The 70,721-nt window shown below is 44.3% G+C and overlaps 2 protein-coding genes across 2 annotated transcripts in view; one reads left to right on the top strand and one right to left on the bottom strand.

The window, feature by feature from the left end:
- Positions 1 to 8,023: 8,023 nt before the first annotated feature.
- Positions 8,024 to 53,942, top strand: PDK3 (pyruvate dehydrogenase kinase 3). The gene is made up of 11 exons (XM_088532760.1): positions 8,024 to 8,168; positions 25,165 to 25,306; positions 33,665 to 33,736; positions 41,427 to 41,611; positions 43,655 to 43,744; positions 45,969 to 46,046; positions 46,821 to 46,897; positions 47,577 to 47,678; positions 47,893 to 48,003; positions 51,588 to 51,701; positions 52,767 to 53,942. The coding sequence occupies exons 1-11, from the start codon at positions 8,063 to 8,065 to the stop codon at positions 52,908 to 52,910; spliced, it is 1,221 nt and encodes a 406-aa protein (XP_088388886.1). The 5' UTR covers positions 8,024 to 8,062; the 3' UTR covers positions 52,911 to 53,942.
- Positions 53,943 to 65,851: 11,909 nt separating this feature from the next.
- PCYT1B (phosphate cytidylyltransferase 1B, choline) overlaps positions 65,852 to 70,721 on the bottom strand; it is a 28,865-nt gene continuing 23,995 nt past the window's right edge. Inside the window, exons 7-8 of the mRNA XM_088532761.1 lie at positions 69,915 to 70,103; positions 65,852 to 66,150 (exon numbers count right to left, since the gene is read on the bottom strand). Coding sequence (XP_088388887.1) covers positions 65,938 to 66,150; positions 69,915 to 70,103 — 402 coding nt within the window. The 3' untranslated portion in view covers positions 65,852 to 65,937. The remainder of the gene's footprint in view (positions 66,151 to 69,914; positions 70,104 to 70,721) is intronic.

Consider the following 70,721-nt stretch of genomic DNA (forward strand, 5'->3'; position numbering starts at 1 on the left):
TCACTGGGCAATGAAAACGCTTTAATCAGCTCAGCGCAAAGCGCGATTGGCAGAGGACCAGTTGCTTCCCTGGAAGGAGAGGCAGTGTCTCCCAGAGGGATTTATGGCGAGAGACTGGCCGTGCAGGTGGCAGTGGGTGCAAGGCAGCACGGCCCGTTTCCATTCCGCAAGCAGCGACCGGTGTCACGTCCCTAAATCTGCTTCACTTTTCCCTTGATTTAAATGAACTCCCAAACTACGTACGGGAGCTTTTCACAGCTCTCCTTCTGAATATTCCTGCTGAGCAACAATAAATGTGAAAAACAATTTCATAACTCCTTCTATTCCATAATCATATCATGGAAATATTTCACTTGTTTTCACACAAAGAAAAATACTTAGAAGTTTGGTGCTCAATAATTCTCCAGAAGAAAAAGATTTCATTAGTAGGTTTTCTGGTAAGTTAGTGGACACAAACCTGTCAGCTTGTAATTTCCAACTGTGGTAGTAACAAATAAATAAGATGATACCTAATGTCTCCCCAGGCAGAGCAAAAGCACCTATTGACCATCACTGCAGCACTGCTGAACTGCTGAACTACAGCAATCTTGTAATCAGTTTGTGTCGCTGTTAACATGTCTGTGAGAAGGAAACGGGCTCAGTTTCCCTTAAAAAAGCTTTTATTTGGGGAAACAACACTCACTACCTTTATGACATCATTTTAATTTTTCAGGTGGCACTAAGTAGCAATGGATACATTAATATGTGGAAGGGTTTGGCAAGATGGTAAATACTGCTAGAAACAGGGAGTCAGGAGACAAAAAGAGAACACCAGAAAAAATGCAACCTCACACCTACTCTTGGCATCCCTCCCTTGACTGAGATTGGCTCAAAAAAATTGTCTCATGTTGGCAGAACTGGCACCCCAATTTTCGCTCACATTAAAACAGGATAGTTGCCCTCCGAATGATGTGAGTGTATGAGGCCTGTTGAGCTACAGATTATAGATGGCTACGCTGGTTTATGCTACAGCTTTACTGGTGCCAGTGCACCTGATGAACAGTTTTTTCCTTTCCTCTGATTTAGGAAAGGCTGTCGTGCTGTCTCCTTCCTCATGCATGCATAATTGTGCACGCAAGTGGTGAAGGATTGCCAAATTTCTGCTGAACAGACCTGAAAATGGCTTCTAAAAGCAAGTGGTCAGCAACCTTAATAATAGAGAATGGTCTGTGCCCCTCATTCTGCTTTTCAGTGTGTCCACCACCCACCATGTCCAGACTCAACAGAGAAACATAAAATCTCCATGCACGTAGAAGTTGTTAGCCTTTGTGTGAGACACCTCTTGCTTAGTATCTGGTTGCTACTGAAGTGTAAAGCTGAACTTGGGCCACCAGTAATTCTGCTCTTACCCATACGCACATCTAATCTTTCCAAGCTAATCCATTCCCCAACACACCCGTTGACCTGAGTGACACTGCACGTGGAGGCAGCAGGACTTTCGTTCTGTTGGGTCTTTGCACAGGATCTGTTTTTGTCCTGCAGCACAGGATTTTATTACTTCTGTTATCTCAACTACATGCAAACACTGAAGCAAAAGTTTTCTCCCACCAGTGAAGCTCTCTCAGGCCTTTCTCTTGACCATCAGACTGCTTTGCAAAATCAGATGAATAAAATGCTTAGTAGGTAGAATATTTAAAGAAATAATTTGTTTGTTGCTCTTCTTAAATTACAGTATTTCCCAATCACCCTCTCTAGGATGCTCTGCACAGACACCAATGAAATTTTGCCAGACGACTCGCCTAAGAGAGCTGCCAGCCACTGACAGCGGGGCTTCGGGTCTAAATTGAAGCCTCCTGCATTTAGTAAGGTTGAATGCATGGATATACCAAACGAACACAGCGTATTTTCTTCCCTCTTGGACTAGGTATATAAGGAATAGAAATGTTATGGGGTTCTTATTTGGCATTGATCTTGAGTCCCATTACAGGCATAGCCCTCAGCAACTCCATTTACATTCTGATGGGCTTCCCCGCTGTTAAAAGCCATTGCAAACCTGGATTATAATGCCAGAAAAGATGTGCAATACAGACAAGAAAAGCTTATCTAAAAACTAGTTTTGTTATAAGCTCCAAAAGGGTTTCTAATCTAGAAGAGTCTACAAGATACAGTTTGCAAGCGCTGCAGAAAATCAAACAAAATATGTCTTGCTGTTTATGCTGAATGAAACACCAGAAGCTGGTGAAAAGCAGTATCAGCAGAAGGTGCAAAAGTATATTTGAAGTTCAAGATGTCACAGAAAGGTGAAGGATCATGTTTATCTTGTGTTGTATGAATCAGTTCAGTTTCTCTAGTGGGCACGTGCAAGTCTGTAAGACAGAATTAATACATGAACACAGGAAAATTAAAAGCTTATTAGCCAAATAAGCACAGGAAAGTATTTTCAATAGGAAAACTGGGAAAACTACAATTGCTATTTTAAGCTCTCCATGGGTTCAAGTTCAGATGCAGTAACAAGCGATTCCTGTATGACTACACTGAGCAAAAAAATCTGTTGAGCAATAAGAACTATGGGTTAATAAAATATATCAGGTCAGATAAACCAGATAGCTAAAAGCACTGTAATTATATGCCTGTTATACAAAGGTATCCTAGTGGATATAATGGCTATTGATTTGAAAAAAGAGCTCGATATGATACTAAATTATGACATTTTTAACGTTCAATGGATAAGATACAGGGACATATCATAATGGGCCATAAAGGAGACTGATTGATGAAGGGGAGGAAAGTTTGTACCCTCTGTCCTCAGAGGGCAGAGCTGCTACTTGAACAGAGGCTCTTCTCATCCCACTTTCTCTTGCTAAGATCTGTGGGAGGAGGTAATCAGAAAACACCCAGTTGCCTATTTTTTAAATTTCAGATGAAAATGGCTGATAATTCATGAAAAATAAAGGTCCATTTGGACTCAGATTTTCTTTTTTTTTTTTTTCATTTCTTGGCAAAGAGGTCGACCTGGTAGCTTTTTGAAGAATTGGTTACGTGGAAAACACGTTCTGCGTAAAATGAACGAAAAGTGCCTCACTCTCCAGCTGAGAACTTTCAGAGCTGGGACAGCTCAAGCCTACCCTCCTAAATTCCAGATTTTGATGAGTGTGTCTGGGGAAAAAAACTTGCCCCTCTTACTAATGACAAACCAGTGATGTCCTCCTGGAAGTAGGCTGTCAATCTCATTTTAATGGATCTAGGATCTTAGTACAAACCCCAAAGGTGCATTTCGCAGATACATCCAGCTACCTCTTCCTCGGCTGGTGTACTTGCAAGTTGTTCCCGCTTCCAGAAGAGAAGATTAAATGTACGTCCTTGGCATGAGGATTTAGTGGCCGCTAGTTAGATTCAGTTTTTCACATGTTTTAAAAGCATGTTAGGATCTGGCTGTGTTGCCTTTGTTTGTATATTTGAATGGCAAAAGTAGTACCAAGACAACCTTGTATTTTTGTGTGGATAGGGGAGGTGTTCTCGTTTGGTTCTACGTTCTGTGATCATAGGGTTATCTTATTTCATCCATTTTTCACCCTTACAACACAGCTGGAACAAAATATCATGGTAATAAGGACACTTATCCTGGACATTTGCCAGGTTAAAGCACTATTCCTTCCTAACAACTGTAACTTGACTTTATGTTATGTTTTTTTTTTCTACTTAATTTGAGTTAAAACAAGTCTCTTCATCTGAGTGGCATTTTTATGTGCCTACTGGAAGACAGAAATAAAGAACAAACCCTGTAGCATGACTGTACCCCAAGTGGAGTACAGAAATTATTTCGAAATAATTTCAAAGTAGAATCACTTACTCTCTTGTCCCCAGAGAAGGAATTTCTGCATCATATTAAAGAGGAACTCTGTCCATCATTATTACCAAAGGGCACAGATGGCGTCACCTGGCAGAGAGCTTGGACGTCACCACCATGGTCGCAGCCAGCCCTACTCACTCTAAAGCAAATTACCATAGGTAACGATGGAATTAATGGAGCAATGGAGTTCATATGGAGTTAAAAAAAAAAAGTGCTAGTAATTCTAAGCCAGCTAATTATAGCTGCTTTAACAAGCCATGGCATTTTATATCTTTATTACAAACAGAATATTTTTTTTATTTAATTTCCTAGTTCTTAGATTTATTGAATATGATTTTTGACCAGTCTCTGATGGCTCCTTTGGAAAGGCTGCTCAACCTGGCTGGTGGGGTAGATAGGATGAGGAACTGAATGCAATGCAAGTTGGCGAAGAAACATTGTTTACTCAGGTAGTTGGCATGAATTGCTGCAAAGGTAGACTTTGCAAGTGACAGGATCTCACACCACACGTGCATTTCCACAGGTAACTACAGCACTTACTTGAAACTCATGCCTCTCAGTGCTATCAATCTTCTGACCATTATCGGTAAGAGCCTTTGCAAGCTTACCCATCTGAGTGCATAAACACTAGGAAAAGATAAATCACTAAAAAAATACAAACTTTTTTTGGGGGGGAGAAATTTAGGAAACTCTATTAGAACCCTTATCCCTGCCTAACTCTGTGTATTCCCGGTGTGCCTTTCCACAATCCACTACCTACCTAGCCTTGAAAGCACAGAACAGCGGGAGGGAAAGTACAGTGGGACAACTGAGAAAAATTAGCACTATGAACAGAAGTAATTTGTATGAAACATCATACTACACCACACCAGTTTTTCTGTTCTGGGCTGTTTTTTTATTCTTTTTCTGTCATTTTGTAAAATGTACTTTGGGACTGTAATTCTCTGTGTGCATTTTCCCCAAATAACTGTTATTGGTTACTGTTATTGTTAGCTTTTCAATCGTATTATACCCACTCCCAATGAGAGCTTCTGAACTTTAAGATACAGAGGTTACAATAACTGCAATATAGCTTCTTTTTTTTTTTTCCCAGTTAAAAATTATGGTGAACTGCACAGAGTCAGGGTGCCCGCAATACCCTAATAACCATGTTTTCCCAGGTTATAGTTTAACATTCCTCTTCTGTCCTCTGACATCTATACAATGAAGCTCATTATGCCCAATGCCCTGCTGCTCGTTTCTAGAACTACCAAGCAATCTGCCCTAAAGAAAAACAAGCTTTCTAAGGAGATTATGGCCCTGGTGTTTTAACAAGCTGAAGTGCTCACTGAGAATAAATCCTAATTGGACACAAAGTTCATTGCAAAAACTTTGATCCCTGAAAGCTGAAGAACATGTAATATAAAAGATCCTTGAAAGAGACAGATTTGAAAACATAACAGACATGTGGCTACCGAACTGCCCACGTGAAGTTTTGCTACTAGTTTCCGTAAGATTAGGATGAATGCCAAATACCTTAAAATGCAAAATACTTAAAGAAGGTGCCAAAGTTTCTCCACAGGTTAGTGTTGCCTTTCTTGAAACAAATATTGCCTTTGAAATTATTCTCAGCCAAACATAACTTACCATAAGATCCTACGCATCTGTGTGAACTTTGGTGTTGCCTTGACTGATCATTCAGGAAACAAAAGCTCCAAAGACGACATTTCAAAGAGTTTATGTGGACAAACAATACGACTGTTCAGTAACTGTGGTGAAATGTACACTGAAAAGTCCTCTTGTTAAAACTGACCTTCTTATGGTCGTTCAAAGTTTGTTCTCTCTAGTTTCAGCTAGTTTCTTGGATTTCTAAATGTCAGGTATAGGTGAAAGCCAGTGGCGCAGAGCCAGTTTGTTATCAGTTTTATGATTTTTCTTCTAGTTTCTCCACTACTTTCCATGAAGTGTGTTAGTTATTAAGTCAAAACTTAATTTCCAGCCATTATGTTGCTTCAGTATTTTCTAAATGACCTTTGAGACTTCTGATTGCCCCATTATGTTCCCCATTATATCTCAGTTTAAACAGGGATATTGGTGATACTGAGAGGCAAAATAACAATCCAACTGCCATGCCAAAACTCTTTCCTTCATTTCCAATTCACTATAGGGTCTTGCACAGTTATTCACTTTTCATACTTGTAACATGTACAAATTATCTTGGAGAGACAAAACCGTGAGCTTGTATTTAAGCTTACTGATCCCAGCGATGGTTTCTCTTGAAGGAGGTTTACGCCACCGATTTCCCTTTATTGGGGCTGACCGTTTAAGGCCTGGGCTAACGCGCAGGCTTGCGGCTCTCACATGCGTGTCATGCCATGACGAGCGAGCTCCGCACTCTGCGCCTGCCCGAGGCTGGGCAGCTCTTGGGCCCGTCTGTCATTTCAGAGCAACACTGGCCACGAGCAGCCTGCACAGCAGGCAGGCTGTGCCTCCAGGACAGGCTAGCTGTGACGGGCCATTTGATGGGAGACAGCAGACCTTCGCTCTTCAGCGACTGTGCCAAAATCTTCACTGTTAACATAGTATTTGGTCTATATTAGCCTACTTCCATTTTTTTTTTTTTAACGTGGGCCATTTAAAATAGGTTTAAAAAAATCCCAGCAAAGTGATGCTGTGGCACTGTTTATATTGAAAAAAAAAAAAAAAAGGTTTGCATTAAGGACAACTGAATAGTTTGCTCTTGCCTTGTTATTTTTGAGGCAGAAATGAAATCACACTAGGATTATTTGAAAATGTGAAAGGTACAATGTGATTAAGTGGCTTACAACTTGACAACATATCACTCTTTGAAGGCAATAATGTTCATGTTTATTTTGTGGGACATTATTCTGCCTATTACAGAGGAAAGCAAAAAAAGGTGTTTGCTTGGCAGGTAATTCTGCAACTCATTTCAAAGTTATGCTATAGATAAATCAAAATCAGATCTTGACGAGTATATAACAAAAGTTTTAAAACACTTTTCCTCATCCACCAAAGGAGCTTAAGAATTACAGGAGATGTTTCATTTTGTCAGGCTTGATTATATGGCATGTCTCTTCAAGACAGTTATTTCTGTAACCTGCAGCTGAAGTGATTTTCAAACATTCTCCAGCTATTAGAAGCTATTTTGAACATTAGGCCAGGATTTCTCAATCTCAAAGTCTGTAAGGACAATCATGATAGAAAGCATAGAGAGAGACTTCTGGTAACTGAAGAGTACCTGTATTTCTTCTGTGATTCGGTTATAAAATTGGAGTATTATTATGTGTTTGTGCTGAGGTTCACACTGAATCCATTGGAGAAACAATGAATGAAAAAAGGAAAAAACAGATTTCTGACAAGTTATTTGTCATTAGGTGCATTTGTCATAACTGTATCTGAAAACATATCACAGCAAAGCAGTAAAAAACTACCAGGGATTTCACTCAGTGGTGCGTTTTAGTTCACCAATACCAGACTTTACTCTTGGTTCTAGCAATCAAAATTATTTTAACTTGGTTCAGGCACTTTCTCAAATAGCAAAAATGGAGCTTTCACACAATTTTAAGAATTACCGAGATAGGAATTGTCTTTTTGACGAATAATCTCAGAGCCCTGAGCACCTTGGCCATGCCACCCTTGTTATGAAATCTTCTGACCCTCCACCTTTAAATTTTGCGCTCTCCGTTTCCAAACGGCCAAACGAGGTGAGGGCACCTGCCCTGATACCGATGCGGCTACGTTTCACGTTAAGGCGAACCGAACACCTAACATTTTACAGATGGGTTGAAAGGGACGCCCAAAAAACCGTTGCTACGTCCATCTCGAGCTGTAAACGAGGCTATAACCTGATGCCCAGAGATACCAGCCGGGAGAGCAGATCACGGCCCCCCGCCCCGGCTTTTCCACGCGGGGCCGCCCGGGCGCGACGCTCGCGCGCAACGACCTCCCGCGGCCGTTGGCGGGGCCGTTGGCGCGTGCGCGGCCGCACGCGCGCGGCGCGGGGAGGGGGCAGGGGCGCGCGCGCGCGCGTGCGCGGGGCCGGGCGGCGGCGCGGGCGGCAAGGCGGCGTCCGGGCTCGCTCCTCCCGGCTCGGTGCGGCGCTGCGCAGGGCTCGGTGCGCGGCGGGCTCGGCATGAGCGTGGCGGGCGCTGCGCACTAGGGGCTCCTGCCGCCGCCCGGGCCGCGCCGGGAGCGGGCAGGGAGCGGGGGCGGCGCGGCGCCGGGCCGGGCGCCATGCGGCTCTGCGGGGCGCTGCTCAAGAGCGCCGTGCCCAAGCAGATCGAGTACTACTCGCGCTTCTCCCCCTCGCCGCTCTCCATCAAGCAGTTCCTCGACTTCGGTGAGTGGCTTCCCCCGCGTCGCCGCCTCCTTCGCCTCGCCGGGGCGCCGCGGAGGCAGCGGCCTCGCTAGGCCTCGCCCGGGCCCGCGGAGAGCCCGGCCCGGCGCCCGCGCTGCCCTGCAGGGCCCCGGCGCCCGAGCTGCCCTGCAGGGCCCCGGCGCTCGGGAGCTGCCCGCGGGGCGGGAGGCGGGGGGTCAAACGGGCCCGCGGGAGGAGCGCCGGGGAAGGGGCAGAAACAGCTCGCACAGACGCACACGAACAAACCCCAAACCAGAGCGTTTCCAGGCGGCCACTCTGCAAGCGGTGCAGAGTGCGTTACTGTTTGTGGACATAAACATATATATATTTGTTTCCCTCTCCTTCTCTCTTTGTACGTGTGTGTATATATACGCACATACATTTTGCCGTGCATGCAGATGGATTTTGTTAAACCTCCGTCATATGCCTTCAGGACACTTTGTTGATGAATAAGCCATGTTTGCTATCCAGGAGTGCCAAGTTGAGACATGGGGATGACTTGCATTGCTGGCAGAAAATCGACTGTTTCAGCTAGATGATAATACATTTTTCTTACTTCTTTCTTTTTTTTCCCCCCGTAAATATTTTATTTGCTGGTCTCTGTCCTCTGACACGAGACCTGCTTACATATTTGTTATCCTAGGGCTGTTGCTGGCAAGGTAGGCCGAGGCGTAATGCCGTATAACTTAATGCCCTGTTCCTTCCCTCTGCTCTTACGCTAAAGGTCTGAGGAGACACAAGTGAGACTGCAGCGTTAAGTAAAAGGAGTGGTTAAAGGCACTCCGAGGGCCACAGTGTTAGTGTGAAAGAGCAAGTGCAAAGAGGGAGGCCGTGCTGGGACTGTTATCGCCACTGTGTTTTAGCGAGACGGGGCTTTCCCCTCTCCTCTTCCTTCCCCCAACTTGCGGAAAAAAACATTGCTTTGCGATAGCGTAAATTAAACTTAGAGCCTGACTGGTGCCTGTGCCAACGTTCCCTGCACTCTGCCTGCTCACGTGAGCCTGTTCTCACTTCCCCTCATTCCTTTGCTGCTGTGCTTCCCCTGCCTCTCCCTGCTGCCAAGGCCAGTAGCCTAGAGCTTGCACTGCCTTTAGTTCAGGCCTGGTGCTAAATAAGTTATTTCACCACTGTCTGTGTAGAACTTGAGTTTGTAAGTTGTTGTTAGAAGAGCATGTTGTTATTCTTGAGGCTTTTAAGTTGTGTATCCTTGATTTAAAGACTGGGGTGTTCTGGAAAAAGTCTGCTTTTTAGTAAGGGTGCCCCTTACTGGGGCATTTTTGTTTGGATGTCTTGTTTTTGGCCCTCTTGTGTAGTAGCCTTTTGAGGGGGGTGGGGCATATAGTCTCTATATTGCTTTATGGTTTGAAAAATTTTTGATCCTTCAGTAAGAAAAAAAGCCTGATTTATGGTAGTTGAAGTGAAAAGTAGTAAGGACTGTGTGTTAGTGTGGCCAGTCCTATTATTTGACTATAGTCTGTTGAGATTGGATGTGGCTGTTGAATCTTGTGTGTCTTTATGCTATATATTTAGCTAAATGTATCTTTCTGTGAATCTTAAGACTTGACATGCATTCAGGTCTTAAGACCTTTGCTGTTTAGAACTTTGTAAGAAAAAATACCTAGGGGTTAGGTTTCTAAGATCACTCAGGAGCGCATTCAGGTGTTTACAGGTTTAGTGGGACTGATGTGATACAAGACTGCTAATCTTATCAGCTTGATCCTGATAAGCCTTATGTGCTGCTTAACTTTTGCACTTGCTCTCTTTTTAGTTAATGTGTTTACCTGGAAAACCCTGAGTAGGAAGATTACATCAGCTTAATCAAACTCATATAAAATGGTGTGCATACTTGTATGGTCCCAGACACTTGCTTGCTTTGGGTAATTTTATGTCCTTTGGAGAATTCAAAGGTCTAGAGGAGAGCTAAGTTGGAGACATACCTTAAGATGCTCGTGCAGGAATTTTACCACGCTACATGTAGAAGGTCTCAAGTGCATGCACTTTATTGGGGAACTCTGTTAATTCTCTCTGAATCACCTGTGAAATAATTTACTGATAGCATAGGGCAGAAGTCCTCAATAGAGTAAAATTGTGTTTACTTAGCCTGGATGCATGATGGGAAGGAGCCTTCTGTTTTGAGGTGGGTTTGTAAAAGCTACTGAATGGCTCACACCAATAAATTGTATCTTTGTTCAGATGTGTAAATGTGGTGCTTGTTAGAAAATCATGACTAAGAGATTGAGCCAGCTTTTGAAGAAGAGTAAGCCCAAAGGAAACCTGTGAATTGCACCTCTCAGGGCAATCTGTGAGTGTGTGTGTGTAAACATTTCATGTGAAAAATGGATTTGGAATTACTGTAATTCAAATATATTTGGAGAAAAATTTTGACTTCCATTCTGATAAGAAGGGAAAGCAGCAATATGGTCTTTCTGCTTTGTCTTCTCTTTATTCAAAGTTGAATTAGTTTAAATTAGCTTCTAAACCGATCACTTTGCAAAATCCTGTTGAGTAGGGGGAGAGAAACTTTGTATTTCTTGATATGCTTGAGGAGTCACTTCAGCCAGTTGGTGGTAATGCATATTAACATAAAGCTTAGCGATTTTTGTTACTGAAAAATAGTAGGGGTTGTGGGAGAAGCAATTGTGGGCATATCCAAGTTGCAAAATCTGACTTCTGCAATGGTAGAAGTTCTTTAATATTATTTCTGTTAAACTGCTGCAGTCAGCTTAACTAGCTTAATTCAGTTAACTGAATCACTGATAGTTTGAATGTTTGAACTAATTCTGGGTTATAGCAGGTGCTGAAAAGCTGTGAAACAAAAGAGGAAGCAAGGCTTAAAACAGTGACTCTCAGTTGCTCTCTCTCTAGCTATGAGTCCTGTTTCTTTCTCTGTGCCATGCTCCTGCTTACGTGATTTCTGTCAAGCTTGCAGCTCTCCCTGCAGCTGCTAGAACTGTGTGAGAGGTTACGGCTTCGTGGGCTGGCACCTCTGTGCTCCAAATTATGAGAGCACAAGTTGTTTGTTCTGCTTTTATTTGTTCTCTATGCATTCATTTTCTGTTTGTGTTCCTGTTTCGTGCTCTGCTTCATTGATGTTCTTTCAGTTTCTTTCTTATAAAGTGGATTTCACCAGATCCTTGTGCACTCTGTTTACTTTGCCAGAGAGTGACCTTCCATGAATGTGTTTCGCTAGGAGTCAGTTTTGACCTTGGTGAATGTTAGTGTGTTGTTCTAGGTTTATCCCAGCCTTTGTAATTACTTTGCTTTGAAAAATACCTGGATTCAGCTGTGTGCTTCCAAAGTAAGTAGCTAATCTGAAAGCTATTTTGGTAGATTTCCAATTGCAAGCATTTCTAAATGACCTGGTTGCTAAAATTGCTAAAATAACTTTCTGAAATAAACTTCCAAGTAGAAACATGTTCTTAACATTGAGGTATATTTTATTAGTCTTTGTACACATTCAAGGCTAGACTGATGAAAATTCCCACATTGGAATTCTTATTTTGTGCCAGGGTTGATGCAGCATCTCAATTTAGATTAATTTCAGTTGTGCAAAGAGTTGAGAGATCTGCAGGTTGGTGTAAAATAGTCAACAGTCTTGATCAGCAGCTATGTGTATGGATTACCAACTGGTCTTGTTTGGTAAAAGTAAAGTTTCTATGTCTAGCTATGTCCTTTTATCCTTTTTTTTTCATTTTTTGAAAAAAGACACAGAAAGACTTGATCTCATGGTATCTGCAGTCTTACTGTGTCTGCATTACAGGCTGGCTTGATAAGAGCTTTGGCCAAAACCCACACAACTGCCCTAAATGCAGAATAATACCTGAAGTGATCAGGGGCAGGGAATTAGTTTGAGCAGAGTTTGATACCTCAGTTGACAATAAAGATATTAATGGAAGTTTCATGAAATCCATGGTTGTTCCTACAACATTTGCACAAAAAGTTATTGGTGACAAAACCACATCTGAAATATAAACTGTGCAGTGCTTTAGATATACACAAAAGAATCATTTTAAGTTTTGCCAAAAATGAGATTTCACAGCTGTTTGGGATATTACAGTAGTGCTTTTTAATTGTATATATTCACTTTTTAATACAGCTCAGCTGACAAAGTACCTGAGACTTTTGTGAATTCATGGTTTGTTTCATCAAAATAAAGTAGAGCATTCTTTTGCAGCTATCCACTAAAGCTCTCTGGGCCTCTTGAATTTGACTATATTCTGGCATTTGCTGTTGAAATCTGTAGCTGTGAGATTAAACTTTGCTTTTGGTTAGCTCTTTATATGTATAGGTAAAATTGAACAAAATGGCACCTATTCTGCTTTGCTTGTCATATTTTAGTGTTCATGTACCACATGTTTACTAGTGTTTGAACAAGAACCATCAAGCATATACTTAGGAAAGAGGACACTTAATCACAGGCTGAATGAATTGTTATGGAATATGGCTTGGGAGATCCTGGTTGCATGGGTTGTAATCAAAATATCTGTGGCAACTGCTGAAGTTACTAACACTGACAAATATCACAAAAGTTGTAATTTAGCAAACTTGCTGTGCTGTGAACAGCTGAACAGGCAGCAAATGACAGGGAGTTCATGCAGTTTGGAAAACTTTGCATTATATGGAGGGAAAGAAGAGCAGTGGATGCCTTCCCCATTTTTAAGTATTATTTGGGGTATTGAATGGTTTAGCTCATGTGATGCCTATTAAAATGTGTCTGGGCTGAAGGACAGGCCTTTTCCAATACTGCTGTAAAGGGTAAAGCAGCACTGGCATTGCTGTCCATCGTACGTGCAGGGTTAGATCAGCTTTCTGTGTGAGTGTTTACACTTGACGTCATTTTTGGCAGCAGGAGTACATCGACGTTGTAACTGAAATCATGCTTAGAAACAAAATAATTATCAACTGCAACTTAAACAACAAGGTGTGGGAGTAGGAAAGTGAACATTGAAAGCAGTCTCTTTTTTTTATTATTTTTTGACCAGAATTATTGTCCCTCAGAGGGAACGTGATTATTTTAGGAGGTAGTATTTTTACATGTCTTTAATAGGGAAAGTATGTGTGTCTGTACAAGTCTGTCACAAAGTTCTATGCGAAAAGGTATTATTAAAAACATAAGCTGCCAACCCATGAACTATCATGCAGCTGCACTTTTCTATACCCGTTTATATTTTTACCCTTTTAGTTAATTGAATCTTCCAAAAAAAACAAATAAAAATTGCTAACCACTGCAGTGGGACCCACAGCAGCGGCCAGAAGATGGGTGCTGGTCAGACATTGCTGTCATTGCTTTAATCAGACTGGTTTCAGCTCCCAACTGACAGTTTTGCTGTGGCTTTTTTCCTTGTTACGTTGGGATCCTGTATTACTTGGACTTTTTTTACTGTGATATATTTATATGTTTTGATGGGATATTTTATCCTGGCTTTGTAATGCTAAATGCATTCTTTTTGTGAGTTATTTTCTTATGAAAATAGCACAGAATTAACTTCTATGGCCTCTCCAGGATATTCAATATTATTCGTTTTAAATGTGGGTGTTGGAGCTTTAAATAGCAGTCTGGTAGTTTTGCCAAATACAGAAATAGAACCATTTTAATCCTGTTTTCTTCTTGCACCAAGGACTAGCCTTTTGTCATGGTATCATGCTGGAGCTGTCTTCTGAATTGCGTGCCTGCTTTTGTTTTTGTTTGAGGTTATTGCTTTTCTCAGCTCTTCCTTCTGTAGCTGTAGATCAAGTTTGCATTTCACAGTATAAAAAGGAGATTTGCGTGAGTGGGCTGCAGCGTAGCAAGCAGGTTAGATGCTTTTATGGGATGCGACTATTGCTATTGACGATCTGTTACTGTTTTCTGCTCTGCCAGTGATAAACATGGTGTGCATTGGTACTGCAGGGCTTATGTAGCGTTGCAGGTTTGTATAATGCCTGGTACTGGCAGTCGTGAAGGTCTGTAGGGGACACTGGGGGAACCGTGTTGCACAGCTTTCTCTAGTAGTCACTATTCAACTGTGGTGTGGGCGAGGTCTCTTTTTGTGTGAGTACTGTGCAGTGCTAGGTCAGGGTGCATTTGAAGAGTCATTGGAGTCGCTTTTGCAGGCTGTGCGGGGAACGAAGCGTGCCTGCTTGGTTGATACTTTATTTTATCTCTAAGCACTTAAGACTTCATTAATTCTGAATTCAGTTGTATTGTGCAGGTTTTGGGAGTCAGTATGGGTGATGGCATTCTTGTGATAGACTTTTTTATCTTATAAGGGCTAAGCACAGAAACTTCTGCTTTCAGTGAGTGAGTTGATGGGCCATTTCTTGCCTGCTCCTGGGTGCTGCCAGGCTGTGGGTGAGCACCCTGCAAATAGTGTGACTAGTTTGCCTTGGGGGTTTCCCCAGCATACTAAATGACTGAAAATCTCTTTGATTTTTGCACAATGTCTTTGAACTGACCAGAGGTGCTGCATTCTGCCTTAAGGGGCTCAGTGTTGCACAGCGTACATGCCCATACACATGGTCGTGTATTATTTCTTTGCTGAAGTTAACACAGAGTTAAAGCAGACTTCTTTTTTTGTAGAAGAAAAGAGGAAAGAAGTATAGAATTTGCCTGAAGTATTGAACTCCTGTTTTGTTTTGTATTAGCAAGTAACAGAAGTGAGATAGGGCATGACAAACTGCAGGTTTTTTGGAAATAGTTGTTGGAGGGCTAAAGATGGATGCTTAGTTTATGAACATCTAGGAATGTTTGGGGCAACTTTCTCCTTCAGAAAATGAAAGAAGTTGTCGAAATGGCTCCATCATCTCTATTAGTCCAAATCTAGTTTGAGGTGGTTGAAAACTTGCAACTTAAATTTAGATGAAAATGATTGTGAAATGATGATATTCTTCCTACTCTGGAAGGACAGAAATGAAATCTATAGATTTGTAGATTTTAAAAGGCAAATTAAGCTTGTCTTTTACAAGCTAAGGAAACAGGTAGATGGGAGCTCTCAAAATATAAGGAGTACAAAACTTGTGAGTTTATGAAAGAAAAGGTTCTGGTGCAGAAGATAACAGTAGAACAACATTAGGAGTTCTTAAAAATTCTAAAAATCTTATTCATTAAAAGGTAATCCTCTGAAAACTGGAAGTAAGGGCATATGTCTCAGGTTGCAACACAAGGAATAGAAAAGCAATGAAAAGTTGCTGGATCAATTTATAGGAGTTTGAGAGAAGGGTGAAGTATAGAGTCTACTTATGAAAATAAGTAAAAAGTGAACAAGGAAATAATTTGTGCTTTGGTCTTCAGAAGCAGTGGAAAGTTAACAACAACAACAATGAACTTCTCCCTGCTGCCCCTGATGTAAAGGGGACAGGGTTGGAAGTTTGCATAAGGTGAAATGTGGTTAAATCCTTTGGGCTTAGTAACTCCCCCCTGAAGAATGTGACGGCCCCTGTGCTTGGGGAGTGTGAGAACGCTCCCTCCTGTGAGCGTGAATGCCTTGTGCAGCCCGTCTATTGCTTGTGGGACTCGCTCGTGGAAATAGCTGGTAGGGATGGCCCCGGTGCTGGGAAAGCAGGGAAGCACAGCAGCTGCCTTTAGGGGAGGAGGAGGAGGACAGCAAAATTAGAATTAGGAATTAGATCGGTCAGGTTGACTTAAATAGCTGAAAAGATGACAGAGCTAATACATAGGTAAGCACCTAGTGATATTGAGGAGGTAAACAGAAAACAAGTTGTGCTGAGGGCAATATAATTTCCAGGTTAATTTGATGTTTGTTTAGAGGCAAGTGGTAGATATCATAAATCCCACTTAAATTAGCCTGATTCCTTCTGAAATTTTTAATAAACAAACTATGGACGTTAAGGTGAAATTGCCATGTAATAGAGATACAGCTTTATGAAGACCCCTGCATATATACTCAACATTTCATTAGAAGTAGTTAATGTGAAAATGTGATTATATGTTCAGGGACATAGTTCGGTGCTTTCTGGAGTCAGTTAGTTTTGATAGAATCTAATCAGGGAGCAACAGGCAGGGAGCAGAATTTCTTTGGATGAGTGTTTTTTAGCTTCGTCTGGTAGTTTTTTTTGTTTGTTTGTTTGTTTGTTTTTGTACGTTTTGTTTAAAAATTGGGGTCTGACACAGACTCACAGAATTTGCATTCCCCAATCCCTCTCTTTCTCAAAAGCAACAGATTTTGTTCCCTGTGTAGGCAAGGGTTGCAAGCTTTACTGGCTTTCCTGTGAATATGCTACGTAACAGGTCTGCTTATACATATATATATATATATGCACATATATGTATAGGGAGGCTTCCTGTGCATCCCAATGTATGTGCTGCCCAATGCATCCACCTCTCTACCATCCTTGCACTGCTTCCCAGGCAGGTCTTGAGAGGGCTAGTGGAAGAGGAGATGTCGGAAGAACTACTACATTTCCTAGGGCCTTGTGTAAGGAGTCTTTAGGTTGTATAGATATTTCTAGAATCAAGACAGGATCTGAGCCGTAGTTTTCTAAGAACCTTTTGCTCTTTGCCCGTGACCTGGCCAGGAGGGCGCTTGTCTGCTAAACTGACTTGCCTGGCTTCCCACCTGCCCCCAGGTTGCCTCAAAAGAAAAAGGCAAGCCTTGGTCTGTGCGAACTACATTTTAAAAATAACAAGTAGCCTTGGGGTAGGAGTTGAGCATCTTTGCATGTGAACTATAGGTGAACTATGGGTGCTTTGGTTTACTTCTTGTTTCCTTTTTCTTTTCTTTCATTTTTTTTTTTTTGACAAATGCTTCAAAATTAAAATACTTCAACAAGTATTGTTGAAGACAACAATAGAGGTGAGCAGCGAGAACTTAGTTTTGGATCAGAGAAGTTTATTTTAAACAGATTGTCTGATGCTGAACTCCTGAGAGGCTGACATCTTTGCTTGAATACTTTCTATGAGGGGAGGCCTTCTCCAGGAGTGACACCTAGTGACTGCAGTTTGACCAAGACTTTATCCTGTGTGGTCCATTTGTTACTCCTGTGGAGCATGTATTCTGACTTAGGAGGAAACTAAGCTTCTTTCTGTGAAAGTCAGCTCAAGAGGGAAGGTTTCCACAACACGCCTACCAAAGTTTGAGAGAGCTTTGAATATTTTTTCTGTCTTTGTTGAGTTCTTTGGTCATACTAATGACAACCATTTGAGGCTAAACATTTTGTTCCTTGCCTGCCTCATCATAAAAACGTGAACTGGCTGCCTGTTGGCACCAATGGCGTGCAGCTAAGTCACGGTAGTAGTTAATACGTGTGAGGCATAAACAAACTGACTCTTCTAGTGATTTTGGAATTGGGTGAAACGGATACATACTTTTTTTCTGAATCCAAACTGAAGAATAGTTATCATACTTAGATAATTCTGAACATCCTAAATTGAAGTCTGGACTTTTTTTGTGTGGGAATGGAAGTGGGGCTTTATGTCTGTTGACATACCAATGTGTAGGCTAATGTGTAGGCTAATGTATTCCTTTTAGTGAATGCTTTCCCAAAATGTTCCTTTCGAGTGTAGAGCAAATGCTCTATGGGTTGTTGGTGTGGCAGTTAGAGTGCTTGAATCTGTTGTTAATCATATTGCAACGGATTCAGGTGGTTGCTTTGGTCCTTCAGCTCTGGTGGCTTGTCCATGTGGCGTGCCATGCCATATGAGTGCACGGAAGCCTACTTGGAAAGCTGAACAGTGAGTTAGCTTGCTTGTTGGGTTGGATATGAGGAATGCATTTTAGCTCTGAAATGGCATCGGATAGAAACCAATCATTGTGCGGTGTTTAAAAACTGAACTTATTTATGAACATAAATATTTTAGCTTGAGAAGATTCAGCCTACATGTATGACAGTGCACTTTCAGCAAGCATCAAAGGTGCAACATCCCTTCAGGTGGGGATTGGGTGGAGGAACAGAAGCCGAGTTACACAAGAAAGTTTACTTAAACTTTAAGTCTTCTGCTTTTAGCTGTTTTTTTTTTAGGACTAGTTACTTAACAAAATTAATTGTTTTACTCTTTGAAGCTTCAAAGCCGCTTCAGTTTCCTCATTAACATAGAGTGAATCTCTGAATATGCGGAGTGTCTGTGGCAAGTGAAAGCATGCCCTTCAAACAGGGCACACCAGTGAAAAATTGTAGGTGGTCATGAAAGTAGCCTTAGAGATAGATCCGTGACAGAACTTGAGCAGAAGCTCATGTTTGGGCTGCCTAAAAACGAAGGCTGACTACTTAACATTAGTGTGGGCTGCACCCTTACATTTGACCAGCTGCTGGCTTGGAGTGGCTGTAGTTTGTGGTTGCTTTCTGTGGCACAACATGGTAAGGAGGAAGATGCACCATAATTTCAGCATGTTTTCCTGATGGGTAGCCCGTGGGAGAGAGTGCGAGTCAGCAGTAATAAGAATCTCCAGTTACCTGTTTTCTTCTTCTTTTTTTTTTTTTTTTTTTTCTTTATAGTGTTACTGGGTTTTGCAAATCCCTGTCTTTTAGCAAACGAACAAAGCAACCCAGCGTGCTTTCTGTGGGAGGGCTATTTTTAGAGGATGGGCAAGATAAGTGCCTAGAGAGCAATGCCCCAAGTATCTTAATTCCTACCTGGGAATATCCAGGGCTAAATCAAATGTGCAAGCATTATAAACCCACGGAAGAAAAGAAATCTTTTCTAAAGAGCGCTGTGCAAGCATGGCTTATTTACCTTAAATATGTAGTCAATGTACCTGGAATGGACTACAAGCAGGGAAAAAAATCTAGATCTTTCTTTAGTGCTGTTTTACAAGCTTGAGCAGCAAGTTGTGGTTTCGCCTTTTCTCAGTCTGCTCTGATGCTTTGATCTATTTTGCATGGTTTTTCCTTTAGAAGATTTCTTCATCCCTTTTTATTTTATTTTTAATTTGTTGATTCCAGTGCTAAAAATGTACCAAAAGTTCAAGAAAAGACAATAGAGGTGAATGGTCTCTTTGATTTCTTCTTTTCTTTCATTTTCTCCTAGATAAAAGTGCATGAGGCCAAAGGTATGTGTGTGTGTTTGCTTTTTAAATGTACATATTCTCAAAGAACATGCGAGTCCATCCTCTCTGACATAGTGTCCCCTTTGATCAAAGAGGAGTAATGCTAGGCTCTCTACAGTGCAGCTAAGAGATGGTATTCTGTAGAGAAGACTGTGTAATGTTGCCATAATATGACTCTTTGCATCGAAGAAAGTCTATTTCAGTGCCCAGTTTAAGAGTCCGGACTGCACACTTTTCTTCACCTAGAGCAGCAAGGCTAAAGTATTTTCAATTGAATTACATATTGCTCTATTAGGATCACTGGTAAATTAGCATTGAGGTGTGTATGTGTGGAAACTGTATCCCATGTATCTGTGGTGTCTTAGTGACCTTTCTTTTTGGCTTTGTGAATTACTTCGAAAATGTTAAAAGTAGCTAGTCATCTTCAGGTTTTTAAATGTATGTTGTTAATTTTTTTCAGTTTTGGGTGGGAGATGTGATACCCAGATGACAAACAGATATACCTGCTCTGTGTGTGTCTGTCTTGTATGTAGGTTGTACTTGTGAGAAATAAGACTGATGCTGTCAACTAGAATGTCCATTTTCAACTGCTGCTTATCAAGTTGTCCAGGGGTTTATAAAAATTGTCAATTATAGAAATGATTTGAATACTTGGTAAAGCAAGTTGTAAGTTTTGCTGTGTCTGCTTTCTGTCTGCCCTTCATTCTTCACAACTGTGTCAGCAAAGCAGAATACTGCCTTATTCTTTTGTGGAACTTTGCCAGACTTTTGCCTTCACAAAAACAAGGTGGAATTTGTGAAACCTGAGTATTTGCATTTCGGAAGCACTGCTTGGAAAGCTTTCTCTTTTCCTCAAGCAGGCTCCTAGGTATCCAACAGCATAAGTACCTGAGAACTAGTATACAATAGTTTTGTAAGTGTCCCTCACCTTAAGAAACTATTCCTCCTGATAAATTAAGGGGAAAATGAGATATATAAATCTCCATTATGTTTTTCTGTTGATATATTCTGGGCTACTAAAATGTGTAGTGAAATGAGGCCAGCTTTTGAAAGGGTGTGAAGACCTCGACTTCACTGTGCTGTTTTCTTATGAGTAACTACATACAGTTAGGTGATCTATGATACAGCTTACTGAAGCATTTTCAGCAAAAATTTGGTGAGAAGAGGCAATTCAAGAAATAGACTTTAGACTCTTGTTAAGTTGTAATGTACTCAGCATTACCAGGTAGTGTGATCTCTTGGGCATCTTCCCACATTTCAGTGCTTTCAATCTCCTCCAAATGAGAGATCAGCCATATATCGTGTGGAGCTGTCATTGCTCTGTCTGTAAAGACTGCTGTATTTCCCCAGTGGATCAGTCTTCATGTGTTTAAAAAAAAAAAAAAAAAAGATAAAAAAAAAAGTAACATGTATGTATATTCAGGTATTATGCAAACTCAGCATGGATATGAAATTTGTGTAGAAATCCTTAGTTACTAAAGGTTAATTTTTTAAGGGAAGCACATTCAGTATTCAGAGAAAGTAGAACCTAAAACTTTGGAAAATTCTTTGATGGCAAATTGGTTGTTTTTAAAAAAATCAGTTATATGGTAAATGCTAGCAGACTGCAAAAGTGACTACAATGGCCTTGCCATGGATTTAATAGCAAAGTGAGAGAGTGGTCTGGGTAGTCCTGTCCCTGGGAACATTTTTGCCTTGAGCAGTGTAGGTTCTGCTTTGTCCTTTGGGCGGGAGCAGTGAGGACCTGGAGCAGCTTCCCCTTCTTGGAGCTCGGAGGCTGGGCTTGCCTGTTGAAGGTCTGTTCGGAGGTGAACCCCCATAGCTTCTTGGTTTTTCCCTAGTCTGGAACACTTTTTCCAAAACCTGTTTCTGGAAGAAAATAATATGCATTATTGAAGCAGTAGTTTCACCGATGTCTCTGGGACTACTCAGATCAGTAAAATTATAAATGTGTATGTGGATGAAGCTTGTTCTTTAGGCCAATGCTGCTTCTCACCAGCACTTTCCCCAGTGTATTTTGTTTCCCAGGGTTCAGTGATTCAGTGAATCTATAGGCAAAAATACATGCCTCTTCAGTGTTAAAAATGACTGTTAATTTCCTATAATTTCTCAGGATAGCATAAAGCTGTATTAGTGGCATATAGCTTCAAGTATAAAACCAGCAGGCCTTCTATTAGTAATTCATACCAGAAGGTGTATTCATAGTGTGTTAGAGTGCCATGCTAGCATTATACTTCTGTGCCATTACAGTCTGCTCTACCTTGAAGTCTGCAGCTGCTGTTGCTTTTTAGTGCACCATAATTAAGCAGGTCCCTGACACAGTACCTCCTGGCTTTGGAAATAAAGCTAAATACAGTCCTTGATACCTAATGCAGTGTAATCTGCACTAGGACATGGAATTACTATATTCTTTCTTACCTGGGTGTAAATTCAGATATAAGCGTATGATTATTTTATATATTTGTATTACCATGTGGCTCCTTGTCAGGAGCTGCCAGGTAAACAAAGGTGAAAATTTTTCAAGTTTCTTTTTTATTTTAACTTGGAGAGTGTGATTTCAGATTCTCTGAAACTGAAACTTAGGGAATTAAACTAGATTTAGCTTATAAGGGTAAGATAAGCCTGATTTTTTTTTTTTCTGTGTATATTGACCTGGCTGGAGTGGTAAGAAAATTAAGAAGGAATGCCATATATTCAAGTAAAAATGTAACTAATAAAGCAAAAGTGAATCCATCCATGAGCGGGGGTGGGAGGGAAAGTCTGCTTCCAGCTTGAGCCTGCAAAAACTATTAAAACCGTCAGAAATTGTTTCTGGAGATTTATTTAGATTGGTCTGCTTATGTATGATTATTATTAAGAAAATGCCTAAATTCTGGACTTGAATTTTATTTTTGTGCTTAATAGGCTGTCCTTCAAAGTGACAAACACAGTCACGCAGGGGTGGCAGTGAGGAGCAGGAGCCAAGAGCAGCCATTGGGGTGCAGCATGTTTTCTGTTGCTGAAGCCAAAGGATTCTTAATCCTTGCTGATTTAGTGAATAGTCATTCTTTTCCCAGGTACACGTTTGGCAGGCAGGTAACTGACTCTGTGCTAGGGGCTGAAGAAACTCTGTGCATGCTCCCGAATAAGGGACTGGCAGCTGGTACTCTGTGAGCTTGGCTTGGCAGGAAACGAAAGATGCTCTGAAGTTAGGGAGAAGTGAGGCTTGGTCTTCATACAGAGCATCCTTTGCTTTTTCTTGGGCTGAGCATGCAGCGGGACCCCAAAGGCTCGGTATCTAAAACACAGCCATACATAAAGCAAGAGAAATATTTCAACAGGGACAGTTTAGAGCTGCTGACATGAGCCAGGTAGGACAGAATCGTGCCCTTGCTTATAGGCGAACGGGCAGGCAGGCTTTCCTGCTGGCCCTACTTCCCAGCCTGAGTACTCTCCCTGCCTTCCTTGCAGGGACTGCCCCCATGCCTGCCCTCCTGCAGTGCCAGCCCTCACGCTCTTGTTTGCTTTTCCTCATGCGCTGCTTTTGCTGGCCCCTCGCTCCTCTTGCTCTTACTTGTGGAGAAAATATTCAGAGGGGAGTCTTGCCTCCTGCTGCCCGGCTGTGGCCGTCCCAAACCTACCACGTGCAGCCCAGCATGACGTGCACATGGTGCTAGCCCCATCTCCTGTGTGTGTGTGAGCATTGATATCGAGCTCGGTACTTCCCTGGAGGGCGCAGCTCGGAAGTCAGTGCCTGCTCCAGGGTGCTTCTTCCCTTGTCTAATTTGGGTGGGGTGTGGGAACGGAGTAAGTGAAATGGGTGCAAATGTTTGCAGAAAGAGTGATAATAGCATTGCTGATACCACTGGAATGTAATGATCCACTGATGATACTTAAATGGGCAAGAAAGGAAGAAAGGAAAACCCTAATCCTTCCTGCTGATACCCCCAGCTTGTGCTGCAGTTTGATTGGGAGGTAACCTATCATTGCGTGTTACCTATGCAAAGATGGTGAAAACTCCACTGTTCAGATGATTATAATGGCACTATCTTTAAAAAGTGCGACCTTGATTGTGCCGCCTGCATTGTACTAGAGGCTTTCAAATTGCAAATCTTAGTGATTAGATTCTAGCAGCACTTCTAACAGCTCCTGGTTTGCCCGAATGTAATTTGTAGCTCTTGTATTATGGTGTCGCTCATAAATTTTGCAGGCTGCTGCATTGGTTGCGAGTACAGAGACATTTGCTGTCTTCCTAGATGAAAGCAGAATACTGGCAGTTCATTAGGAGTAAAATATGGATTTTTTTTTTCTTTTAACTTATCCGGGCTCTTCAGAAATTAGCCTTTGGGGGAGGGTGTTCTCAGTCTTGTGAAAGTTGCAACATATGGAAGTCAATTTTGTCAAGCTCGTTTTTTTTTCCAGCTGAAATACAGGCAAGAATCTTCAGCATCTCTTGCATTTAAATACTTGTAACTAACACCTTACACATCTCCAGGAAATACTTTAGCTCAAGAGTACAATCACTAAGAAAATGTAGTAGAAGGGACAAAATGTGTGTCCGTGTTTTGGTCCCTGCAAGGTGGCTCCAGGGAATTACTGCTCTTCCAAGTCGGTCCATGGCCAAGTGTTAGCGATTTGCTGGATGACTTTTGTGTGATTTCTGAGGGCTGTTTTGCAATTTTTTCAGAACGTTGTGCTGGACAAAAATCTGTTCTTAAAATGAAAGCCAACTTAAACCGCACTAAAAAGGTACAGCTATGAACCCCGCAGGTGGTTGGTGAGCTCCCTGTGTAGCAAGTCCTGGGGTGGATGATGGCCCTTGCTGCTCCTTCCATGAGCTGCTGAAATGTATTTTGTCCTTGATAGGTTTGAAGAGCTTGTGATGTGAAACATCAGGCAGCTGTTGCCGTTCTGATTTGACCCTCTGTTTTCATTCCCCGCCCTCCAATATGCTTGCCCAGTCTTCTTAAGCTCACTCTTCTCCTCCCCACCTAATTCCATGGTGTTAAAAGTTAACATTTGTGAGACTCATTTTCAAGTAATCTTGCATCTTTTGTTTGTTTATGGGAGGAGAGCTGATATATCATGGTTACTGTCTTCGTGCTGCAGTGCATTGATGAAAATGCATGCCTTATTGCTATTTAATATAGCTTGTGTGTACAGTAATGCTGCTGTCATGGTGCTCTGATTGTTGTCTTGCATTTTTGAGACAATTTAATGCCCTCCTAGAAGGCAGAACTGCAGCAGGGAATTCTCTATTTTTGACCAGTTAAGAAGCCAAATGCTCTTTGGTAATAAAGATGGTAATAGTGCCTGCTCTCTGAATGGGGAGAAAAAGAAGTGCATTGTGTTGAAATATAACAGCAATATATCTGAAAATTCTGAGTTCCAAGGAATTCTGACTAAGATAATTAGCTGGGAATGGCTGCTGGGAATCTTGGAATTGCTCAAGTTTTGACTTGCTGCTGTCGCTGCCTCTTTCATTTGCAAAACTGCAATGCTTACATTTACTTAGAAAGAATGCAGAAAAAGACCTTTCAAAATTTTTATTTTTTTTAATGCCAGAGTCCTGGGAGTGTAAAATACTGCAGATGAAGGACATGGGAGGCAATGGAGAGGACTGGAAAGGACATGAAAGGCAATATGTAGGGAACAAAGTTAATGGGAGGAGCGAAGTTAATTGGAGACCCCTTAACAGATGTGTTCATTCTCCTCAGAAACATATCTCTAGTCTGGCATGTATGTGCAATGTAGGTTGGGATGAAGTCTGGATAAATGAAGAGGTGAGACTGATGCAGGAACAAATTGTAAGATGTGAAATGAGGAAGAGTGTCTTTGGCAGATGAAAGTGGGTGTAAAATCCCGGGAAGTAAAGACGTATTCCACCCCTTGGGAGTAAGGGGGATGTGAAACCTGGTACCTGTTTGCACAAGTGATTTTTTTTTTTTTTTCCTAGAAGTGGAAAGTTCTAGACTTTGTCTTGCTGCAATGGATTTCTCCTGCCTTTTCCTTAACAGGTCGTGATAATGCATGCGAGAAGACTTCCTACATGTTTCTCCGGAAGGAACTTCCTGTGCGACTAGCAAACACCATGAGAGAAGTCAACTTGTTGCCTGATAACTTGCTTAACAGACCTTCAGTTGGACTAGTACAGAGTTGGTAAGTAAAAAAGTGGATTAAAAATTAGAGTAGAACTGACACTGTGTATGTTTTTACTTGTGTGTTTTTTTTTTCTGTGAGTTGCTTATAATGTGTTTCTTGTTCAAATAAAGTTTGAATTCCTTCTGTCTTAAGTAATTTTTCTAATTTTCAGATCTTAGAGGTGACAGTTCTTGAGGTTGTGTTTTGGATGGAGGTGTATTCAGATGATCAGAATAGTTCAGTAACTTCTACAGTGCTTTCTTTTTTTAGTGACCTGCCTGTCCTAGTCTCTTCTGGCAATAGCTGTGCTTTCTCTTTACTCTTCCTCTGTTAAAAACACTAAAAGCATATTTAAGCTTTGTCTCATCTTCTCACTGCTTAATCTTTACACGTGTAACCTGTTACTCAGTGGAAGTTGTGGAACAGGACCAAAATCTTTTATCTTTACTCTGTCTTTTCTCTCTCTCTCTCTCTTTTTTTTTTTTAATTAACATTGTCCATCTTCATTCTTCGAATTTAACTAGTGTATATTGGAACGGGTGTTAAATAGTGATTAGTTCCCAACTTACTAGCAAACTCAGTGAATGTTTGTAAACAATTGCCTTGTGTGTATTAAACTCAATTTTTAAAATCTTACTAATAGGGTGTTCATCATCTTTCTCCATGTGAATATTTGATTCACAGAAATTATGTTAAAATATCTTTGTGGTATGCAATAAACTTCCCTTGTGAACACTAACTTAGTTACTAGCCGTGTTGTGGTCTTTGTTCACAGAATCACAAAAGGGTTGAGGTTGGAAGGGACCTCTTGAGGTCTAGTCCAACCCCCCTGCTCAAGCAGGGACATGTCCCTCGTGACAGGGAACTGTGTTGGCTCTTGGGTTTGGTCTGGCATTTGTCAGTCTTTGCAGCTGGAAAGTATGAATTAGGGTACTGGGTATTGTGTAATTTGACTCAAATATGTTTGCGTGTGAGAGGTAATGCTAGTTATCTTGATGACCGCTTCATAGTGACTCAGTGCTTCAAATAAATGTATATGCAGTGGAGCCTCACTATATTGATCACTGTAGTGAGTGGCAGCTTAGAGGAGCTGAACCCTTGTAGGTGTCCTTTACTGGAAACTTTATGCCACATAGAAAAGAGAGTGGATAATAGCCAAGCCTTTTATGCTGGTCCACTATGGGTGAGTCACGAAACTGTCTTTAGTGAAATGTAGATAGAGCAGATGCATGAAGAAAAGGAAATAACTTCTATGCAGTGACTTTAGACAGTAATACTTCTGGCCAAATAGGTGTTTTGTAGTGTGTTTTTGTGCCCTACTAATATAGAGTTAGGGAACATTGACTTTTGGGAAGGAAAGCAAGTTGGTGATTAGAGTAGACGTCCCCTTTGAGGGGGACATGAGATGAATGTAATGGCTACAGATATACTTCTGATTTTTTTTTTTTTTTAAAAAAAAAGTGTTGAGCGTGTTGGAATATATGACTGTAAGATACTTTCCCAAATAGTCTCTTTTGATATGATAGTGTGTTTGAAGTATCACAGTTATTGTAGGATAGTTTTCTGGTAAACGGGCCAGTATATCAGATGGTCATCAGCATCTCCAGAGTGATGAGAAGGCTCAAACGAACATCCAGTCCAAATACAGAAGTTTGAAGTCAAAATGTTTGCTTTAGTGTTTCTCCCGGTTTTGCTTCTCAGTTAAACAACAGACTTTGTGGAAATGAGCATCTTCACTGAGACTATGCAAGGAAAATATTCATGATTTTGTTAGAAGTCCAAAAATAACTGTAGTATTTTTTTTTCCTGATTATAGATGTAGAGCTTATTTCTTTTTTTTAGTTTAGTTTTTTACAAAATGTTCTTTAGAAATACCCATCTAAAGATAAGATTTACTAGGGCTCAGTGAAGCTTGTCAAGAACAGGTAGTTCTTTTTTTCTTTTAAGTTGTAAGACCTGCTGCTATACATTTACCAGTGATTAATCTTTTGTGGAACTTTTACCAATTAGCTTTTTTTTTTTTTTTTTTTTAGATGTTGTCCTTCAAAATCTTCAGTTCCAGTGATCTCAAGTACTGAGCAACTATTATGATAGCAACTTTTGAAGCACATTTGTAATTGTTTTTTAATTTACTTTCTAGGTATATCTCAAGAGATTCCCAAATTTTATGCAGGAGAACCTCAATATAAATTAAACTGTTTAGTAGACTTAAAAATGGAGGATACATCTCCTTGGAGCACTGGATTTTTTCATACTTCAGGAAAGCTTTTTCCTATCAGATCTCATAGTCCTGGGCCTTCATTTTTACTGTATATCATAGATTGAGGAAGCTTGACGGTTTATTTATACGCACACCTAAACCTTGATGTACATTTGCTACAATTGAGCAAATACATCTTGTCGCGTGTTACTCATTTAAATCTGTTTACTTGCTAATTTCCAGTAATTTTTGTAGTCACCAGCATAATCATGGTTTATTTGCACTGCCACAGGGCTCTGGGACTCTGTTTTCTGTGCTGCTGCCGAGACACAGATTAGCTGGAGCTCTAAGGTGCATTTTCTTGGTAAAATCCTTAACGTCAACATGTCAAAAATAAAACAGGCTCTCAATCCACGAAGTCAGCTTCTAAAGCAGAGGCAGGCTCTGTACGAGGCTTCCTTGTGCATGGTGCAAAGCCGCGAGGACAGGGGAAGCTGCTGCCCTTCCTCCGTGCTGCTGCGCTACCCTCTGCTGAGCAAAGCGGAGCGGCGCTGCCCGCACGTGTCTCGCCTTGCAGCCTGCGCAGAGCCAAGGCCCTAGCTCGGGCTCAGTTAAAGTTCATGAGTGGGTCTGTTCTGCATGAAGTAACCAGGAGGGGAGAAAGCAGATCTGAGTAATCACTCAGGTTTTACGCGCTCCAGCTATGAAATGCGGTGACGCAGTCACTAGATCATCAACCAGCGTGTTAGGAACCAGCAACTTATTTTTATTTTTTGGAAGTCAAGAGGCATCTCGTGTTCAAAAGAGGCAGGACTTTTTAGGGCGGTACTGAGAGGGCTCTTAGGCATGACATGCGCTGCAGGTGGGATTCTGTGTGTGAGCCAGAGCTGCGTGTTAGACAGTGGTGTTGCCCGTGTGATTGGGGGAATCCGCTGCAATAAACCTAGGAATGCGGAAGGTCAGAGTTTAAATTGCTAAAGAGATCGTGAGAGCTGCACAAAATACTAATAAGTCCCATCAAGATTGTGTTACCATGGAGATGTTTCATTCTTTATCAGTGCTGGTTAGTTTCTAAAGAGAAATCTTAGTGAAATACCTTTACTTTTTCATTATGTGTCTTGTGTGAGAAAAATTAGAAGGAAAAGGTAGTTAAAAAAGGCTTTATCACAGCCATTTACATTGTTTTCATGTTAAAAAAAAAAAAAAAGCCATACTGAAATAATTTCACTTAGAAGGCTAATTAATAGCAAGTTAAGCTCCACTGTTGTCATTAACAAAAGAACAAGTGCTTGAAACCAAAACAGCTTACCCAAGCATTAAAAAAAAAAAAAAAAAAAGAATATCAGAAGGCATTCAGACATCTGACGGAAGTAGGCTTTGATTTCTGCTGTTGATGGCTCCTTGCAAATAGCAAAATGTAACTGATACACTCATTTCTTCTATTTCTACTGTGCTCTCTAGGTTCGTGTCCAATACGACTACCTACATTTAATAGTAGTGCAGGAAATCACTGGTGGTTTTAGTAGTTTTCTCCTTTATTCTAGGGACTGGTAAATTGCGTGTGAAGTGTTTTAAACATTACCAAGTGCTGCTTTTCAGTGCTTAGTGACTCTTGTAGTTACCACCTTCAGTTACTCGCATCTCCCCCTGCAGTTCTAAATCAAAAGAAAATCCGAGGAAATGAATTGGATGAAAGAGGAATGATACTACGCACACGCGCGCGGACTCTTACAGGAAAGAAATAAATCACTGACTAGTGCCATTTTCATTAGGCAGATTCTGCTGTTTGTTTATAAGACAATGCTGTGAATTTATTGCAGTTCAAAGTTATAAAATTCCTTTAAAAGAAGTTTTTAGTTCTTTAATTTTGAGCAGTTCTTGTTAAGGGGGCTAAGTCTTGTAAGCACTTTGGAAAAACTAAATCGCAACAGAATTGAAGAAAAAGCTGTATGGCAATTGCAGCTCTGGGTTTCATTTTGGAGACGTGATTTAATGTAAAAACTCCATACAAGATCCCCAAGCTGGGTGGTCCATAATGACAAGCATTGGCTTAGGTTTGTTTGAGTTGGGGTTAGTTGTTTCCGGCTTTCTTTGATTAAAGGATTGAAGGAGAGTGTAAGAGTGATAGAGGAAATTGGAGTGACTTAGATTTGGAGTTAAGGATGACAATCTCCTCTTCTTCAAACTGGCCTTTTTAACTTACTCGTCCCAGTGCTCGTGCTAATGACCTACAAACTCGACTTCTAAAATAATATTGATTTACTCTAGAATTAGAAAGGGACGTCTCTGAGAGACCCTTGCTGGTCCTGTACAAAGGAAAAGCATCGCCTGGTTTCTGTGCTTCTCCATCACCACAGAGATGCAGCAAGCTAGGTAGCCTACTCGTGAATTTCCTGAGTTAGAGCGTTTAGTTCACGTACCTCTCTTCTTTCAGAAGCTCAAGGGGCCGTTCTGCCTGCCCGTTGCGCTGGAGGTTGGCCCCGCTGGCTGCTGCTCTCTGCCCGAGGCCCGCGTTCAGCTCTTCCCCCCGGTGCAGTTTTCTGCACCATATCAGCTTCTGTTAGATGAGAAACTCTTGGCTCACCTCTGCCCGGTGTGCTAGTAAAGTGCTGAGGCTTCAGTGCAAGATTGGTGACGTGCTTGAGTCTTTCAGGGTTAGCAGTCTTGGGACCAATGCCCCAGCAAGAAAGCAGGGTACACAAGTTGCAGTACTAGTGGGCAACCAAATTAAAATAGCATAAAAATAAGATATTGGCTGCATTTAGTACCAGAAATATCCACTGCTTTGTTACCCTCGGATGAACATTGGATTGCCAGTGTTCCAAGACCTCTAGGGGGTGTTTCTAGTAAGAAGCATCTGCTGTGGTGGTGCTGGCACATGGTGGTTCTCCTGCAGCTTCAGAAACAAGGCTTTTGTATGTCTGTATGATGAAAGCCCATGTCAGCAGCCCTCTGGTAATGTCTTCTGCTTTATCTCTGACCAGAGAAATTGTCAACCCTGGATGTTGTGGGGGGAGGCTGAAAGAGCTTCTCTTGCCATGATGAAGATGGCAAGAGGGGAGTGGTCTGACGTGTGGAAGAGTGTGGAGGGATTTAAAGACAGGACAAGGGAAAGAAATAAAAGCTTCTGTGTAATAGGGAAGGTGGCCACAGAAATTAAAGCTGGAAAGGAAAAGATTTCAAACTAATCCCCTTTCTAAAGGGATAAAGAAGGAGTGTAAAGAGTGGAAGGGTAAGTGACACACAGCATTTTTCTCTTTTTCTGTAGCATGAGATGTACTGTGCAGTGTAGAGGGAGCCTGCGGCAGTTCCAGAGGTTCCTGCCGGCGTGTTGTGCTCTGCCCCGCTAGGGAACCCACAGTGTTTTGGCCACTGACCAGCTCAGGCCATGACACCTGCATTGGGTCTTGGCACGTTTGCATGTCCCCAGAAGCTTCCATGGTCACTTCTGCTGAAAAGATCCAGATTTGTAGTGCTGCAACACTCCACAAATGTAATCAAAACATGCTGAGTGGGGATTATTTGGGAGATCCCTTTCAAAACCTTACCACTGGTTTCAGTTTGGAAATTGAAATGCTCATGTAAATGCAGTCACTAAATGCCAAGAGATCTACCTGTATTTGAGGAATAAATAAGACTCCTTCATAGAAGTCAGGCAGTATTTGCTGTGTAGATTGCTTTTCTATTCAAAATTTAATAAGTGTTGCCAATTTTCCTTTATAACATATAGAAACAAATTGAAGCTGGCAAGTATTTATTTGACTACAAAAGAAGGTTATAACCCTGGAGACTTTGGATTTCTTGTTTGATATATTACAGCCTAGGGAAACTAGTCAAACCTGACAGTGTCGAATGTCTTGATGGTGTCAAGTTTGTGTTTTTTCCATTCCTGACTTTACTTGCAAGAAGAGGTCATTCCATGAAATACCCTTTTTTTTGGCTGCCCAAAAAAAGTCAACAGTCTGTTCTGTCTTTGAGACAAATATGGATTGCATGACTTGAATTCTTTCCTTAAATTCGTTTTATTGACAGGGTCTTGGGTAAGAAAGAGTTGTTTATAGAAGGAGTGAAGTGCAGGAGGCAGTGAAAACTTGCTGCTGAGAGTCATGAGTTCACTAGAGGCTGTTAAAGAGGAGTGGTTGTCCCTCAGTGGCGGCTGCAAGATCGGGTACAGCAGTGAGTCGTAAGTGAATTCCTTCAGCATTAGGTTGCCTGGTTTGGCAAGGAATCAAAATCGTCTTCTGCAATGTTTGCTGCTGCAGAGCCAAACTGAGGCCTCGAGGTGCTGGAGCAACCCCTGTCATCTGCCACTTTCCTGACTTTCCTTCTGGAGTTCCCTTGTGGGAAACTCCTTAACACTGTGCTTCAGCTGTCACGCATTTGGCCTCTTCTATCCTCTACCCTTGGTTGACTTGACTGACCTTGATTCAGGAGGAGGATGTGGAAGAAAATTCACCTTTTGAAAACAAGGAGTGAGAATGCTCATGCCAAAAAACTTACTTTGAGTGTTCAGTCTCGTGGATGAAGGAGCTGAGTTCAGAGTGAAGCAGCCTTTTATTTCCCTCAGAATTATCAAAGAGGGGCAGCATGCAAGGATCCATTCTCATTTGCAAAGCCAGCTGCCAGACTGGTTCTGCCTCTCCATCTTCCCCACTGTGTCTACTGCCCCTCTATAGTTAAATTGTGTGTATTTCTGAAGTCCCATCATGCTTCTTTCTATTGAATAAATCTCTGTGCAGTTTCGCTTTGTTATCTTTCAAATAGCTAAATGTTGCGCTTTGCAGGAACAGGGACGTGTGGTGTATAGTGGGCTTTGCCTTCACGAAGTCACTGCCTCTTCACTGAAGTGACCTCAAGGAAATTTCTTGAGTTTGTGGAAGGCTGATGTAACTCTGAATGTTGCTAGTCTTCTAGCTTTGCAATATGCAGTACTAGAAACATCAGCTACCTCTCAAAGTTGTGGCTGAAAGCAATCTTTTAAGCCTTTCTGTAGACCTTAGCGACAGTTGCAGCAGGACCAAGGCAGATGGACAGAAGCTAATGTTACTCTGCTGATCCTGTTGAAAACTTCGATCTCCTCAAAAAAAAATCTAAGGGTTTTTCTCTAACCTAGAGAAACCTCATCTCCATTGGAGTCATTCTGAACTGTTTCAGAAGCCTTACACAATTTCTGGAGACAAACTTCCTTTTCCTAGTACTGTTCTAACACTTAGCCCCACTGCACTTTTTGTCCTCTGTGTACAGGCCCTTGCAGCTCTCCAGTTGCTTGTATGTAAGTGGATTTTCGAGGAGAGCCTCTGCTCTGGCAGGAGAATTGGGGTGATGTCTTTCCAGGTACATCTGTACTGCTAAACATGCTGCCTCAGGGACTGGTACTTGGTTTATGGACCAAGTGGTGACATTTCTAGTGCCACCTCCAGGGCAATCTGGCCATGTTCATGTGAAGCGGCGGTTTGTCCTAGGTTTCCTTTGGGTCCTGCTTTGTAACCCTGTGGCTCTGAGCCTCGGTCACTGTTTTCCATGTGCAGAATATGTAAACTAAGGGGAATTGGGTTGCCTTAGAGCAGTGTTTTCACAAGAGTGAAGCTAGTGTGATGTGCCTTGGGCACAGGACCATGTGAGGAGGTATAGGGCTGTCTTAAGGTAGACGGTTTCTTGAGATACTGTTGTAGGATCTTCTTGATATCACCTTGTCCATGCTACCTTTTGGGGCTTTCTCTGGAGTGTGCTTGCTTCAGAACCCTCCCTGGGCATCTTTGGAAAAAAAGCTAGAGTGCTGCCTGCAGAATGTAGGAGCAAGCTATCGTGTATCAAGTGGATGTGTATCAAGGATGATGACTAGGATGACTAGTTGAGATCCAGGGATGAACTAAATTATCTGAAACTGCAGACCTAGCTGAAGAGGAGGAATGGCATCTGGTAACAACAGACTGATTTGAATAGTGTTTTGAGAAGTGTGTGGACCCTGGAGTTCTGTATACTGTTTTTTAACTCTATATAATATATTGTAGTTGCTTTCTTTCCCTTCGTTGCAGTGTCCTGTCTCATTTTAGCCTTTGCAGGCAACTGTGTAGTGTTTGGTAAAGTTGTAATCTTAATGTTTGGAGAGAGAGAGAGGGGGGGGAAAGTAATTTAAGTATCTTAATTTTAACTCTTTCTGCATCATCTTTTTTCAGGTACATGCAGAGCTTCCTTGAGCTTTTAGAATATGAAAATAAAAGTCCTGAGGATCCTCATGTTTTGGATGAGTGAGTAATTTGTTTTCCTGTGACAGTTTATTTTCAAATAATAATCTGTCTCAAAAAATTAAGCAGTGATTTTACTTGCAAGGTAGAATTAATGCAGTAAAGACCAAAATTGTAAGCTAGTTGTGTGTGGAAAATGCAAATATATTTAAACAGTATATGTTGTATATATACAGTCTACTAAATTAAGAAATGTCATGAAATATTTCCTCTGAGGCTATATTAAAAAGGCAATGTGCATGCAAGAATATATTCATGAATTCATATATTCAAACTTACATCTAAATGTCATTATAGTATTTATTAAGCTCAGTATCCTGCTTTATGTAATGTATATTAGCATAGTACTGCTGTGAAATTTTAAATTGAAAGCATTGAATATGTCAGTATTTTTTTAATCTAAAAACAACAGTAACTTCTTACAAAATTGCATTAGAATTTTCCTTTGAAATTTGTGGGGATAAAACAGGTTCAGAAGAATGTGCAAGTGCAGACAGATGCACCACTGTGTGTGTGTGTATATTTGTATGTGTGCATATGCGTGCACACACACGTATCTATAGGTATTAGAGTAATAGCGAAATAAAGATGATCTATACTTACCTTCTACTGTACAGCACTCAACTTTATTTCAGGTGATTAGTTCTTGCAAATTTTTTGCTTTTAAACTTGAATTCTCTTTTAGGCTCTAGATACTATCTGACAGAACATGGGGTGCTTGATAGCGATGTTGAGAAAATGTTTGCAGCCCAATACAGTAAATGCTTTGTGCGAGACTTGACCTGTGTTGTGCAAAAGTAATATTTTTGTCTTTATCCAGTCTTAATGTAACTGAAAAACAGTGCAAGCCTAAGATTCGTTAACTGTTACATTAGCTTTGGCATGGGTTTTGCTAGGTAATGCATTTGATGGGTTTTGCTAGGTAATGCATATATTCTTTGCGTTTTGGTGATATTTTCTGAGTTCACTTTCTTTTTTAAGGGCAAAGTTCATGCAGGAGAAAATAAAGTGCAGAAAAAACAGATTAGCTGAGTTGCAGGAAGAGACACAAGGATTTAGGCTGAGTGAGTCAACTGTAGCATTATTGAGCAAGCAGAAAGTAACTGTGTTCTCCATGTAAATTCTGAGCCAGGGCTCAGTTCTGGGTGTAACCTGTTAAAGAATTAAAATGTAAATGGACAGTATCAAAGGAAGAAGTTCAAGAATTAAAGGCTTGGAAAGCTCTACCTCAGAAAAGTTCAAGGGATTTGTTTAGACTAGCAAAAAGATTGAAGAGACTCTGGAAGTCTGTGAGTAGAAAATACGCTGTAATAAAGCAAGATCAGTTGTTCTACACGAGGAAAAGAGAGAATTATAAAATAGCCAATCTTTTGAGACTCTGAACAGGGCAAAAAGTCTGAATTCTGAGATTAGTGGAACAGGTTGAAACAGATTGTCAGAAGGCTGTAGAGAGTTCTGTATTGAAAGGTTTTTAAGAACAGGTTAGACATTTTTGGTAATGATTAAGTGACAAGCTTATTCTGTAATGGATGAATTGGATGATCTCTTTCACCACATCTAGTTGTTACTTTCTGTGATTCTGTAGTCACAGGTTGTTTGCAGATGGGTGAGAATTTTTGCTTTTGGCTAGCTTGCTATAAGGTTTCCTACTATTTGGCTTAAAAGAACATTTTGAGTGGGATTAAGTTACTGAATGTTACATGTTTGCCCTTTGAGATGTCATGTGTTGTCTTAGATATCTAAGTGAGCCTGGCAAATGTAACATAGATTTTAAGAAACCTGTAGTGTTCTGAATGTGCAGCTTGAGGCACAGTTGTTATGAAACTTCTAGTATCATTTATGTTCTGTATTTAGATAACTTAATTTCAGTTTTTTGTGGACTTCAGAAGTTTAAGAAAGATCAAAATAGTCAAATGTTTTTAAAATGCTTGATTTTTTGGAAAGTTTCCATGGGAACATGTTTTTGGAGCCTGTTCAAGATTGCCAGGCATGTTATCTAGCTTTATCACAACAGGCATTCCTGCCACAGTTTTATTGTAATGAAAAGTTTTGTTTGAGATCTTCTAAATTAGGATGTACCAAATAATTGCTCATTCACAATAATTGTTGAAATCTTTAAAATCTTGCATTTATAGTATTATATGTGTTTATAATAAAGATGTTGGGAACTTATTGCTACCTACTGAGATAAAGTCCAGCTAGGGATTCTGACAGTGAAAAGAGATAAAACACAAATTATCCGATTAAGGATAAAATTTATTCTTATTGACAGTACTGGATAGCTACTTAATATGAGAAACTCAGATTGAACTTTCTGCTCTTTGCATGTCAACTCTTCCTAGCATTCTGAAGGCTATGGCAGTTAATTAAGTCTTGACCTGTAACGAGCAATTAATTCAATATTTGTGGCCAACTGAGTCTTTTTAAAATGTCTCTTGAGAAAGGTGTCCACATTTCAGTTGCAGTAGCCCAGCAGAATAAAGCTAAAAAAATTACTCAACTGCCATGCCAGTGTGCTGTATTGAGAGGTCTGGCCCTGTCCTACTTTTTCATATCTTTGTGCTCAGAGCAGAAGTGGGAGCACTGGGGGACTCTACTAGTTAATGAGGTACTTACCACTGGGGAAAAAACGAATTCAGAGAGATCAGTTATGTTTACATAATACTTTTCTGTTCTCTGTAATTCCATGCATCATTAAATTCAGAGTTTGACCCATTATCTGCAACTTTGTGGGGAGTGTTTTTAATGATGCATGAATAGCAGTGGTAATTTTCTTCACCTGAGCAGTTTGTTTAGAGAAGGGCACATGGAAGTTCACACTGTGAAGTGTGCCCAGTCCTTAGAACCAGTGCCTTTCGTATCCTAACAGTTTGTGGTAAACATCTCCTAGGCATATGCTGATGTATACAGAGGGGTTGGAGCCTAATCCATCTGCTGATGCCTCTCGGCTGGAGTCTGGCTCCTGCACTGAGCTGTAGCTGCTAGCTTCAGATTGCAGAAAAGCTGCTAAACCCAGACCTGCCTCCCTGGGGCTCTGGACATCACGTTGCCCATCTCTGTTATGTGATACCTCATGGGGCACTGACTGGTGCACTTCATGGTGGGCCCATCTCTTCTTCCTTTAACTTAGTATTTGAAAACTCGAGTCTGCCCGGGAGGAAAATTTTTCAGCCCCAAGAGCCTTTGGTTGGAGTGGAATGTGGTGTCCACTTCTGACTCTAAAAATCATGAACATTTCTAAAGTTGATTTTATTTTTTGTAATGGAATGAGCATCCTGCTGGTCTTATGGTCAGCTGAAGTGGACCTTGCCATCTTTTAGAGGTAGTCAAGTTAACAATATCTAAAGTGATAACCACTTTGTGAGAGGTTTGATATCCACAGGTCCCCCAGTTCTGTCATTGCTCTGGACTACTAAGAACCAAAAGAAATACTCTGGTGTCACCAGTACCACTGTATTTGAGAGAGATGTCGAGTAGTCCTGTTGCGTCCCAGTTTTTGATGTCAGTCATGTGATGGCTTGAGAGTTGTTGTTGGTCTCAAGTACCTGCCAACAGTCCCCAAAGCTTCCTTTTCATCAAGGTGGAGTTGTGGCGTTTGTTTGCTTTTTAGTACCTCTCTTCCTCGGTAAATTCTAACCTCTCTTAAAGAGCTCTGAGATTTTCCTAGTCCTCTTTTTAGGACAGAGGCTACGTGTTGTCTCTTTGGCTGACCGCTCAGCCTGGACTGAGGCCAGGTTGGGTGCTCAGGGCTCAGCTGTGACCTCTCAGTAGCTGGAGCATTTTGTTCCTGCACTCTCCTCTGCTCACATTGCTCGATTCTTTTTTAGAGATGCTCTTTACACCCTTGTTGTGGTACACGTAAAAATGTCCTCTGCCTGTTTGTGCCACATCATATGTCTGCTTGCCCAGGGAGCCCATTCGGCTATGCTGAGAATCCAGGGTGGTTTTTCTCAAGGAGACATGTCAGAGCCCTGGGATTAGGAGTGTTGTCCATGTGCTGGCATAGCTGTCTGCGGAGCCGCACCACAACGTGAGTTTGGGCTTGGTTTGACTGAAAAATGCCCATATTGGTCCCTGATCGTTACCCCACACGGCTTACACACAAGCAGCAGTGCAGGCACCTGAAGGGCGTGAGCAGGTATCGTCAGGGACAAAAATAAATGCTTGTGTTGAGAAACTGCTCGTCAGACTGGTCCAGTGTGTCTGCTCTCACTGCATGAGTTTGGGGATGTCCATTCTAAAATATGTCGCCTTCTCATGTACCTTGGATAAAGCCTTTAAAAGGGGCTGTGCGCTGCAGCAGTTCTGAGGCGCTTGGCTTGCTGGGGCTCCCCGCTGCTTCGCGGCCTGCCCCCTTGCCAGGGCAGCGTGGCCCCTGCTCGTATGGGCACGTGGCAAACCCTCCAAAACCCCTGCGCGTCTGTCGGCAGGAATCTCCTCCCTGGAGCTGCGGAGGGGCCGGCTGGAAGGCGCCCATCCCGCTCGCGGCAGGCCGGGCGGCTGCACGCGTGTTGGGCCAAGGTGCTGGGCAGTGCGTGAGAGCCGCCGGCGTCGCGGCAGCGCCTCCCCTGCATCCGCGTGTGTGCAGACAGGGCTGTTCTCCTGAGCCTGAAGGGTTTGCAGCGTGTGCTGCATGCATTCAAACACTGAGGCAGATTGGATTGGGAAGATACTGTTTTATTGCTTCGAAGTGAGGGGAAATACTACCTTTTAGTGCTTCTATAATGCTTTTTATTACTACTCTTAAAGTAATTACACTTTCTAGTAGAGAAATCTTTTCAGAGCGTGAACTTGTCTTGTGATTCTCAACTAGCAGAAAACACCTCTTAAAAATGAAACAAGAAACAAACAAAAACGCAAAGCAAACCTCATGTACAAAACCCCCAAGCAAAAAATCCCATGGCTTGTGTCTTGCACTTAAAATGTGGGTTTTTTGATTGCCTACTTTGTTTTTCTCTATTTCTTCAGATAATACTGTCCATAAATGGACCTAGAAAAAATCCATCTGCCTTCATATTGATAAATGTTTTTGTCTCCTTTTCATATACTGTGATGGATCAAAACAGAATACTACGTAGTTATTAGAAAGTTAAATAGTAACTCGTGGCATCCGTTAATTGCCTTTGCAGAAATCTATGGGCTTTATTTAATAACTGTGCTGATGTCTCCAGCATTCTTTCGTTGATGGCCACTGAAGCTCAATCAGCTGAAATAGCTTCATTTTGGTAACTTCTCATCTGTCAAGCTGCATTATTTATTCAATGTGGTTTTGTAAAGATAACACACAAGATTTTGAAAAATTAAAGTTAACAAGTCAAACAATTTTCAGAAATATCACACAGTTGCATTTTCTCAGCCAATCCAATGAGATCATTTAAAAAAAGGTTCTTTAATGCCTTTTTCCGAAGTAGGGGTACAAGTGAAAGCTTCAGATGCCCTTTTTGGGTGCAGAGGAGAAGAGGAATGTCAGGATTAAGGAGATATGCTTAGATCTGACTCCAGCCTCACCACCTTTAACGTGCATATTTGCTTCCATGTGTTTGGTCCTTCAAAAGCACCTAGTTCACGGAAACACTTGAGGGGAATGGGTCTCTTTGAAGGACCAAACAGGAGGCCGTGCTACCGCGGTAATGCCAAGGAGCTCCTTTGCTGCGTGTTGGCACTGCTTTGAGCATGGGCTGTAATGATTTGCTACCCAGGGACAGGTGACAGGGGAGCCCCTTGGGCAGCTGCAGGTGGCAGGGCCAGCGAGCCCTGTTGGGACGTGCGGGCAGGGATGTGGGCACTGCGGTAGGGGAGCGAAGCTGCCAGTGAACGAGCAGCCAGTGCTGTTAGTTGCTGGGGTTTAGGCGCTGTGGTTGTCGGCGTCGCTTCTCATCTCTGTTTCAAGCTGGTGTCTCGCTCCTGCCCGGAGAGCCGGCACCGCCGTCCCCACGGGAGCAGTGCCGTGGTGCCCAGCGCCGCGGTGCCCAGCGAGGTGTCCCGGGCTGGACGCACCGCGGCGCGTCGTCACCTCCGCGCTGTCCGGGAAAAGGTCTGCTTTGGAGAACTTATTTCCAAGGCAGCACGGTCATCAGTATGAAACGTCCCAAAAAACGGTAGCAGGAAAACCACATTTTACACCATTGTGCTCCTCTGCAACCGAAACTGTTCTGCCATTCGCAGCCGTGAAGCACAGAAATGAAAACTGTAGAAACCTTTGTTCCTATTCAACTCTCAGGTCTATGTGACTACAGATTGCATAGAATCAAGATTTAATAAATATAAAAGTAGTCTGCAAACCTTTTAAGCATTAAAATGGTTTAAGATGTTCTGTCAGCAAGATTGATAAGTAGGTAAAAACAGTGTTCTTTACTGTGTAAGTCTTTGGATTGGGGAATTAGGCAGTTAAGACTTCCCCTTTTGTATGCAAGGAAGTATGTTTTGGAAGACTAATGAATTGTTTAATACACTTGCAAAAGCTGATGATTAGAGAGAGGATGATGAAAAAGATGTTCAGAAAGAATCCTACATTCCTTTGCAGCTGGCAGTGTAAAGTGAGAGAAATCACTTTAAAAGCTCTCCTACTTGTTAAGAATGGTATGTTTTACTTTCCATCTTCTTGGGCAACTGGTTGTGAAAAGGAAAGAAGCATCTGATTTAAATCTAGTGGCAGATTGGTGGCTGCTTTTTCTTTTCGGACAAAACACACCAATTATCACATTTTCTGGGTTTGCTATATATTTACTGAAAAATTTTTGCAGGCTTTTTTTTTTAAAAAAGGGATCTGTAATATTGCAAATGTAAGCATAACCTAACAAGTTCTGTTTTCTTGGAAAGTTCGCATTTTATCCTGTGTCTTATTTTTAAGATGAACATATAATCATTATGGTGTTTATAATCGGTTACTATTAGAGAATGTGAATATTAGAGTTGAGTAGTGCTGACTTTTCACGTGCAGGCTTTAGAAGGCTATTAATATCCTGTTTAAAGCGTGTACGAGTTTGCATGCAAAAAGAAAGGATGAGCACTTTGAAGCTTGTAAGTGTTAAGCTGCCTTGACAGGAAAAACGGGAATTCTCCAAGCTGTTGCACAGTAGGTACTGGTAAAAGCCATAGAAGTCATAGCCTAAACCTTCTGGACCTGCTGCAGGGAAGGAGCCTTAGGAGGAAAAGAAAGAAAGAAGAGGAAAAAAAAAAAAAAAAAAAAAAAGGCGCTATTGTATGTGTTGTGCCATCCAGCGGTCTAAAAGGAAACTGAACATGAGGCGCACAGGTAATTGCCTGTCCTGGTGTGCAGGCTGGTCAGAGTAGATGCTGGGTAAAGGAAATAAGTTCTTGGAAGGAGGTATAAAGTGTGAAACCTCTCAGGAAATTGTGAAAGGTTGTCAGGTCGTTGGCTTCTGCCTGGGGAGAACAAGAACCTCTTGTTCTGAGTTATTAGTGAAAAGAGATTTTATTTAAATAAAGTTTTGTGGGGAGGAAGAATTGAATTTGAGGCCCTAACTACATCACCCTCGTGAGAGGTTGATGTTGTATTTCCCTTTCAGTAGGCTTTTTAAGCTTGATTTTTGACTTTTCCCTTTTGATCATTCTATATTGACTGTGAGGGATAATAAATAACGGATAAACTGATAATGCTGTGAGGAGTTGAAAAAAGCAGCTGGGGTTAATTATACTCTTAACATTTTGTTTCCAATTTTGTTTCCTTTAGCTTTTTAGACGTTTTAATTAAAGTCAGGAACAGACACAATGATGTGGTTCCGACCATGGCGCAAGGGGTGATTGAATACAAGGAAAAATATGGCTTTGATCCATTTGTTAGCAGTAACATCCAGTACTTTCTAGATAGATTCTACACCAACCGCATCTCTTTCCGTATGCTTATTAACCAACACAGTAAGTAATTGCTTTTTTCATCTTCGAGATCTCATTAGTTGTTGCCTGTAAACCTGACATAGCTTTGGTTTTGGTATTTTTCGTACTCATGACTAACTCTTACTATTCTGCACTAATTATGGTAAATGGTATAGTGACAACTAGTTATTTTTGTACTTTGTTTCAGTTCCAGAAAAAAAACGAACCCAAATGCACCAGCACTCTTTCTTCCAGGGTTGTCTGGCTTTCAGTGTGGCTGTCACTTTTCAATCTCTTTGGCAGGGACACCGTGTGTAGCGACACATCAGCTATTTTTAGGTAGTGATGGAGCAGCCATATCTTTCTGCTCACAAATCCATCAGCATAGTTTGTCAAGTTGACATTTATTTCATCATCAAACGCAAGGTTGCCAAAAATTTTGAAGGGATTGTACACTATATGTACTTTCATTGTTAATTTTTAATCAATTTATCTGGATTTTTTTCTTGCTGTCTAAAGGAATTTAGTGAGTTGAGTTTGTCTAACTAAAGTTTTAAATTATCGCCTTTATCTGACTGTGCTTTGCACTCCCTATTTATGAATAAATAGGAAAATTAGTCCTTCTTTGTCATTAGGTTCTGTTTGTTTAGTAATGTTGCTAATAAGCTTTTAAAAATGTGTTCATGTTACAGACTAAAAGGAGTTGCTCGCGCAGCTCCTGATGACTGGTATGTGCCGCTATGTAAAAGCTGGCCCGAACGCTGTGCCGATCCCCTCTGGGATCCTTGTGGGGCTCCTTTGCCTTTAGCTCTGCGGCTTCATTGAGGCCCAGCGTTCTGCTCCCACGAGCCCTTAGAAACACAGCCCCCACGGCAGATAGTGGGGAACGAAACATGAGCAGCGTAAGGCATCCTCCTCCAAGCTTTATGCTTTCCTAATAACTTTTATGTGATCAGCAAATGCCTTATTATGGGCAAATAACGTCAGTGTGGCACAGCATATGAGTTAAGATACATATGCAACTTTCTTTACTTATGGGCAGACAAATGTCAGAAGCAAAACAATCCACAGGCCTTCCTCAGGAGAGTGCTAACCATAAGTCAAAGATTCATCCTAACAGAAATTCTAGACCAAGTAGGAACATAGTTTGCATTAGTTCTAAAATACTAAGTTTATTTTACCAAACTGAAGTTGCTTTTCCCATCAGCATTCTCATTTAACCTGCACCATTTTAAAGGTGCTTAAAGTTCCCCGTGCTAACAAACCGTAGTGATCTAGCCCTGATAGCAAAAACCAATCTCAAAACCTGGAAAAGAAAGAAAGCATTCGGAAAGCAGAATGTGGAAGGAGGTTTTTGTGAGCCGGTTCCTCCCGGCCCGGCCGTGGGTTGCGCTGCGGGTGCCCAGGGTGCCGGGCCTGCGCGTTAGGCTGCCCTCGCTGCGGCCGGGGAGGCCTCAGCCGGGCCGCTCGCATCCCGCCTGCTGCCTCTGCTGCTCTCCGGGCTGACGAGCAGCCAAGCAGGTGAAAACTGCCCCTGCAGGGAAGTATGAAGTACTGCTGCCTTTTTAGGAGCTGAACCGGGCGGCCGGAGGCTCTGGCGAGTGGCAGACCTTGTGCAATGCAGGGAGTGGGGAATACCCTGCTGAAAGGCAGGGAGGAAGCGGGGAGAGAGACCTCCCTGCCCACCGTGCAGCTGCAGCGTAGGCAACTGCAAAAGGCTTTAATGCCGTCGTTTCAGGGTTCCCCAGGCCTTTTTATTGGCATTTTCATGTCACCTGTTCCTGTACTGGCATAATGGTATGAATGAAGTATTTTACAATTGTATCCAGTTTGATAGTCCAGTTTGAAATGGAGATTTTCTTCTTAACCCTCCCACACCTTTATTTCTATATTAATGATTTTTAGTGATTGGGAGGGCGAGGGAGGAATGGGGTAGTTTTCTTAAACAAGGATTTAGGCATTGGAAAGAGCATCTTTTTACAAAATGATATGCTACCCAGTAAGCTTCAGATGTCGCCTGATTTAAGTTGCTCATGCTGCTTCAAGTGTATTAGACAATTGACTGCCATTTCCTTTTCCTTTTAGCACTTCTTTTTGGAGGCGATATTAATCCTGCTCATCCCAAACATATTGGAAGTATTGATCCTAACTGTAACGTGGCTGAGGTGGTTAAAGGTAAGGGGATCAAGCCAATACTTGTGTTGACCAACCATTTCCACTCCTCAAACTTAAAATACGCATACATTTATTATTCAGATATGAAAAACTGAATATTTGTCTACTTGATAAACTGAAAAAAAAGTAAAATCTTCAGTCACTTTCTAAAACTCATGGGTTTAGTATTTCTAAAGTTTTCATGAGTAGACAAATGTTTCTTATAACTTGAATCTGTCATTTAGTATCAGACTAGATATCTTATTTTTTTGTTAAACCTTAAGTGGTTTTGATTCCAGAATATTTAGGGGTAGATTCTCAGGTACTGCTGTTTTATTTAATACTAGTACTGAAGAAAATTAATGACAAATGCAATTTTCTTTTTTTCCTTAAGCAGAGATTTAATAAATGTCCTCAGGTGAATGGATATTTCAGTGAAACACCACGTTTCCTCATGTAGCCCGTTTGCATCTGAGTGTATAACAGTCTGTTCTCAGCACAGAAAACCTGTGTGTCATGAGTGTATCAGAAAAACCTGGTGCTTTCTCGTATGAAATCATCCTTAATGTTATGAATGTTTGTATGCACATTTGCTTGAGGCAGTGTTGCCCCCTTCAAGAACTTGCTTGAAGATTCACACTCTGGGTGTATATTTTTATAAATAGCTTTTTCTGTAGTAGCTAGTCCTGCCCTTCAGCCTTGGCTGCTGTGTATGTGTTTGCAAGTGGAGAGGGAAAAATGTGTTTCTCCCTCAGGCTTTCTCAACTTTTGGTAAAGCAAGCAAGAAAACAATCTGACGGCAGAATTTGACCTGCTTGATAGCCTCTTTTGGTAGTGTAGATACTTTTTGCTGTTATCAGGGCTTCTTGGTTTCCAGCCCTTTGGCTTTAAAGCAGACTCTTTTTCAAACCTTTCTTTTTTTATCTTACTCTGCTGTATAGCAAAGCTTCTTTTGCAGGTTTGTTTATCTTAATACTCCTTCCAGTAGCAGTGTTTGAATCCATTTTAACATAAAATTCCTAGTTGCCATCTGCCTTAGACAGGTGCTCAGTCCAGCTCTTAAGCTAAGAACTGAGATCTGCATGTGAAGAAGAACCTGCCCACAAACGAGGAGTCGTGACCCAGTGTTGTCTTTCAAACAGTGATGGTGGTTTTCTTTTAGACCTGGTGGGAGGGTTCATTTGTATTCCAAAAATGTTCTGGTGCACAGGTGGCATTTGGAGTAATTTGTCAGAGTTTAGATGTCAATCTTGGCACTGCATGTAGTAACAAGTAGCTCTGTGTGCACCTTTAAACCACTTCTTCCAGCTTTCAGGAGCTTCCCTTCAAGGCAGCTCTGCTGAGGATTCTGTGTAACTGCCCAGGGTGGGTCTCTAGGGCTCCCATTGACTGGCCAGCAGTAAGCTTATTTTTGTCCTGGGAGCAGCTCCAGGCTTGTTCCTGGAACTGGGCTTTAGATGTACTGACAGCTCTTGCAGTCTGCTGCTGTTTACCTCTGGCCACAGCACGAGGAATGCTTTGAACGTTATTACAACACCGTCTCTGCTGCAGGCTTAGGCCGCAGACAGAGCTGGATTTTAGAGGAGGGTAGGCTCCAAGATTTCACTTTTTTTTTTTTTTTTTTTTTTTCCTCCTCTTCTGGGCAAAAGGTGGATCATAGGAGGCCTCCGTGTTCATCTCCAGAGGTAGAGTTTCAGGGTGGCCGCTTGAAAGAGGTGGATGTTCAGCTTGGGGAGGCTACGTGTGTTGATTCACAGAAGCTTTGTCCCCTCAGCATTCCTGTAGTGGCTGAGTGTTTTTGCAAAGGAGTTAGTGAGCATTAAGAATCATTCAGGCAAGAGTACAACTTGAACTTCCTTGTTTCCTGGATGTACCTTGGAAAAACTGAACTTATGATTATTCATATCATCCTTTCTCATCCTCTTATATTTGAGTTTAGAGGACATACCAAACAAGCAGATATTATGGTTAACCTATTATTAGACCCTTCCTTTAGGTTTTCAAACCCTGAACAAAGAAGAAAAAAATAGCTGGTCTCCACTAACCTTCTTTTGCTTATAGAACTCTAAATGGAATATGCCCTTGCTTGACTATGGGCTATGAGTATGCAGACAAAATTGATCAAGCTTTGCATTTGTAAACCTGTGCCTAAAGTAAGTGTTCTCCTTGTAGCCTTTCCGAGGCAGGATGAACGGTGCTGGTGTCTCAGACAATTTTCATAAATTGGTGCTCTCTTCTTTTTTAGATGCTTATGAAACAGCTAAGATGTTATGTGAGCAGTACTATATGGTTGCACCGGATCTGGAAGTTGAAGAATTCAATGGTAATTGTGAAATTCATTTAATTCTTAGATGACATATTTCAGAAAGAACATCTCGCCTACCTCTGATGTCCACCTTTATTTTATTAACTTTAAGTTATAATTGAAACCCTGCAGTGCCATGTGCAGAGTGCCTTCTTTCTCTCAATTCATCTGCATGGGCAGCTGAATCTTGGTTTCTTGTGATGAGGTGCTGCTTAACTCTTGGTGCTGCATGCAGAGCCCCAGCTGCTGCAGGGGTGTCCCTCGGAGGCGGGTGGGAGTCCTCCTTGCTCAGGAGGCAGCCTGCCTGCCGCAGACCTTTCCGTGAAGCTGGACTAAGACTCGTTTCCGTGTGCGCTTGTACATCCCCGCTCAGCCGGTGGGCTGGGATGGCCAACCCCTCCATGCGAGGTGGCAAGATACAAAATACGGGGGCACATAACAATATTGTCAGTACTGATCACTGCTTAATGCAGTTTCATATCCAAACAAAGCCTGCTGACATGGTTGACTCAAAATCAGGAGATTAGTGTCTTTTAAGGTGATGCCTGTAACTGAAATGTTGTGTTTTCAGTTCATGCAGCGTGAGGCACTGAGGGACGTGGTTTAGCAGGGAGGGTGGTGATGGACTTAAGGGTTGCACTTGATGATCTTGACGGTGTTTTCCAACCAGAGTGATTCCATGGTTCTATGTTTGCCCTTGGAAAATTGGGCATAATTGTTTAAAGCTTCGTATTGTCACTCTAAATAGAAATGCTGCAAAGGGTTGTTTGATATCTCTTTCCTTTTTTATAGCTAAAGCTCCAAACAAGCCTATTCAAGTAGTTTATGTACCATCTCATCTGTTTCACATGCTATTTGAATTATTCAAGGTAGGTTGTGCTTTTTAATATTTGGAAATATTGAGATATTGGAGATATAATGAAGATTCTTTTCAGTTACTCTTAAATGTTATTTTGGCTTTCCTTTCTTAAGCTTAGTCTTAGCCAGTGAAGATTATTTGAAATTGTGATGAAGGCTTGGCATGGAACCCTCTGGCACCAATCCATAGTAAAGGATTTTTTCCATGGTTTTCCCATTTTTCCTTTTGCTGCCGATCAATTTAAAGCAAGTATAATCAATCTAACTTTGCACTGATGATGCATGATAAGGCCTTACAATTTTCAAAAACTTGCTGCTTTGTTGTGGACTTGAGGACTGGGTAGGATGCATGTCCTGTGCGCACTGGGAAGGTAGTCAGTTTAGACAGTTTAGATGGCAACTGCTGGTCTTTTCTTTGCTCCCGCGGTTGTTTGGGCAAGGGTGCAAAACCCTTGGACAAGTGGAACATGGGAGAGCTGAGGGCCAGTGTTTGGCCTCGGATGGGGGGCGCCTGCGTGGTGCAGCCGAACATACGAGCGACTCGTGAAGAGCAACGTGTTCAGTCAAAGGGCATCTCCTCCGAAATAACGCGCTTTGGTTTTCGTTTCCACCATCTGTCAAGCAAGTATGGTAACACTAGAAGCTACGTGTATCGGAATCCAAGACACTGTTTTATTCTTTTAACTTCAGAACTCAATGAGAGCTACAGTAGAGTCGCATGAAGGTAAGAAAGAAGGCTATCCATCAATCAAAACCTTAGTCACTTTGGGGAAAGAAGATCTATCTATTAAGGTAAATGTCTAACAATATGTTCTTAAACAACTTATGAACCTCTTAAGTTTAGAATAAACTTCTAATTTGTAAAGGAATTAAGTTCTCTATGATTTCTGCCATTTATTTCATATGCACGAATATTTCTTAAATCATTTAGCTTCTTGGGTTTTGCACTTTATTTTTTTTCTTTTCAGAACATGATGTTTAAAAGTTCTAACTTTTCATTCCCTAGATAAGTGACCAAGGAGGAGGTGTACCTTTAAGAAAAATAGACAGATTGTTTAACTACATGTACTCAACAGCACCCAGGCCTAGTTTGGAGCCATCAAGAGCTGTGCCTCTGGTAAGCAATTGTAACACTTATTTAACTCTGCCTCGGTATGGCTCTAGTCGTGCCTTTCTCTTCACTGCAACCGACTGGATCAGTTTTTCCATTGAAGAAATTGTCTGTCATTAGTAATTTTGTGCAGATAAACATACCAGGAGAAAATGCAGTCTATATTTGGAGCACAGAATTGCATTTCTTTGTCTTGGCCATTATATTCTTGGAAAGAAGCTATTCTTTGTTAGCACAATGTTCTGGCAGATTAATGGACAGGATTTCCTAATACTTTGTTACTAAAAAGGTAGATAACTTAGAGCTGCTGCTTTGTGTGCGGATTCCTGGAGTAAATATTTGTAACTTTACTAGCATCATCCTTCTCACTGCCTCCCTTGAGGTACTTATAGACACTGATCAGGTCTCCTTTCAGCCTTCTCTTCTCCAGGCTGAACAGGCCCAGCTCCCTCAGCCTCTCCTCATAGGGCAGATGTTCCAGGCCCCTGATCATCCTTGTGGCCCTGCGCTGGACTCTCTCCAGCAGCTCCACATCCCTCTTATACTGTGGGGCCCAGAACTGGACACAATACTCCAGATGCGGCCTCACCAAGGCTGAGTAGAGGGGCAGGATCACCTCCCTCGACCTGCTGGAGATGCTCTTCTTAATGCAGCCCAGGATCCCACTGGCCTTCCTGGCCACGAGGGCACACTGCTGCCTCATGGTCAACTTGTCATCCACCATGACACCCAGGTCTTTCTCCGCAGAGCTGCTCTCCACAAGGTCGATCCCCAGCCTGTACTGGTGTCTGGGGTTATTCCTCCCCAGGTGCAGGACCTTGCACTTGGCCTTGTTGAATTTCATGAGGTTTTTCACCGCCCAGTTGTCCAGTCTGTCCAGGTCCCTCTGGATGGCAGCGCAGCCCTCTGGGGTATCGGCTACTCCTCCCAGTTTGGTATCATCAGCAAACTTGCTGAGGGAGCACTCTGTGCCTTCATCCAGGTCATTGATGAATAAATTGAACGGGACTGGACCAAGGACTGACCCCTGGGGGACACCGCTAACCACAGGCCTCCAACTAGACTCTGCACCGCTGATCACTACTCTCTGAGCTCTGCCATCCAGCCAGTTCCTACCCCCCTCACTGTCCACTCATCTATCCCACACTTCTGGAGCTTGCCCAGGAGGATGTTGTGAGGGACGGTGTCAAAAGCCTTGGTGAAGTCGAGATAGACGACATCCACCGCTCTCCCCTCATCTATCCAGGTGGTCATTCCATCATAGAAGGCTATCAGGTTAGTCAGGCAAGATTTCCCCTTGGTGAATCCATACTGACTACTCTTGAGCACCTTCTTGTCCTCCATGTGCCTGGAGACAACAGCCAGCATGAGCCGTTCCATCACTTTTCCGGGGACAGAGGTGAGGCTGACTGGCCTGTAGTTGCCTGGGTCCTCCTTCTTGCCTTTTTTGAAGACTGGTGTGACATTGGCCTTCTTCCAGTTCTCCAGCACCTCCCCCGTTCTCCAGGATCTTTCAAAGATGATGGAGAGCAGCTTAGCTATGGCATCTGCCAGCTCACGCAGCACTCTGGGGTGCATCCCATCAGGGCCCATGGATTTGTGGGTATCGAGGTTCCTTAGGTGCTCTCTGACCCAATCTTCCTCTACCCAGGGCAAGTCTTCCTCTCTCCAGGCTTCTTCTCTTGTCCCTAGGGCCTGGGACTCTAAAGGGCTGCCCTTGGTAAACACCGAAGCAAAGAAGGCATTGAGCAACTCTGCTTTTTCTGTGTTATTTGTAACCACGGCACCTACCCCGTTCACCAGTGGACCCACATTTTGCGTAATCTTCCTTTTGTCATTGATATATTGGAAGAAGTTTTTCTTGTTATTTTTAACACCTCTTGCCAGATTTAATTCCAGTTGTGCCTTGGATTTCCTCGTCACATCCCTGCATTCCCTGACAACATTCTTGTCCTGTCCTTTTTTCCACTTTCTGTATAGTGCCTTTTTCTGTTTGAATTTTGCCAGCAGCTCCTTGCTCATCCACACAGGCCTTCTGCCCTCGCTGCCTGACTCCTTACTCAAAGGGGTGCAGCACTCCTGAGCATGGAGGAAGTGCTGCTTTAATACTGACCAGCTCTCTTGGGCCCCCCTTCCTTCTAGAGCCCTAACCCATGGAATTCTTCACTCCGTTGTGTTTGTTTACTGAACTGTAGTGTAGTGTGAGAAGATGTAAATGTTTCTGCCCTAGCACTGCCTTCAGCCCCACTCCGTGTTACTACAGGTTCCCCTGTCTAGTTTATGAAATGTTCATTGACTTGGAGGTGTGGAAGAGAGGGATCTCTGGTGTTGGAAAATAATTTCAGTGTTATTGCAAATGTGGTTTTGAATCACCTAAGAAATGTTGTTGCCATGGCAGCGTTCAGATTTTAGCACGTTTGGGGTTCATGTGTAGTGTTACAGGCACAGTGGAATCAGTAGAAGTGCATGGTAGTGTCTAATGCTGATTGGGTTGGGGGGCTTCAACCATTCTCTTTGTTTTTTTGAACATCTGAAGTGCCTCGTTCTTTCTGTGGTCTCCTTTGCCCTGTGCGTGGTCCCTTTCAGAGGCCTGTGCGTTGGGGGGCCCGGCCGTGCTGCTCTGGCCGGCCCCGGTAGCCCGGGGGGATTCGAGTGGGCAGCCCAGCACGCAGCCCGGTGCATGGCCTGAGGAGCAGAGCTGTGGGGGAAGGTCTGGGCACGCTACCTGCCATGGGGCACGCTTGTGTGCCGGGTGCGATGACCCCTCCTCAAGAGTAAGGGCTGGGAAGGGGGTGAAGCTTTTGCCTTGCTTGCAGCCACCGTCTGAAAACAGAGGTTTAAAAATGTAAAGTTTGTAGCTGTCAAGTCTGTTGTGCTGTGAGACACAGCCTGGTCTGTGCGGGCTTTTGATCTTCGGCAGTTGGTCTGCAGCCCTGTGCGCTGCCCTGCCCCGGGCGGCAGCAGCCGGAGCGGTTGCTGGTGTCGCTCCTCACGTGGCCAGCGAGGGAGTCAGTCCCCTGCGGAGCCCGCGCAGCGCGGCCAGCAGCGCCTGCAGGGAAGGGAACACTTGTCCCGTGTTTACCCGCGCGCCCTCCTGAGTGCAGAACGCCTGGAGAATGATAATCCCGGAGCTGCAGTGGGAATGTGCTGCCAGGAACCCGACACGAGCAAAGAGGGAATGAAATGCTACAGCGGTGGGGGTCATGGTGAGGAGGCCAGGGAGGGTATGGGCTTGCGTTGGTTGGAGGCTGCGTGTGCTCTGGGTGGCGCCTGCCTGCCTCCTTGGGGAGAATGAAAGGTGACCCAGGGAGTCCCAGCAAAGGTTTATTTCTTTCTTTATGGTGATATTTTTATCTCTTATGTACTTAAAAAAAAAATCATCTAAGACGAAATGAGATAGTTAAATAACACTTCATAGTGCAGGCTGAGGAATAAAGGAAAGTTTGGGGGATAATGTGAGGTAAATCTAATAACTAGGTATCTTAATTTTCAGTTTTAATTTTTCAGTTCTTTCAATTGTAGTGATGTGTTGCATGCTTTTCTCTTAAACTTTCCATCATATTTTTCCCTCTGTTTTCATGTTTTCATAGGCTGGATTTGGCTATGGCTTGCCAATTTCTCGTCTCTATGCCAGGTATTTTCAAGGTGACCTTAAACTCTACTCAATGGAAGGAGTTGGTTCAGATGCTGTAATTTATTTGAAGGTACGAATTTGATCATCCCATAAGCTAACAATTTTGTGCAATTTGGTAGTTATAGCAAGCAATCGTTCTGCTGACTAGGTGATTTTTTCATCTCTTCACTCTTTTCAAATTTGTAATTGCAGGTTAAATTAGATTTTATTCAAATTAGATATGTATAATTTAAAAACTGGTTATAAATCTGAACCTCGGCAGTAATACTGGTTTAGTATGCAGTGTCTTTTAGTTTCCCCATGTTGGATCTTTGCATTTTGTTGAATCACTGCAAGTGCTGAAATTTTAAAGGATAGTTGTGTGATAGGAGATGGTTTTTAGTTAATGTATTTTGGCGCTGTTTTGACCACAACAGAACCCAAAGAAGGCTATAACTCCTGACTAAAACACTTTCTGCACACTTGTTGTCCTCTGTGTAGATGATCATTGATCCTGCTGTTATTTTGCAGGAGATCCCAGACTCTTCAGGGGCTTAACCTTAACTTTTGAAACTGCTTACACTACCCGAGGATTTTGTTTGTTTGTTTAATGCTACTGGTGTGCTGAGTGTTGTCAGGGTACTTCATTTATAGTGCAATCCTGCACTAAAATCATTTTCTCAGGGGTTTAATTTTGTGTATGAATGTGTGGAGCAAACCCTGGGAATGGCTTTTCTCAGAGCCAAGGCCACTGTGCCAAGCTGCTTCCTCATGGATTAGTGTTCTGACATAGTCTAAGGGAATCCAGGTTTACTGGGTAAGTGGAGTGTCCACGTAAACTGTCTGCCTCCTCTGTGAGAGATTTCCCCAGAATATTTTTGATCAAAACCTTTTTGTTTCTTAATGTCTCTGTAGACATAATTCCCTGGAAACAGGGGAAATATTTTAAGATGTTATTTTCTCTTAACTGGTACTGTAATTCTTTAGGAATGACAGTTCATAGCCAAAGTATTTTCAAAACAGTCTTGTGATGTGTAGCACTTGGATAACTTGGATAGTTAAGGCTTTTTTCAGTACAGAAGTTGGAGCTCTGGAACTCCTAGAGTATCTTCCTGTTTCTAAGTGATACCTCACCACTGCTTTTCTTTTCTCCTAGGCCCTTTCAAGTGAATCATTTGAAAGACTTCCTGTTTTTAATAAGTCAGCGTGGCGACACTACAAGACCACCCCTGAAGCAGATGACTGGAGCAACCCTAGCAGTGAGCCCAGGGATGCGTCTAAGTACAAAGCTAATCGATAAATTCCCACCTTTTGTGTCTCCTGAGGATGACCTCTGCATTCAGTATGAAGTTTCTGCTTTGTTCCAAAATCCTCAAACCACAGTAGCCAACTACTTCCAAACAAAGACCTAATCAGGACTTTGAAAAATAGTAAGAACAAAGGTTGGGACTTAAAGGAAGGTGCTAAGGGCACGTTTGGTGTGTGAGTTCTGTCTGCTTCACCAGAATACGCTTGGTTGTTTCAGTCGTGCATTGGCAAAAGGGATTGCACAGTGATTGCACTTAGGATTACAATGTTGTGTTTGAAATGGCCATTTTTTATTACAAGATAAGAATTGGCAAGGTGTGCAGAATCCCTCGTAATGATGAGCAGTATCTTACACAGCAATATGGCATAAGAGAGAAATTCTAGCCTAGTTAAACACATGCTTAGCAAATCCACCCTGCTGCATTTTATATTGCAGTCTCACCTGTTCTGGGAAGTCCCTTTGAGCTCTTCAGATCTTATTCTTAATGAACTTATAAATACATAGTTCTAAAAAGGGTTGTGCAGCTTTAAACTGATGCTTTCCCCAAATTCCCAAATCCATTTGTCAAGTGCATACAAAAATTATGTTCTTACAGGGCATTGGGACTTTCATGTCTTGGTATGCACCTTAATGATTTTCTTGACTTGCACAAGAATGCCAAATGGTAAATCACCTTAATTATGCATTTTGCAACCATTTTTCCTTATTTTGAGGAAAGATCATAAGTAGCTTGATAATCTCTCCATGCTTTCAAGAATTCCCATCAGTGTAGGGGAGGGGAAAAATTAAATTCCATATTTGTAGCCTGTCATTTTTGGGGGGGGTTAGGGAGAAGGGAAGGGAGAGAAATACTGAGAGGCCAGACAGCCAGTCAGACAAATGAATTTGCCTTAAGAATGGTGGTCACTTGAAATCCGATTAGTATAAAACCTGTAAATAGTTTGCAAAGTTATTTATATATTCGATGTCTAACAATAGTCTGGTAACCTGAATTTGTAGTGTATATAAAGATGTTGTACACCAGCTCTTGAAAAGTGTCATTGGTCTAAATACCTGAAACTGGATGTGTGGGAGGGATAAGAACAGAGAGATGATTCTTGATTTAAAAATACATGAAGGGGGAAAAACGTGTAGGTAACACCCTCTTAAATTTGTTGCAAGTGTTGTTGTTGGGTGTTAGCAAGCCGTCCTTCAGTAAATCTCTGCCAAATAATGTTTCTGATACTGTGGCCCTTCAGGAGAATTCATGAGAGTAGAAGTTCTCGCAATATTGTAGCCATGGGAATAAAGGTACAAACTGTAAGCAACTCTGCACCGTCAGTTTTCCTCAAATGTTCGGATATTTTTTGACAGACACTGCAGATTTTAACAAGGAAAAATGAAGCAAATGATATTTGCTTGAACTGTGGGGGAGCTGTCTCTCAAGCCCTCCTGGATATATATTTTTGTAAAGAACTGATCTGTTAGGTAAACAGGGCAAAAGATGAGAAATCCCTAGATACTTTGAAAACCTCAGTTTGACATGATGCCGGCGCTCTGCCCTCGCACAACGCGCGCCCAGGGATTCAGAGCGCCGCGCGCAGCCCGAGCACGGCCGCCCTGCGAGGCCCCCGCTCGCCCTGCGCTCCGCACGGCGCTGGGAGGGCGCCCTCCTCTCCTCCTCCTACTCGTCTCCTCGAGCAGCCTTGGCCAATGGTGCCCTCTTCCTCCTCCTCCTCCTCCTCTCGTTGCGGCTGGGCCCGGCGCTCGCGGTTACCTCTGGTGTTTCCCGGCGGCTCTTCGGGCACCACCGCTGTCCTGCTGCAGGGAGCAGGGGCAGGAGGCCGGGCTGGAAGGTGCCTTGCAGGTCACGTCTGCTGGAACTGGGTCACCTTCTGTCCCCGTGCACGGCTGGCTGCTGTTCTGTCAATTCAAGTTTCCTACAAGTAGGAGAGGAAAAACTGCCTAAAAATAGAAGTTCATGATGAAACATGAAGTTCATGGGTGTTTTTTTTCTGGCTGTGTAGGGTCAGTTTTCCTGGAACTTTGCCTAAAACGTTCCAGTGAAAAGAATCGTTTGTGTCAGAAGCTGAAGTCCAGCTTTTGTGAGAAGTCGTGTTTCTGAAGCAGTAAATTCTTACCTGATGCTTCTTTTTGACTGTGTCCCCCTAAATGAAGGGGAGGAGGAATGGAAGGGATGCAGGGAGGCCGCTATACGGGAAGGGAAGATACTTCAGAAGATACCGTACTGTTCGTCATTTCAGTGCTTTTTTTTTTTTTTTTTTTTTCCACCAAATCAACGGATTTGGCTTTCAAGACGAGTTGAACTGCTCTTCGAAGTACTTTGAAGACCCAAGCCCCTCAAATGGCAGTTACTTCCAGCAAATCTGAATACGACCAAGCAGCTCAGAAAAGGAAGACCATGCCAGAAATACCTTCTTTTTTTTCTTTTTTTTTTTTTCCCTTCAGTTTTCCAGGGCCGTCCTTGGGAATTTTGCTGTGTGTGAGCAAGCAGTAACGTAACCCCTGGAGAGTCTGTGCTCCAGTAGGAATCTCACGTCTGCTGTAGATGGGCCTTCACCCGTCCTCAGGACGCGTTCCTGCACAGGGATATCTGAAATCTGAAATTGTTCTAGGAACCAACAGCGTCAGACCTCTGGGTAAAAGAATTTTTCCACAAATAAGCCTGGAAATGAGGGTGGATACATTTTTAATCTGCCTAGTTGACCTACAGATTTTGTTCTTTTTCAGTTGCTTCTGGCTCGATTGGAGTCTGACGTGCTGGTTTATTTTAGTATTTTGGGGCAGTTAATCCTTTCTGGGGGTACAAAAGTGTATTCCTCCTATGGATTTCAGATGTGTGGCCTGCTAATGTTACAACCTGCTTGTCTTGAGCTACAGGACACAGTAAATAGAAAACAATGTTTTCAGTGAAAATGCTTGGTATCTGTTGTGCTCGCTGGTGAACAGAAACAGCGTGAGCAAGAGGTGCTTGCTCCTTGGGTCTGCAGGAGGATTTCCAACCAGTTATGTCTCTGTAAGCGGGTTAGTTGAGCTTTTTCCACTGTGTCTGTCCTGAATGTGGTTATCGACAGCCTGCATAGTTCAATGCTAATAGACACCAAAGCCTCTCCAAGTTGTGTTTCCTGTGCCCGCGTTCTCGTAGATGTCGTTTCTAGACGAGGAGGAGTTTCTGGGTTCCAGCCGCGCGGGCAGCGTCGCTTTGCAGCGCGCTCGACGCCGCCGCGCGTTGGGAAGGTCTTTGTGTTGCGGCGGTGTGCGCTGCCTCCTGGGTAGCGTTCACATCGGGTCCCTCCACACAAGCGAAAGGAACATGGATGTTCTAGCGCCCTTGCAAAATTCAAGCTAACTTTTGCTACGCCGATGCTCCAACTAGGTAACAGATTTCTCTGTCGGGTGCAGGGCTGGTTTGCTCTGAACCGGCGGTCACTGCTCGTGCGGTGCCATCTCCCTCTCACCGCGGCCCGAACTCAGGTGTTTAGCATGGAATCTCCATCTCATGGGTACAGGAACCTTTTTTTTATCACCTTCATTAGCTAAAGTAACTTTATAGTTTAAGAAAAGTTAATTGCGGTATTATGCCTTAAAGCAAAACCCAGAAGTTGGCATCAATAAAGCTTGTTTCTTAAATTTAGAAGACTTTATGTAGTATCAGTAGGATTGATTTTTTTTTTTTTTTTGACTGTGGGAATTCCCATGTTTTCAAGGTGGTATCGCCTGCTTTTCCTTTCCTCTGTGAACGGAAGGCTCTTGAAAGGCGCCAGCCGGACGTTCCTTGAACGTGGCGTCCTCTGCGCCCAGGTGGCAGCGGAGGCCGGGCAGGGGCAGCGCGAGCCTCCCCGCGGAGCTGCCGCTGCTCCGCTCGGGGATTGCCTTAGCAAGGGCTTGGCCGAGCGGAGCGCTCCGTCCGTGCCCGTGGTGTCTGGTTTGCCCTCCGCCCTTCCCTCGGGGCTGGCTCCGCAGCAGCCGCTCCGCGCGAGCGGGACCTCCCGCACGGGACGAGGAGGATGGGTTGTCAGCAGGCTGCTTGGTGATGCTTTAAATTTCCTTTCAAATCATCTGTAATTTGTGTTGGAACTGTTTATAGTCTGGTAACTGTGTATATAATTTGTGTATACTCCTTGTTTTCCTTTTTTTTTTTTTTTTTTTTTTTTTTCTTCCATACATTGCTGTCAAATAAAAATATGTAAAACCTGCCCTGCTGACGTCTTTCGGGGCCCGAATCAGACGAGCGCCCTCCCTGGTGGTGGAGCTTGGTTTGCACCGCGGCGGCAGCGCGGGCTGGAGCTGAAGAGGGGGCGCGGAGGGAGCCCCCGTTTGGGGCTCGGGGTGGGTTAGAAGTCGCAGACCCACTCAGCGCTTCACTCGTGTGTTCTGTCCCCGGTGATTCGAGACCTTGTTTTTAGCTTCTGTGAACACCTGCATTCGGGTGTTTCCGAGCCCAGCTTCATCCCCACGGAGATTCGATATTAATGTCTGAAGCTTAACGGCCTCTTTGCTTAGGTGTTTCTGGGACTAGGTGCAACAGCAATTGCTTCCACATTGCAGTGCTCTGAGTTTTCAGGTACATTTAATCTGATCTCTGTTGTGTCAGATTTCCAGGTAGATTTTAAGACTTCAAAACTTCCAGTGTCTTTGGTAAATACGTGTTTTACTCCTGTGCAGTATCATTGCTGTGCTTCCTCCTGGAGAGCATTGACCGTGCGAGAACGCCGCAGCCCGTCCGCCGGAGCCGCCTTGCGGCAGCTCTTGTGGCGCGGAGCGTCCACCTGCTTTAGAAAGGCAAAATTACCCCCTGGCGTAGCTGCACTCCGCAATTCCTGATGTTGCTCTTACGCCAGGAGCTTGACATTAAAGTGACTGCAAAGGCAGCAGCTCTGCAGAAAAAAGAATGACTGTACTTGATTTGAGAGGAGTTTTGAAACAAGCGTTTTTTTTCTTTGCTAATTGTAAGTCTGAAGCTGGAGCTTCCTGCAAAATAATGGGAATGCAAAGCATTTGTGGGAGACAGACTTCAAAAATAATAATAAAAAATGTCACTGTGGGAATTACTCTGGGTCCATCCTTGCAAATATTTGTTTTACTATATTCCTTTTTTTATAAGTATGTTCCTTGGCTTCTGCAAGCTTGCAGCTTTAAAAAGAGAGGAAAAAAGTTGTGGTGAATGTGCACCCTAATGTGTTTTGGAATAAAACTTTTCTCCCTCATACTGGAGTCTGACCGTGGAAATGTAAGTGACTTCATTTTTTGACTCTGCTTTGCTCTCTCCCCTTAGCTCTCCTTTGTTGCTCCTTTCTCAGAACACTAATAGAGATAAAAGAAGCTCAGGCTTCTTATCCAGAAACTGCCATTTCTTCGTGACTGCCCAAAACAGAGCACCCTTGGCAAGACCCGCACGTTCTCCTTCCAGGCATCCAGGAACACTTGTGTTTCCAGGGACTCTGCCTTCAGATGAGGAGAAATCGGTGCGTTGTATTTGTTTGTCATTTCTCTCTCCTCACTGCTCACCTGCTGCTGCAGCGGGATGTGCTCAGGAGGAGGGTGACGAACGGGGCCGCGCGGACGTGGGGCTCTGAGCGCGCGGGCTGCTGGGGGCAGCCCCTCCGAACAGCAGCGCACGCAGCAGGAGCGAAACCCACGTCTGTGGCTCCGGGACACGGGCTCAGGCGGGAGACAGTCTGTGGTGAAGGATCCTTTTCTCATTATAATATCCATATTTCATATATATATATATAGAGAGAGAGAGAGAGAGACACTGCTGTAGACTCCTCATTATTCAATATTTAGATTTGTTACTTTCTGTGAATAAATGTAGCTGACACACAAATCTTATCAGATAAGCTTAATTAAAATAAAAAAGGTTAGAGTGTTAAATCAGTTTGTAGTCAGTCTTTGAGGCTGTTCATACCCTAACCTTTTGTATCATCTCCTCCCAGTGACTTAAAGGTGACTTAAATGACTGAATCAGGGGGCAGCAGGCGTTACCTGCTAAAAACATGACCCGGTCAGAAATCTCACTACAGGAGCTGCAATCTGTTCTCTAGCTAATGCCTTTCATACCTTTTCCTTGCCTCTTTCACCCCAGCTCTCCCTGCTTCCCTTCCATCCCAAGGCAGCAGGCACGTCACCTTGCTCCTGCTCAGTACAACCAGGAGAGCTGATCTGAAGGCTGTAATAAGGCTCCTTAGTGCTGTGATGATTAGTGTAATAATTCCTCCTTAGTGCTGTTGTGATTTGTTTTCTTGCAATTAATGATTTTAATGAGATTAATGATTGTTTTCTTGAAATTAATGAGTACACAGACATGTACGAGTGCTTTCCTTTAAGAGCCTTTCTTTCAGAAGAAACCTTCAGTTCTGCCGGCGCAGGGTCTCGGGCTGATGGGTGCTCTGGCATCGCAGAGGTGCCAGAGGACCCGTGGTAACGTTTGCTCGGGGTTGTCAACACTCCGGCTTCCATGGGCTTCCTGCAAGGGACCTGCCTGCCTCTCCTCTTGGGCTCTTTCTTTCGGTGGTAAGAAGCTTTCATAGGGGAATTTTCCATATGGTGCTTGGGCTGGGAGAACCAGCTCCTCAGAGAGCATTAGTTTGGCGCTCACCTCCAGAAAGCTGTTTTCTTCTTGCGTGATGCAGACCTGGTTGTGTGGTGGCTCTTCTGTTTCTAGGTGCTGGTGAGCTAAAGGTCAAGCTTTAGTGGTGGGAAAAGAGCGGTTTTCCCTTCCTTACTTGAGAAGAGGTGTCCCCATTCACAACCCTACAGTAATGTCTGAAAACCGCCGGCCACGTGAGGGGGCCGTGTGACGTGCAGGCTGACCAGCTTGGCCGGGTGTTTCATGAACACCCCATCAACCACTTGCGATGTGTACAGAATTTGGAGAAATGTTTCATGAGGGTGCTCAGTAGAGCTGCCACCGCTCAAATACACAATGAATTTCTAAACTTCTGGGTCTAGGAAAACAGTTGAGCAGTTAAACAGATGCAAAACCAGAAGTTACCTGGGTACTTTCCTGCAGATATTTCATGCAGTTAATGGAAGAGGTCCATTCTGCTGATGGCCTTGGTCGTGTCACCGCTCCTCACGTAAGGACTGGCTGTTTCATTTGGCTTCTGTCTTGTTTGTGGTACTCTGTGTAATGTAAGCTTATCTGTATGTTCTTAATGACAGTTTGCCTTGAATGCCCAGAAAATGGAACAAAATGTGGCAGAGGTTTCACCTGGTGGCATTGTCTTTTTTGCTGCTGTTCCTTGTAACGTTGCGGACAGCCTGCCACTCTTTCCTGGTGGGTCTCTGTGTTCTCAGTGTGTGTTTGGTGCGAGTCCGTCCTTGCTGGGGGAATGCAAAAAGAGACAGTTTCATATTTTATCTCAGCTCATACTGGTTAATTATCCATTGCAATGCCACAAGCAGAACACTGTTAAAAATGAAACTTCGGAACTTTTAAAACTGAGAGTGCAAAACATATTAACTATGGACAAATAGTGCAGTAATTCCTCTTCCTGTTTCTGTGCATTACTTCCAAAATGAAAAATGGAGAGGCTTGTATAGCTTGCTCATGTTCAAAGCTGGGCCCTTTGCAGCAGTCAGGAACAGATTGTAGTTAATCTACTCTTTCCAAGGTGGATAGTGGCTTTGTGGTTCACAGTCACTTTGTTATTCATTTTTAATGAAAAATACGACTTGTTTGTGGGAAAATATAATCAGAGGGGGATAGGAGAGGGTTAAAAAATCCATAGTGTGCTGAAGAGACCATCATTTATTGTAACAAGGCTGTTCATAGAGGTCGAAATACACATGTGACTTCGTGTGGTGGCCTGCGCTGCCACGCAGCAATTTCCCCTGGAGCGTTTCTGCCGCCATGTGTGGGACACGGGGGTCGCTGCTCCGAGATAACGGCAGGAGGAATCCGAGGCCGGAGCACGGTTGGGCTGGAGCACGGTCGGGCCGGCGCCACCTCCACCGAGGAGCTGCAGGAGAGCGGCCGCCCCCTCCATCCCTCCTCCCGTCACGGCCTCTGTCCTAGTACTTGACGCAGGTTGGGCTGCAAAACGCCCCCGTGCTGTGGAGACCGGCCGTCTGCTCAAGGCCTGAGCGGTGAGGGGAGAGTGTTTGAGGGTCCTCAAAATCCTCCACAGCGATCGCAGGTTTCCTGCACAAAGCAGGGGAACCAGGGAAAGGGAGTCAAGCTCTGAAATCGCTCAGGCCTGTTTTGGCCTTTTCTCTTCAGATCGTGTTTTGCCTTTCCCTGGCGCTCGGAACTCCTCTCTGGGTGAAGGCAAAACGCTCCCTCGCGGCCTCGTGCCCCGCTTTAGTTTGCTCCTAGTGGGCATAACCTGGCCAGTGAGTACGCGACCGGAAAACGCTCCTCACGCGGGCAGAAGCGCGGTTCTGTCCCAGGCCCCCACACCAGGGAACACACTTGCAAGGGACCAGACTGGTGGTCTGCAGGCGATGACAAGAAAACACGCACTGCTGCCGCCCCATCACGAGCGGCAGCAACAAGTGCTGTGGAGCTCGCGTGAGGAAGGAGCCCGCGGAGGCCCTGGGCTCCCGGCACCGCGGCCGCTCGCTCCTGCGCAGCCAGTGCCGACGTGGGCCCCGCGGGGAGGCTCCTTGTGCCTGGGCAGCTCCTGAGGAGCTGAGGTAGCCGGTCCGGGCCTCCCTCAACCAGCGCCTGAGGGATTGTGTGGGGTGGGCTGAGGAGGAGGCTCTGACGCTGCCTTGCGGTGCTTGCTGCTGCTGTGGGTTGGCTCCGCCTGGGGCAGCCTGCGAGGCTCTGGCCAGGGGATCAAAGGAGGGTACTCAGGGAAAATTAACAGCAAGGTTGAGCGTGGAGGCTACAAAGGGTGTCGGGGAACCTATTTCATAATGGAGCAAAAAAGTGATGTTTTAGAGTGGAGAGAAAAAAGAAACTGGAGAGAAAAAAAATGAAATGATGGAAAGAAAAGTGTGAAAAAACAGTCTGAGTTGGAAAAAGGTGTTGGCCCAACCATAACCTGGCCACGAATATGTGTTGAGGCAGGAGAATTGAAGATTTTTCTTTGAAGAGCTGCGTGTGACGTAGCAGTCTGCTGGTGGTCCCAGTTACATGCGACACCCAGCTACATGCATGAAACTTTGTCATAAGAAAGAGTTTTGCTGCTGTCCTGGTCCCGAGTCCCCCAAGGGCTATCGGATATTTTTGTGTTGTGCGTCTGTCTGCTCGGGCCCTCCGTGCTCTCTCAGGCTGAGCTGCAAGGCAGTGGCCTTGATTTCCATTCAGGCCTGAAATACTAATGCTGCCCCTCTCGCAAATGCCAGGAAAGGGTTTCCCTTCTGAGCTAGAACGGCGAATGGATAGAAAATATCAACGTGTGTGTGTTTGGGAGACATGTTATCTGAGAGGAAAAGATAAATCTCTTCTAGGTGAGATCAAAACAGATCTTTATCCTGGAGTGCTGGGCTCACTTGTATGAGAGGGACATGGAGCTACTGGAGACAGCCCGGTGTGGATAAGGGGCTGTAGCATCTCTCCTATGAAGAGAGGCTGAGATTGCTGGGCCTCTTCAGCCTGAAGAAGAGAAGGCTGAGAGGGGATCTGATCAATGTGAGTAGGTACCTTAAGGGAGGGTGTCAAGAGGATGGGGCCAAACTCTTTTCAGTGGTGCCCAGTGATAGGGTAAGAGGCAATGGCCACACACTGACACACAGGAAGTTCTGCCTGAACATGAGGAGAAACCTCTTTCCTGTGAGGGTGACAGAGCCCTGGAACAGGCTGCCCAGAGAGGTTGTGGAGTCTCCTTCTCTGGAGATCTTCCAAACCCGCCTGGATGCCGCCCTGTGCCACGTGTTCTAGGTGACCTTGCTGGAGCAGGAGGGTTGGACTAGATGATCTCTAGAGGTCCCTTCCAATCTCACCCCAATGGTGATTCTGCGATAGATCTATTGCTGTTACTTGACCATGGTGTGAAGCTCACTCATACTGCTGCAAGACCCAGTTGCTTCTACCTTTTATTTCAGGACAGAGAAAGTGTAAGTTAATAGTGATCCAACAGGATGACTTTTAAATGTAACAGGGAAGGTTAGCAAGAAGAGCAATAAGAGTAAGAAAGAGTATAGCAGTGAATGGGTCGACAACACCAAGAATATACTCAAATCACCTGTGTCTGTGTGTGTCTGTGTGTGTGTATACACAGTGTCTAAAAGGCCTGTGGGGAGACACCAGCTGGAGCAGGTTCCTCTCCATGGCGCTGCTGAGGCAGCCCTGCTGCTGGGGTGGCTTCTGAGGCCCTGGTCCTGGGCACGTGCGAGGATCCATCTCCTGTCGCACAAGATGCTGCTTAAAGCAACCGCGCATCCCTCTGTAGTAACACAGCTTGCGTTAGCAGGGAGGATTTTGGTGTGGATTCGGTGCCTTCAAATAGTTTCTCTGCTGTGCAGAATGACTTTGAAATTTGTCCTTAGTCTGTAATTAGAAATGTCTCAGCTGGGAAGTCCTAAACCCTGGTCTGCTGCTTGAGCTTCTGCCTGCCTGAGGCGGGACTGTCAAAAAGGAGGAAAGAAAGAAATCTCTTCTGCAGCTGCTGCAGTATAAACTTTTTTTATCTTACAGAAAGGAGAGGGAAAAAAAGGGTGGAAGAGCAAAGCAGGACAATTTATGCATCGGAGTGAGTTGGAGGAAGAGCCCAGGCCAAGGCCCCGTGTCAGGAATTGCACCCTAGGCTATTGTTTTTTGGGGAGTTTTGTCTAACTCGGGTGCAACAAAATAGCTTGGCAACAGCAGCATCATAGCTCCTGCTACAGGGGAAGCTTCTCAGAGTGAAAACAGGATGGCTGCAGAAGCGCTGCCTTTTTTCCCCACCTAGAAGTAAAAAAAGAAACAGAGGTGGCGGCCTCGTTGCGCTGTGCTTGTGTGGAGGATGGGGGGAGCCGGGAACTGGCTCCTGGAGTTCCCAGGACACACGTTCCCTCGTGCAGCGGGGTGGGATGTGGGTTTGGCAGCGCTTGGGCCTTGCAGCCCCACAAAAACAAACGTGAGCGGGGCCCAGCAGAGAGGCGGTGCTGCCGGAGCGGAGGGAAGGGCCGGTCCCCGGAGCAGCCGCGTGCGGGGCGGGCTGGGGAGGCCGCCCGATGGGGTGGCCCCTGGGGCGCCGGGGGGCAGGACGGGGGTGACGAGCGCGGGGCCCCCAGCGGGGCCGCGCTGGGGCTTGTGCTTGGGCAGCCCTGCACCGAGGAGCCCCCGGCTGCTCTGGAATGAAGGAGGCAGCCGCGTGGTTGTACGCTGTTTATTTTTCCTATGGAGTTTGACTGATAAACGGGACTGAATTAAAGCAACACTCGAGAAAAATAAAACCCAACCATGACTCAGAAGTGCAAAATCGCCATCCGTATGTCCAGAGACGACGAGGTTCAGATCTGCTGGAGACAGCACGTGGATACGGGTGTCTGTACCAGCAGGCAAAGGCTTCCGTTACGGATACCCTAGACGCAGAGGAGATGCCTGGTACAGTAATATGGCTTTGTCATGGGGCGGCCACCTGCGACTCTGAGAAACTTCAGTTAAAAAGAGGTCATTCTGGTGAGTTTTTCTCCAGGCTCTATTTGCAAGTCACAGATGGTGACGGTTGAACGAGGGCTGCTGAAGAGTGAGCGCTGTGGAATTAAAACCAAAAGGCAACTTGCAGAGCTGCATCCTGACGAAACGCCCCCCGCCACGCTCCTGTTGGGACGCGCTCTTGTGTGCCGGGACGAGCAGCAGCAGAGAGCGCTGCCCCCGCGGTGACGGTGGGTCGTGATGGGAAGACTCAGACTCGCCAAGGTCAGTAAAGCTAACGAGCGCGTCGCAGGTACGAAATAACAGTGTTGGGTTGCCGAAGGCCGGGGGAGGTGGTAACCGCATCATCCCGCGGCCGAGTGCGGCCTCCTGCGCTCCCTCACGAACCGGGGCAGCTCCCCCTGCCCCCTGCTGATGTCTCCTGTGCGAAAGGAGTCGCCGCCTCCAGAAAACAAGTCATGCCGTGAGGTTTCCTCAGTCTTGCCGTGTCCAGCAGACGCCTTCGCTGCCATGGGGAGCAGGTTGGCCCAGGCGGGTGCCGTCGAAGGTGCAAGGGGGGCCTCGACGGGGCCCACGAGTGAAGGGGGCCGTGCGGCAGGGGGAGTTGTGCCCCTACAGAGGTGGTTAATGGGGCTGGTGGTGTTGGGGTCCTGTTATGCTCTTCAGCAGTGAGAGCCCTTGTATGTTTTTAGGAGTGGCTCGTAAATGTTGCCTGTGTCTTCAAAATCAGTATTTCTCACACCCAGAAACTCCTCCTTTACTTTGCTCCCTCCACCACGCCACGCTAGAGACCAAAGCAGAAGTTCGGGGTAGCTGTTGAGGCACAAGGAGCACGGAGGGAGATGAGATAAAGCCCAGGGCATTGGCACGGCCTGCCTGCGCGGAGGCTTGGCCAACACGCGCACGGCAGCTTGGCTCTGCTCCCGGCATTTCCCAGCTAGGTAGCTCTCCATTCCCGACAGATTGGGTTTGAAAGGAGACATTTTATTTCCTGTGCCTGAAGGCTGTTTTTGCCGTGGCACTGCCATTCCTCGTGCACTAGCGGTGCTCTGGGTGCAGCTGCACCTCCTCCCTGCATGGGCCATGACACCTGTGTGCCGGGTCGGGAATAGGGGCTGGCACCGCGTCTCCTACCAGCCATCCTGGTGCGGAGTCCCCCGCCGCTCCGGCCTGGCCACAGCAGCACTAACAGTGAGACACAGACAGGGCTTGCACAAAGGTTTTATGTTTCTCGGCCAGCCCCCGGCACCGGGTCCGGCAGGCGCTGCTGGGGGCGCATCCCGCACCATGAGGAAGCGGGGGTGGGACAAGCTCTTCCTGAGATCCCGTCCCGGGCCGTGCTCCGCTCCGGGTGTGACACCTTCTCCCAGAGCGCCTTCCCGGCCATCAGAGATACCCCAGCTGTTCCTTGCACCTCTCCTCCCCATCCACTGGTTGAGTTCATAGCTTGTTCTTCTGTCCCATGGTTAAAAAATATATATTCTCATTTTACTTTTCATCCTCGTCTCCCTCGCTCATGCTGCTGAGGGAGGCGGAGGCAGCTTTTGGAGAGGAGGGAGGAGAGGCTTTATTGAAGAGCCAAGGAAAAGGTGGAGATGGAGAACGGGAGGGCGAGCGGCCTCGCGTCGGGCTGCTGGTTGGGCTCTGCCTTGGGGAGAAAGCCTGGAGCATCCGCCCGCTCCGCTCCTGGAACATCTGCTTCTGTGAAAGCAAAGGGAGAAGGAGACCTTTGAGCGGCGCGGCATGGCGCGGGGAGCGGGGTCTCGCCGGGGAGGGCTGGCAGCGCGGCGCTGCCGCTCGGACGCGTGGCCCAGGATTGCGGCGCCCCTCGCTCCACCCGTCTGCCCTCCCGTGCTCGTGACCGGCTGCTCTGGGGCTTTGGTCCTGGTTACCTACGTGTTATTGGCCTCAATCAAGCAGGGGGAGCTTCCTCTGGCTGGCGCCAGACCTGAAGTTCAGTCTGTGTCCCCAAAAGCTGGTTCTCTGTCTAAACCCCCCATGCTGCTCCATGCCAGGACCTTTTCCTCTCGCTGGGCTGGGGCAGTCGCATCCCCAGCGTTTCCCGGCTGACACCGTCCTCTGCCCCCTTCCCTCCTCCCGGCCGAGGGATGGGGGCAGCCCCGCGCCTGCCGCTGCCACAGGAGCCAGGGTGCCCCCAGACCTCGACGTGGCAGGAGGGGAGGAGTGTCAGAATTCAGGTGTCTGTTAAACAGAGAAACGAGTGTGAAGCTGCATATTCTGCTCTGCGTTTTATTGCCATTTGCTTCCTAAGGCTGAGCGGGAATGGGCCGGAGCTGGTGGGCTGCTCCGCGGTGGTGCCAGACGCGGCCTCGCAGGGAGGCTGTGGGTCTGGGTTACAGGAGATGTGGCAGAAGCTGCCCAGCTGCTGCAGGCTTCGGGATGAAAGAGAAAAAGCTGGGGGCCTCATTTCTCCTCCTGGAAATGGGGAACAAGAACACTGAACCTTGCTCCAAGTCCTGGGAGGACAAAAGAGGGGCCCAGCTCAACGGGAAGAGCCAGCCCAGGCAAAGTTCCTCTGCCCCTTGGCTCTGCCCCTTGGCCTGTCAGCAGCATCATCCTGCATGTTGCCCTGGGCCGGCCTCTTTGGGCAGCAGAAACCCCCTTTCTCAGCCTGTTTTCATGGTGTGGCTCCTCCCTTCCCCCTGCAGTGACACTGTCCCATCATGTCCTTCCTCACTGTCACGGAGCACGTGGCTGTCCATCCCCCCAGCCCGCCTTGGAAGCCCAGGCGATAAAGATCAACCACAAGCAACGTGGCTGTAACCCGATGAGCTCCCTTCCCTAATGTACAGGTTTATCGTGTTGATGCTGGGTAATTCCAGGCCCTGCTGCTGGAGGAGGTAGGTGGGATTCATCCAGCTCCACACGTGCTGTTTTCCTCTATGCTGCACTCCAGCCAGGCCGGTAGCAACACCTACCAACCAACCAACTTCTCAGCAAGGGGGTGCTGAATAAATAAAGTCAATGTTAACAGATCATTTGAACTGCAGAAAGGTTGGATGAGGCTGGTCGCGGGCACAGACAGCAGGAGACTTTCAAAGCCTTGGCTCAAGCCAGTTCAGACACATCACAACAAGGCAGGGAGACGATACCCTGCGCATGGCAAACTTGCTCCTGTGCAAAAATTGTACTGCCCCTTCCCCTGCAGCCGCCCCTGGCTCCCTGTTGGGATGCACGAGGGACAGGGCCCTTTGCAGGTGCTGGTTTGGGGCCGCAAGGCAGCTGGGCTGAAGCGGGGCACAGTCAGCTGCGCCGTTTCTCACTGCTGCAGAGCTGGGTGTCTGCCTGGGGCCGGGTGCAGCGTCGGCTGCGCGAAACCCTCGGAGCCGGATCAAGGTTTTGTGCCTGAGCGGCAGCGGCTGCTGTTCGGCACCTCCGGAGTCGCTCTCAGAGGAAATACGCACAGACAAGGGCACAGGTGGCCAAAATTACAAAGAACTTATGTACATCTTTACAGTCTGAAATCTGACATTCTGACCTTTTCCAGAAACTGATAGCTTTTGTGGGTCCCACAGCCCTTACTTTACTTTTAGAAAATTGACGCTAGGCTGAAGTGTATTATAATAATTATTTGAGAAATAATAATAGGATATTAATGGATGCAAATTACTGATCTAGAGATCTCATATGCCCATAACACTTCCTGTACTTTTAAATGTCAACATTAAAAGCCAGATCTAACTAACAGCGATACAGTAAATTAATGTTAATAACGGTTGTGACACTAATAGCAAGTTACTGCTATTTGGGAGGAAAAAAAAAAAAAACAACCTTGTGCCAGACTCAAACTCATTTAAAAAAGATGATGAAACTGACAGCACCTCAGCTTACTGTCACCAAAGCTTTCTTTTTCTAGAACAATGCAAGGAGATTTCTGATTTCACTGCACCTTAATGGACATTTTCCTAGCAAACATCCCTGTGATGGCATCAGGTTTCCCACGCTGGCAGGTACACTAAATCATAAAGGAAGCAGGAGGATTCTCCTTCCCCCACAAAGACCTTTGCAGAGCAGATTTTCTGTAATAAATGGGGTGCTATAAAAAAAAGTTCTAAAAAAATGTAAATGTCATTGGTATGCAGTTGGATCCGGTAGAGGAGAGGAATGAGACCAAGGCTTTGAAATCCTGTCTTTGCACAGCACAGCTCATCCAGCCTCCCATGGTTTCCCGTGATCCACGAGCTTCCCTAAGGCAGCCCCTCTGGCCGCAGGGTCCCCTCCGCGCTGCAGCCACGCGGCTTGCCTGGCATCTCGGGAGCAGCCTCCTGGCAGAGCCCTCTGCGGAGGTGGCCAAGCTGGCACACCTGCACAGAGCTGCTGACCTCCTTTCCCCGAGGACAATAACGCACTGCCACCGAAGAGCAATTTGCTAGAGGAGCTAGATACCTGCACCACTGTGACAGGCACTGCAGAGACAGCCCTTCTCTTGGCGTGGGACAGAGATGCAGTCTCTGTTCTGGAGCCTTCACAGAGTAATTTTAGGTATTTCTCAACTGAGTAGTTAAGCAACATGATGAATGACTGATCAAAAGGACTGATGCCTCACAGGAAGGTCAGGGGCCTTTTCAAGCAACTGAGCTGCTAGGTTCGCATTAAGCTTTGCTCTGATTTCAATGTAGCAAAGGGAAGTGCAGCAGGAAAGCAAACCTTGCAAAGGCCTGGCAGGTCATGTAGCTCTCAGAGCTGAAAGATGGAGCCCAGGGCACTTCTGGGACTCCCTGGCTCACTGGCACCTTGCCACCAACTTACAGCATGGTTCTGGCTTGCGCAGGTCAAGCCTTGGTGTTTCTCCTCAAGGCTACACTGTTATAAACTCTCACCTGGGTATCTTTGGCAAATTGGCTCTGTGGAGCCACACAAATCAGAGGACAGCTTCGAAAGTGATTTGGTTTTACAGAGTTACCTGAGACTCCTCTGCAGGCACTGAGATGAGTTTGGCTACTCTATGTGTAAGATCATTTTCAGAATTTTAAACCGGTATTTTTGAGAGAGAGGGGACTATCACCTTCCCTTGCTGAGCCCAGAGAATGGCGAGAAGTTAACAATCACACAGCTTTTCCCTGTTCCCCCCCATCCCAGTGCATAGTTTCTCCCTGCTGTGTGCATGTGCTCCTGCCGGCTGCTGAGGGCAAGACTGGTTGCTGCCGTGAGGCACTACCACTGAATGCACTAAAATACCACAGCTCACTTCACCCCGGACCACCACCCTGGCAAATGTTTCTGCAAACATAAAAGGCAGGAATCATCCCCAAGAAGCAAGAGAAGCAGCAAACCCTTCCACTGCAGTTTTGGCAATGTGTTACTGGGCTCAGCAAGCAGGTCTGACGTGATCCTGCTGCGCTGGCTTGGAAACCAGGGACTGCAGCAAAAGAATCTGCTCTTGATCTGCGTTACAGAGGATAAATAAGAAAGACTCAGATTTCCTGGGATGGCAAAATACCTACCCAAGCTCCGTCTGGTCCAAACAGCTCTAAAAAGTTGCCAATAAATTCCCTGGACTTTTCTTCCCATTTCTGAATGAGGTCATGGCTCTTCTCCTCCACCTTGTTAACAAATTCTTTTGATTTTTCCTCTACGTTCTTGACTTTTTCTTTCATTTTGTCCACTTGGTTTTGAAAGCGGTATTTCTTCTCCTGTTTTAAAAGTGTGAACAGAGAGATTATTATGTAAGGACCTCATAATAATTCGCCACTGAAAGAAGGGAAGAAAAAAATCATTAAGATTACTTATGACCTTAGTTAAACATTCCCATATCATATTTGAAAATAAAAAATTAATATTGTAATGAAATACAAATAAGCACATGTTGAAAAAAACTTATGCTCATCATTTTTTTTGTGTTTTAACCACTACAAGAATCTTTCCACATTTTCAAACTGGCTGGACTTCTTAAAAATTAGGTAAATCTTGTTATGACACAAATGAGGAAGTAACAGCTCAAACTTAGTAGTACCCAAGGCAAGTTTCCCTGTGTTTCCTTGCAGAGCATCCCAGTGCTGACTTGCCATCACGGCTTGCAGCTTGGCCCAAAGTGCCTCTTTGGCCAGATTTCTCATGGCAGAAGACGACCTCTGGCACCTACAACTCTGGATAACATGGGAGCCTCTGCCTGTAACAGAAAGATGTGCACAGGCCAGTCACTTGTAGACGGCTAACTTAACAGAAAAGAGAGCAGACTCCTAATTGCTGAGTGCTACAGAAGGAAAAAAAAAAAAAAAAAAAAGGGAGCTGGAAAGAGATGGTGCTGTTAG

Source organism: Tinamus guttatus, unplaced genomic scaffold, assembly GCF_059628265.1.
Source record: "Tinamus guttatus ecotype Peru unplaced genomic scaffold, ASM5962826v1 Tinamus_guttatus_pri_ptg000470l, whole genome shotgun sequence".
Taxonomy (NCBI): Eukaryota; Metazoa; Chordata; class Aves; order Tinamiformes; family Tinamidae; genus Tinamus; species Tinamus guttatus.

Excerpts from the sequence above, each read along its gene's own strand:
- PDK3 (XM_088532760.1), top strand. The coding sequence starts at position 8,063 with ATGCGGCTCTGCGGGGCGCTGCTCAAGAGCGCCGTGCCCAAGCAGATC. Across the intron at positions 8,169-25,164 it reads CAAGCAGTTCCTCGACTTCG|GTCGTGATAATGCATGCGAG; the intron begins GTGAGTGGCTTC and ends TTTCCTTAACAG. Across the intron at positions 41,612-43,654 it reads TATGCTTATTAACCAACACA|CACTTCTTTTTGGAGGCGAT; the intron begins GTAAGTAATTGC and ends TTTTCCTTTTAG.